Source organism: Drosophila willistoni (genome assembly GCF_018902025.1).
Source record: "Drosophila willistoni isolate 14030-0811.24 chromosome 2L unlocalized genomic scaffold, UCI_dwil_1.1 Seg72.1, whole genome shotgun sequence".
Classification (NCBI taxonomy): Eukaryota; Metazoa; Arthropoda; class Insecta; order Diptera; family Drosophilidae; genus Drosophila; species Drosophila willistoni.
Genome location: NW_025814049.1, coordinates 2409780 through 2472560, shown reverse-complemented (window position 1 = coordinate 2472560; position 62781 = coordinate 2409780). Strand labels below are relative to the sequence as shown.

Here is a 62781-nt window from a genome sequence, read left to right as displayed (position 1 = left end):
TTTGTGGCCTGGTCAAAACATTTAGCCAAAGTTCAAATACCTTTTCAAAGGTTAACACACACGAACGAAAGATGTTATGACTCCAGCAGCCTTAAAAAAAACGAAAACGAAAACTAAAAATCAATAAATAGCAAAAACAAAGAAGGTCCATAGTACTACATACTCCATTCTCACTCTCATATTCCAATTTACATTTGATAATCAATAGAAAACCAAACAGACAGACAGACGGACAGATAGACAGGCAACATTTTCTTGTTTAGACAAGCTTTAATCAATAATTGGGCCTGGCCCTGGTTGTATCTACATACATACACATATGACTACAATGACGACTAGAAACAAGTTTCAAGGCTTTGGGGGCGGGCGGGTAGGGGGTTGGGTGGCACAAAGTCGAAAGGTTTCGAGAGTTTGTACAGTCTGAACTTTGCTTCCCTTCATCTAGCTCCATGATAGATGTTTGCGTGTCACTCTGGCAGTATAAAATTGCATATGGACAACCGTGCGTATGCGTAATATCATTAGAGATATAATCTGAGTAATAAGCATACGTGCTGTAAAACACATGAGCCCAAGACTCTTTCCACACACTCGTCATCATTCATCGCTCATCAAAAATAAATGTTGCTTGAACTTTTTTCGCATTGGCATTTTAATCAATATTGTACTTTCAACTGATTAAATTTAATTTTAATTCTATTTCGGTTTTATGGCTCCTCGCAAAAGTCTTAACAAAGTTAGGGACTTATATCATGTGTCATCTAGTTAGTCAAAGAGTTGTTAACGACCACTAGTTACCCTTTAAAACGCTAAGAGATAATTATATTTATTTAGATTTAATTTGACAAATTCTATTGCAGACCATCTTAGTTACTTATTTCTTTATTTAAGTGCTTTTCGAAATGAACTGCATATTTAAAGGGCAAAATTTCCTTCTTTTTACAGCTCTAGTTCCGCCACTGATTAAATTCCACTATGAACCCAACAGGTTGTTTAATGACCACAGATAATCAAAAATAAAATGGCGAAAGTCATTCTGTTGGATTTATTAAAGCTAGTATCTCAGCGTTCGAGCTGTTCAAACAAATTTTTTGTGTTTGAACTTCTTTTCAATGAATCTAGCACATTTTTGGGATTTAGATTCAGCAATTTTCATGAAAGAGAGGTAAATAGCGATGCAATAGATGCATATCTTCAGGGTAGACTGAGTACTTAGGGATCTATTTTGTTTTTATTTTCTATTTTTTTCTATACAAGATATGGGAAAAGACATTCGCGCGATTGCTGTGCTATATACTTGACCTTTCCGCATCCTTGTAGTGTAGCAACGTAGTCAATTTAATAATTGTCCCAGTAAGGACACCCTTTAATATAGAATTCAAGACGAAAATTGATAGATCCCTTACAAATTGCTGGACAGACAAACACGCAAGGAAATTTTGGAGAGATCCTTGGCTGACCTCTGTATTAGTCATGGGAAATGGGAAAGCGATTTACTTGCCTTTTTTGTACTCCAAATCGAAATCTTTTTGTAGTTCTCTTATCTTAATTAAATGTTGTTCCTGTATTGGTCCTCTATGCATAACTTAGTTACTTGTCAGACTTTAAATTTAACAAATTTTATGACCTATGAACTTCTCAACTCATGCATCATAGGTTTTTTTGTGCCTTGTTTAACCTTGCATTTTGATTGGAATTTTTTGCGTAATGCATTTATAACCCTTTCTCGTGAGCGTTTCCTTGATGTTTCAGCATCGCTAACATCATTTTCTGCATCCTGGCGTTTAAACGTCCTTCCGCTAGCTTTTCCGCTTTACTAACAAACATAAATATATTGAAATCTGATTTGGCTTTGCCATTTCGACTTTATTCCCAGGCAAGAAATGTGTTTTTTTGGCCTTACCCACCTTTGCTTACCCTCAAAATAAACCGCGCCTCTATAGTCTAGCTCATAAGCCTATCTGCTACAAGGTAAGCCCAAGCCAAGCCCCAAAAAGTAAATAAAATAAATCAAAATATAGACAAAACCCTAGTTGACTTTTTCGATGACGATGTCTTATCAAAATACTATAAAATATTATATACACAACAAGACAGAAAAGTATGCAGATGACATCAGCAGGTGACTTCAAAAGTCATAATTTGACATATTTTATTGACCAGCAGAAAGAGAGAGAGAGAGAAAGAGACCGTCATTTATTCTCTCTATCTAACTATCTATCGCCGTCGATTTCTTTTGTTCCGCTAATCGAAATCGTTGGCAATTTGTATTCATTAACAGCAATTAACAATTAAAAGCGATAAAATAAAATATTCTACTCCCCCATCGATAAGATAATAGACAGAAGGTGGCCGAAACACTATAGAATATATTCTTGAATGAAAAATAAAAAACAAAAAAATTGACACAATGATTAAATCATGTCAATTGTGATTAAATATGGATTATGTCTAATGTCTGATGTTTGATGTTTGTCTGTGATTGTGTGATTAACCTTCATGGAAAGTGGCTTGCGGTTCCCTTCGCTTCTACACGGTTTCGCATTACTCAATTTCTATTTATAAATTATAAATCATTTTATTCATTCTCATTTTTTTTGCGATTAGCATTTTGCTTTAGAGTTTAATGTGGTGGAGTGGATCAGAGGGAAAGGCAATTGTTTTGGCTTATATTTTACATGTTTGGCATGTTTCGTTTCGGTTATTTGGAGATATGCCCAAGGTGAGGAAGCAGATTGTGGCTAGGTGGGGGGTAGTGGGGGGCTTGTGGGGATGCCTCCATGTCATGCTTCATTGCAGTTCGCACTCGGTAGTTCTCATCGAGCGTGTCTCATTATTGAATTGCGATCGCTCAAATGACGCAATGTCGCTAAATAATTATTATTATTAAATTTAACTTGGCTTTGTCTTTAATCACTGGGTTTATTATGAGGATTTGGTCATAACATCAATTGGTTTTCTAACAAATAGGTAAGCTAAATTATGTGAATGAATTAAAAAACTCATTCATTAATTACAACTTGTTTATAACTGGTTGCTTATGCTAAATGGTCGTTAGTTAAGTTTAGTAGATATTTGTTTTCTAAATCCAAACTAGTAGAATAGCAAAAATCTGAATTAATATGGAAAATATCTTGTTTAACACTTATGTAAAATACTTTTTAGACTTAAGATTTGAATTTTATTTATTTAAATTTACTTTAGTAGGTTATATTACACTCGTTTTTAGGCATAAATGTTAATAATAATAGACTAAAGACTAAACAATGTGATTGGTAGCTAAGGTCCACAAAGCTCTTTATAGCTAATAATTATAATTTATTGACATAATTATAATTTATTTGCAAAAATGCATTCCCTAAAAATATTTTCCACTAAGAATCATATCAAATAATCAAACCATTACCAATTTTTTCTATAATGCAATTAAAAAAGGTCGACAAAAACTTAACATTTTAAATGCATTTTCATTTAGTTGTAATTCCCAACTAGTTTAGGCATGAAAATATGGCAAGGCCAATTTTTGTTTTCTTTAGCAAAATCTGCTTAAGATAAAACTTGGAGGTCCTTGAAATTGCTTTACAGACAACCTGTTCACCTTTTTATGTTGCCTTTGAAATAATCTTCTACATAAGATTGACCTCGAACTGGCTTAGTGTAAAATTTGATAAAAACTTTTACTTTTATTGATCTTATTTATTTTAGCAAATAATAACAATAAGTAGATAGTCATTGCATTTTGTTTAATTTATTTTTAAAACAATTTTGTATTATTTTGAAGAAAGTTTTCTGAACAATTACACAATTTTAAAAAACTTAAAACTACAATGTATTTTCTGGCATTTTCAATGCTTGTTAATTGAAGCGTTTAACACTTAAACGGTTAGAGGTTGTTTGCAAATTACACATAGAAAAAATATTTACTTAAGCCATAAAACAAAATATTCATTTTTATACCCATAAACTGAACTGTAAAGAGGAAATGTTGGCGCAGAAGAAATATTTTTGAAATTAGGAATATTTTGTAATGTTTTATAATTCGTACTCTATCTCCTCCTCTAAGCCACTGGGTTTAATAGTCAAATCCTAAAACTTATGAAATATTCTATTTTGACATTTATGAAAGTAAATTTACACTCTAAAAAGTTAATCACGTTTAGGTACATATTTACTATTAGTTTTTAAACTTAAAACTATTTCTTAGGTGTTTGACAAACGTTTTGCAGACCAAATAAAAAACATTCCATACAGTTTTTCCTTTTCCTCAAAATCAGTTAATAGAATTTTTGGAAGGTTAAAAATCACAATAGAAACCCACAAACAAAACAAAAATTATGTGACCTCGAGTTTGTCACTGGCTTGAAAGACAGAGATTAATTTGCATTGTTTGTATTAATTTTATATTTTTGGATTGTATTTAATATATGTATAAATCGGATGCCATCAAAATTTATTATGTGAATTATACATCCATTAATTGTACACACAAAAAGATATACCTATGAATGTTTTAGTCATCACAAAAGTGATCTATTAAGTCATTCAATTTCTATTGAATTCAGGGCTTTTGTGTTGTTTTTGTGACTAACTGCAATGGTTTATATGTACCTTATCTTCAAATATAAAAGTTGTTTAGTCTGGAAGATATAGATATCGAAGATATGTAATATAGATTGTGTCATCAATAGTGTAAGAAGGCTAGATCGAAGTACATGTAGTACATATGTATGTACATACATATCGTCAGATCCTGCAAGTAGGTCTTAGTCATCATAGAAATAACTTCGTTTTCTCTTCTCTTTTTTATTGTGTTTATTTACAGATATATATACATATGAGTATTTTTTTAAACAAACAAAAGTGCTTATTTTACTATATAATATGCACGCTGTCTCTAATCGAGCTCTCTAGTCCTGGTTTAAATTATAATTTAATTTTGTGATATCGTTAAATAATTTATTGGACCAAATAGATTTCATGTTCTTCACAGATTTCTTTATTCATTGCAGGATAAATAATTTTAAGTTCCTTGTTTCTTTTGTATAAGTTCTCACTTTAATGTTCTCCTTTGGGACCTTAGATTGGAATCACTTACAACAAGCTGTTCCAACTTTCTTTCAAACAAGTATAGATCTAGGTATAGATTTTGGGAGGTGAGACTCCCCCATTTCACATTTTTAGAGACAAAATGATAGACCGCTGCCCACCATTGGGTTAATTTCAAAACCTCCTTTTGCGCTTCACGTAGTTTATAAAGTGTTTCTAGTTAAATTGTTTCTTTCCCTCCGTTTACACACCTAGTCCGCTCCTGAATTCAGCTAGTCTGTTACTAAATTTGCTTAATTTGCGTAAATAATGTTTAAGCCAAATTTTCGCTCCTGAACTTAGCAAGTCTTCTACTAAGTTTGCCTGACTTGCATGGGTTATTTAAACTATAGAGAAGTAAAATAATTTTTAATATTTAACTATAATAGGATAGAATAGTTTGATTAAAATCAAAAAGGTCGCAATAACAACAACAGAAAAGTTCAATCTATAATGTACAGATTTGTTTTTCTTGTAATATGTTAACAGTTAAAAGTTAAATAAGAAAGAAACATTCTATCATTTTAGTAAGAGTTCAAGTACAGGGTATCCATCAAGTTTATGCCATGAATTGTGGTCTTGATTGCATTTTGGGGTCATTCAACTTGAAACTGGCCTATTGTGACCTTAGAAAGAGTTAGTAATTAAAACGGAAGTACCCCATGTACTTAACAAGATACCAAACTGAAACCTGTTGCTCAGTTCTCAAGAGGGCCAATTATAAAATATATATACACACATATGTACATATATGAAATAGATGCCGTTAGTTTTACTCTTACCCTTTGACATTGAGCCAACAATTACCTCAGCGTTAGCTAACTAACTTTGCATGTCAGTTAAGGAAATTGTGGAAAAAATATGTGAAAAACTGTGAATTTAATTAACATGTTGCAACTGGGGACAGCTCGGGCAACAGCTGAGAGAAGAATGAACTAACCTTTTGTTCTATATTAAAACACATGTAGCCACAGCAGGGCGTGGCATATTCATCCCAAATTGGCAACGGCCCCACAAAAAAAGAAAAACAAAACAACGACATTTTTGTTGTTCTATTGTTGCCACTTTTCTGTTTCTCTTGATGTTTTTTCTTTATTACGTTTTGTTCCTTGCAAATGGTTTTTAAAAATAAAATATCCACAAGTACTTGTTGCTGCTCGGCCATTAGAAATGTGTATATGTATTGTAGAAGGGGTCAATAGACGTGAGGTGCGGATTCAATTTAAGTTTCTTGGTAATTTAGCTAGGAACAAGTTGAAAGTCAACAGAGCAGAAATTGCAAAAGACTTTTTGTATGGCGGTGTGGTGGCGTTTTGGGATCGTAAAAACAAAAGAAATGAGGGAAATGAAAGCCAAAGAGGAAAATGTGAAAAGTATGCGAGAAAACAAAAAAGAAAAAGAAACAACAACAGAAAAACAAAAACAGCAACAAATTCTTTTTGATATAAAACAGAAAAATTCTATGTAAATGTCTGTACGATCTTGGCCTGTCAGCTTTTGCTTTTTTGGCCTGAACAAATGGCCTGAACATCAAAAAAACATTTTCTCTATTTCTCTCTTTTGTTATTTATTTAAATATTAACTGCAACAAGTGCCAAGAAAAGAGAAATACAGATAAAGCAAAGGAGGGAAACCCAAATGAAAATGACAAATAAGAAAAGGGGGGGGAAGAAAATGTGAGAAAATGCGAACAAATTGGAAGGGGGGACAAGAAGCATAATGCTTGGAGTATAACAATATATCTATAAATAAAGAAGACAACCCCCTCCGATCTCCGAACACCCTCCACACACAAACTTCCTCCTCTTATTTGGCCTGCCTTACGTCATTTTCTGTGTGCAACTTGCCCCAAAAATCGATGACGTCAAAATTATGTGGCCCCAGACAAACTCTGTGAGTCGACGCAGAGAGTCCCTCCCGAGTTGCACATACAGATTCTATTTGGAATACCCTGCATTTAATGGTTAGGGTGATAAGGGTATATGAAATAAAAGCAAAACACCTATTTCTAACATCTAAAAGTCTGTAAGAGCTTGGGATGTATATCAATCTAGTTTGTAGGTAAACTTTTCTCACGCGCTTTATGGTATATACTCCTGATTAGCATCAGCTATCGTTAGGATCTCAGAAACTATAAGAGCTACAGCTATAAAATTTGGGATGGGGATCAATCTAGTATGTAGGAAGACTTAGAGCGTTCTAAATTAGCAACACGCCCTCTGTCGTTTATATATTCTCCAGATCCACATCATCTATTACCAAGATAGAGACTATAAAAACTAAAACTATTGAAATTGAGATTTGAAACCGTTTTCCATCTTTCTTCCTTGTTAGAAAGGCTTAATGTTAAGTTATAAACAAGCTACATACTGCCTTTAAAATAGACGGGAGTTTACAGCAGTCCAAGTGGGAATTTTCTTTCACTTGGGCTTAAAATATTTAATAGACCAAATTCTATAAATAATATCTAACAGTCTATCGAATTTCATAAAAATCCTCCTTTAATTAAGTGAGTTATGAGGAAGAGAAAGTAAATATTAGAATCTTTTACACTTACTGCTGGGTATATAGAAGTCGAGGCGTTAAACTCACTTACTTCAGTTCATTATCTGAGCACAATTCTCACCCATTAACAAAAGAGAGCAAGATCTTTTTGGATACATTTTGTGTTCAGTTTCATTTCGGTTCTGTTTTCGAAACGTTTCGATTTAGTTTCTTTCCCCCAAAACGATTTCTTTTTCTTCGTTTCTTTCTTTATTTTTATTTCGCACTAAAATTATTAAATGAATTTTAAACGAATTTACTAAAAAACAAATAAATAAATATAAATGTTTAACTAAATTACAATTATTTTGCCATTAATCTGTGAGTGAAGTGAATGAAGGTTTTAAGAAAACTTTTTTTTTTTTAAAAATGTTCATAATTTTTGCCAGAGAAAATTTGCTATAAATAGACTTGGGGGGCTACACATACACATAGAAGGAAATATATATACAAAGAGATATATGTATATATATCGGAAGATCTCTCTCTTTTTCCTTGTTTCTCTCTCAGTTTGTCTAATAATTGTCTCTCTTTTTGACTGTTTTGCAGCATTCAACAAAAAAAAATATATCAAAATAATGATGATTCCTTGCTGGAATTTGATTTCTATCTGTTAATGCATGGATAATGGATTTAGCAGATCAAATCGATGACTATATCTGTTCATTTGAGGGACTTGGTGACTTAACAATGGACTCTTTAGCCATGTTTATATTTTTATGGGCCGTTCTGGCCCTATTCTCAGTATGGCTATGCAAATTGCTATACTCAAAGTATCTTAACAAGAAGCCAGCCAGTGCGGCAAACAGTCGTCAGAGTAGTGTGGCTCCTGGTGGTCTGAGCACAGGATCGGGCTCAGCCACGGGCAAGCCAGAGAAACGTTTATCCGAGCCACGTGATTTGATGGCCACCAAGACTAAAGTGGATGATCTAGCTAAACCCCTAGTGGGTGGCATTTCAGCTGGCAGAGGTCGCTCCTCCGCCTCACCAGGAGCAATTGGAGGTGGTGGTGGCGGCGGAGGCGCCGCAGGGCCACGTCGTCGTGTGGTACGTCAAAGCTCAACAGGACCAGAGAATCGCAAGACACGCTATGTGCCACCACCTTCAAATGTTGTGGGACCCGAAACGGTAAGTAGGAATTTTTAGATTCGCATACTGAAAACTAATGTCTTTCTCTATCTTGCTTTCTTTTCTAGAGCTCTGTTACCTGGACAAGTCAGGTATTTCGCTGGCTTTACAGCGATCTAGTCATTGTGAACGAATTACTTATGTCCTGGGTGATAGCCATCAACGATTCGCTACGCAAATCTGTGGAGGAGGTAAGACAACAAACTTCTTAAGCCCCTGATGATGATGATGATGACATCATCTCTGCCAATTAGCTCAGTGTTTCACCTATCTTATGTGATGTCATTTCGTACATTGAACTTTGTTCTTCAACTTGAAATCGATTTAGGCTTCTCCATGTTCTCTCTCTCATGTTTTTCCCATATGGCAGGCAGGCATTCGCTCAAGCGAAACGCGTTTTGAGCTTCTTTTTTTTGTTTTTGTACTTTTATCGCCTTTTTCGCACAAAGTAAGTTGCGCGAGTCGTAGGCCAAGGTCAGCACTCGTCATGTTAGTCACTTATACGAATATTTCTTGCCTTCTATTTATAAATGACAAAGTCGCGTTTTATATTCCCCCCCAAAAAAAGTAACAAAAACAAATATAAATCAAAAGCAAGAATTGAGCTCACACATGAAACACTTTAGGCTTACGTAATGTGTTCCAGCAAAAAAAAGAATGAAACATGTTCATGATGTAAGTAAAAACGAAGAAGTCTTTTAGTAGACAGAGGTTTTATTGTTTTAAATTTGATTTCCTTTTCCGAAAGAACTAACTCATTTAGCATTATCAATAGTAAAAGCAAAGAAGACTTCATTCATTCACGGATTGACTCGAATTACACTTTTGCTACAATAATTTTTTTGTAATTTCCAACTATTTCAAGAGCGAAAGAGATTTGATTTTGATGGGGAAATTGCTGTTTAAGAAGACTCATTAACTTATTCTCCATATAACTTTGTTGAAAGTTTTTAGCATATTTTTCAAAAACTCTTTTTCAAGAATTAATTGACAATTCGACTACTTTAAGTAGAAAAAAAGTTTTATTTCAAGAAGAAAAGCCTAGAAATCTTAAATGGCGGCTTTTGGGGTTGAAAATATAATTGGAAATGTCTTACAAATAGTTCTTATTTCTTACATTTAGTTTAATATACATAGTTCACTAGAGGGAAAAACTAGTCGAAAGAACTCAATTTGAAGTACGGTAGAATCCGGTTATAACGAGTCCCCTTATAACGTCCGTCCGGTAATAGCGACTAAAGTTGGATAAGTGATTGGTTGGTCCCAAACTTATTTAAAAGGGGCTTCGGTTAGTATGTCCTTCGAATATAACGACGAAAATGGTCGGTCCCTTGAGCGTCGTTATAACCGGATTCTTCTGTATTTGGATCAGTTGTTTTAATTTTGTACACGTTTTTAACCCAATTCACTTAGAATTCCCAACTAGTTTAAACGGCAAAGATGTTTAACTTCATTAAGAGCTTAGAGAATGTAAAATGATGACGTGATTATGATGTTAGACCTGCAAAGCTCTATACAATTAAACCAGATCACTTTTATGTATAAACATTATATTGAAATCTAAAAGCCGACTAACCTTTGCTATTCTTAAAGTGGGTCACATGAGGTGAAAGAAGTTATAGCTTACGACCTGTCAAAAAATTAATTCAAAAATGTAAACAAGAAAAAAGTGACCTAAAGACCCATAAGACCATGATATAAACCATTAAAAATAAGAAGTAATAACTTCAAACTATATAAAAATACTATGGAAAACAATGTTTTTGAATGGTTTCTCAACTTAAAAACTTTATAAATTACTTTCTAACTTTATAATATAAAGTAGAAATTTGATTTAAGGTAGACGTCACCTTTTAATAGGTTTATACATAAAATTGGCGCATTCTCAAAACCTCTTTACTCTTTGATTAGGTATATCCTCGATTTATGGTTAATACCCTTTCTTTTCTTAATTTTCTCCCCATCAGCACGGTGTGGCCGTTGAAGTTGTACGTGTCCTGCCCGATAGTCCAGCACCAGGATTAAATAATATTTTCTGTAACTGCGATGAGAATAATCCCTCCGAAATGGTAAGTAAATTACTCAACCGATCTGACTCATCATACTTGACTACAATGTTTGCTTTGCTTGGCAGTTGATTACTTTCGATTGCGATGCCATGCCAGTGCTGCAGGTGAAGACCTTTCGCCAGAAATCGGGCAAGGTGGAGACATCGCATTATAAGGTCACTGTGTCGCGTTTTCGTGCACGCATGGCCATACCAATCAGCTATAATACCCTCAAGGGTGAGATGCGTGTGGAGGGTTATCCAGATGTGAGTGCAAAAATAAACCAAAATAAGCTATAGACGATTTACAAATTGATTGATTGTGTTTTTTGTGTTCTAGGTGCGCATTGCCATGAATAGTGTGGGAGCCATTAAGGCCATGGATCAGGATGAACAACAATTGCAGACAGTGATTAGTGAGATTTTGACTACGGCTCTGCGTGACACTGTCTATCCGGTGGACTTTTCCATATATTCCACATGCCCGCGGGCTGAAGTTGAACCATTGGATTTGCCTGTAATCTATCCCGTCCATTATGATTCGCTGGCGGTGAGAGCATTGAGAAGACTAAAAGAATCGATTGCTCGTTTCGTTTGTGTTTCCCCTAAGTTTGGACTGTCTTTTTTGAGTTCACTTCTCTCAGTCATCTTACAAATACAACAACAACAACAAACACTTCTCATTGTTCTCACGCGTGGCCATTTCTCTCTTACTCTACTTACTCCTATGTAATCTTTTATCTCTCTGTGTCTATGAAATTCGCCTTCACTTCGTTTCCTCAGACAGTTTCCGTTTCCGTTTTGCGTTTCACTCATTTTCAATTACAAACAAAAGTAACAAAAAGTTCACTCTTTTTATTTTCAGGGCAATCAATATTTTCAATACTATTATAATTTCTAAAATACACGTTCTTTGTTACGATAGAAAAGTTCCTAAAAATATGCTATAATAAAAGGCGAATTTCATGACTTAGTCTCTTTTGAACCCCCCACTTCATTTCTAATATTGTTTAGTACTCACATTGACCCCCAATTCCATTACACAGCACAACATGGAACAACATCATCTCTCTGGATTCCGCGACTCGCAGCACATGTCCGCCTCAAGTCGTCGTCTGTTGGTGAAGATTGTCAAGGGTGAAGGCCTCAAGGATGCCCATGAACCGTATGTGGTTATAGAAATGGATGAACCAGCCCAGAAGAATCAAACAGGCACTCAGCGTGGCACTCGGCCTTATTGGGATGAGCATTTCCTATTGTGAGTTCTGAGGGAGAAATCCAAGATATTCCCTCCTTACTAACATTTCTTCCTTTTTTACAGTGAACTCTCCCCCCAAAGTGCTGAAATACTTTTCGAAGTCTACGACCATCCAGTGATTGCATCTGATCCGCCCAAGTTCCTAGGTCTTGGCCTGGTTGGCATTGATGAGCTGGCCGTGGGACCGGCTTCCACACAACTGCTTCAACTTCAACCGAGACCATACGAGACCCAACCCGTGTCTGGAGCAATAACAGTTGATTTCGTCTTCATCGAGGGAGCCGAGATTCCTGTAAGTCAACGTCCTCAGCGCCTCAAGGAGGCTTTGCGTCTCAGCACGCCAGCTATCAATGAGCATATTCGAAATGGAGCCGATTTGGCTGATGCAGCGGTTCGTGCCTTGCAAGATGGTGCCCTGTCCTCCTCGGTGAATGGTGGCCAGCCCAGTAAGAGTACACTGATCATTCACAGTGTCCAGCGGGTGAGTTTAACTAACTAGTTTGATCATCTATCTAAACAGTGCGACTAGTAAAATAAAGAGAAATTGTATCAAAATTAGCAGAACATTCCCTCAAACATGCAAAGTGTCTAACAAAACTCCTAATTTTTGGAGTTTTATGTTCTTTTGTGATTATTGTGTTTTTTTCCAAGAGAAACAATTAGAAAATTTACTAATGAAAAACATTTAAGACTAAAATTGTTAATCAGTTTTTAATAGTTCTTCATAATTCTTCACACATAAAGTTTTTTACTGAGAGCCCAAAGGCAAAAACAACATTTTGATTTCGTCTAGGTCTAATCTACGTCTAGGTTATATCTAAGGTTATCTATAATTTTTTGTATACTACAAATTATATACATATGTAGTTCTAACAAAATTTGTTCTACTTTTCACCTGGTTAAAATAGGATTATGTATAGATTTTTTTCTTTCGGTTAAGCATTCCCATCTAAATAAAACAAAATATAGGTTTTAGGTTTTTGTATGAGTTTTTGGGGGTGTTCTGAAAAATTTCTCACATACAATTTCTTTTATTTTTGCAATTTTCTCGTACTGTGTTTTATCATTAAAACATTTCCTTTGTTTTTGATTCCCCCAAAACAATTTTTATTTTCTTCTTTTCCCTCCCACCATCTTCTACTTTCGTTATTTTCGTTACTGTTCCTGATCCCGCACAGAATTCGAGCAATCCAAATGCATTTAAGGTAAATCATTCTATAAATTTAATGCTTCTGTCTAAACGAGTTTATTCTGAGTTCCTCTTTTGAGTTATGCCGTCATCTAATCCTTGTCGACTTTATACACACAATGAGTCTAAACTAACTAATCTAGAAAATAAAATACAAATTGTTTTTTTATTGAATTCTTTTGCCTAACCATTGTGCGCTTCTCTAACCTGATCTGCCCTGCCCTGCCTCCGTTCGCCTGCGAAAAAAAATGTCAGGTTGAGGTTAACAAAGATGGCCAAATTGAGGTGCTGGAGTCACCCACAGCTCTGGACCAGGCTGTGGCTCAGGCCTTTGAGCGGGCTGCCCAAGAGGCAGCTTCGTCCAAGGCGTCCGAGCAGATCGAAAACGATATCCAAGAGGAACAGGTGCCCACTCCAGCAACGGCAACGACCAATGAAACAGGTAACCACGAGGACAGTACAACAGACGAGGTGAGTTTGAGTTCTGAGCATGGCATGTGAAGTTCAAGTTTCTCATTAGTTAGGTCTATTAAATGTTAGAACTGAATACTAATGCTTCTTCTGTCAATCACTCTTCTAGTTTGGCCAACCGAATGCCGCCTCCTCGCCCAATGGCAGTGGCTATCACAATAATTACAGTCTCAATGGTAGCAGTCAGTTGACTGGAACTGGAACTGGACCTGGCCTGGGTTATGGCAATGGTGCATACTCCTCCAATACGAATAGCCTGCCAAGGAATGGTGGAGGTGGAGCCTATCAACCAGATCCAGCAACTCTCGAGGATGATCGTGGGCGTAGCAAAAAACGTAATTTCTTTGGCACCCTCAAGAAGCGACTTAGTCGCTCCAAGACACGTACCCTATCGGCCGATCAGCCCAATAACAATCATCAAAAACTTTCACAAACAACAACAACAATCGGACTCACCAATTCCAGAACAGCCACCGGAACCCTCAATGGTGAATCTTCCCGTTCATTATCTGTCGATCGTGCCACATTGTCTAAAAGCAATTCACTTGGTAATTACCCGTCTAAACACACATGTCACAAAAGCGATCACAATGCGATCACCAAAAGGAACTGCCAACCAATCAACCAACCAACAATTGCTGCTGCTATTGCATATCTAATCTCCCGGCTTATGATCAACATAAACACACTCACACTTTATACACCCGCACACACACCTCCACGCATTTTGAACCAGGGTTTGCTTTTATATTCTTCTCCTGCATGATCAAGGTTTTCCCCCAAAAATAGATCAACTCAGGTTATCCCTTACATTTTCATATGTGATTGTCTAAATCTACTTATTAAATTGGCATAATTTGTTAGTTATATTAATTTAAGAAGGCATAATTGGGGAGAAGTTTGAGTTATTAGCAACTACTTTTCAGGTTTGCCACGGCTGTAAATATGTATTTTATCTTAGGATATAGTAAACCATTAATTTAAGACTCTATTTAAAAAGTTTTGCGCTTTTTAAGCAAGGTATTTGAGATAACCCATATGGATTTCTTTCAAATTTGTTTCATTAAGACTCTGAAGTCTTAAGCGATCCATCCGGCTCGAAGGACCAAAACGATCCATCCGGCTCGAAGGAACAAAATGAATAGGAATTCCTGAGAGAATGAAAATAACCCAATCTTCATTCGTTGAATTCAAAATATGAACATAGATGAACTTTTGGACTCTAGGAGGCGACAATCGTTCTTAAAAATGCTTATTTTAATAACCCACTTTTTTCGGGTATTGAAAATTGTTTATATTTCATGCTCAGCGTTGGCTACTTTATATTTCGCCGTCGTTGTTAAGTGTTTTTCACAAAGTGTGGATGAATGGTTTGTTGGTTCTAAGCAATACTTGTCATATAAATCTTTATGACTTATGTATTTTCGTTTTGTATATTTCTTTGTTCAATCTCATTTGGTGGAGCCATGTCTGATGAACGCGATGTTTAATCTTAAACGTTAAGTTAAATTGCCATTAAACTTAAACTTAAGAAAAATGTTGCTTAAATTACCAATCGGTTAGTTTATGTTTTAATAAAAGGTTGTTGAACAAGTCCTTTCTTAAAATACTGTTAAAGGCTTAAAGACCAACTTCATTAGTTTCATAATTCATAAACATAAAACCGATTGTGAACGAAATGAAGTTAAAACAATCCCAACAATCTTTTAACAATATTAGTTTTTTAAAGAAAGATAGAAATAAAGTTTAAATGGCAAAATAGGCTCTCTTTTAGCTTCATGAACTATAATCAGGTAATATTGTAGGTCTTTATTTTAGTAGAGAAAATCGTTTATTTGGAAATAAAGAAATCAAACTTAAAGATCGAACAGTTACAACTAAGGTAGATGATCGTTTTGAAAGAAGAAATTTGACTCATTTTCAAACATATAGTCAAACTTATAGTTCTTTGTTCTCAAAAACGAATTGCTATCAACTTATTCCCATTTTTGGATCCAAAAAATTAGTTGCAAAACAAAAGTAAACTAATTTTTTAAAAAATCATCACTTTTATGCACTTTTTTCACTTGATATTATTAACCACTACATTGCATGCTATCTATCTATATATAATCATACATATATATTCATATTCATTAAACAATTTTATGTCCCATATCTCTATCCTGTGTTCTATGTTCTGTCTTCTATCTTTCTTCTTCACATCTTTTTCTCTTTCTCTTTTCTCTCCATATGCGAACTGAAACCTTATATCAAATAAAATCTGTATGTATACCATGGTTCCGTCCCACACACACACACACACACACACACACACACACACACACCTACTCTTACACACGCACAACAAATGATAACTGATAATAATAATAATTTTTGTGTAAATCATTTATTAATTGATTTAATATTTTTTTTCTTTCACACTTTTCTTTCTTTCTTTTAATGATCTCTTTTTTTTCGTTTTTTTTTTTTTTGGATTTATGCTTTTCTTAATGGTTTTCATTTTTGGGGTATATGAAAATACTCAATGTATATCTTCTAAATATATATAAACACTGTAACCAAATAAAACCACAATCAATACCGATACCAAAACGAACCCGACAGGACCCCGCATGGGCATAGGCACCACCATCGATCATCACTCAAGACGCTCTTCAATTTCAGAATCATCGGCCATCTCAGGTTTCTCTTCGGCCAGTAATAAGACCTATGTGCATGAAGCATCCACTTTGGTCCTGGAAACCATTGAGAATGGTGTGAAACGGTTAGTCTTGGCTCAAAGGACTCAATTCCTTTTACTTAAATCATAATCCTTTTCTTACAGACACTTTATTGTGCCTTTGGCCATTGCCCAGAGACCGCGTTGGCGTCGCAAAGGCACCAAATTGCATATCTACAACGATCATACCTTCATTGCCAAGCATTTGAGCGGGTAAGTAACATTAAAATTTAGTTTATAATTTAATTTAAAACATTTTCCGTAACACCTTTGTAGAAGCGGCTTGCAATGTTCGATCTGCATGAAGTCCATACCACGCCGTCCAGGCAAACAGGGTTACGAGTGTCGTGATTGTCAATTGATTTGTCACAAGCAATGTCATATACGGGCACCACAATCCTGTCCCAATCCCACAGTGCTCTCCATGGAACTGTAAGTACTCGTCGAACATTGTGTAATCCTAATTGATTGCCCAAAACAAGCTTTATTTTAGTTATATCCCTTCATTTTAATTTCTTATGGTAGATGGGCCTCCTAACTAATTTATGGTTTTTATTTTATTCTCTTTTCACACACACACACACACACACACAATAAACCCACCAATAAACCAAATTGTAACTTCCTGCCACAAAAAGAACCTCATTTCCGGTACTCACAGAGAGAGATATGAATTTAGTTAACTAAAAAGCCAAGCAGAAAACCAAAAAGAGAAAAAAAATTAATAAATTATATATATCTATGCAGTTTTTTTTTATATAGTTGCTTTTAATCTATGTATATATACAGATATATATATATATTTGAATTGGCATCAGAATTACATGAAATAATTAATATATTTCGCTTCGCCTGCAGCAAATATTGCACCCAATTTTGCCTTTGCTTTCTCGCCTTAACTTTAGATATACATATATATGTTTAATTCTAACATTTATACATTTTCTTCTATATCATCATCTATTTTCTAACCATCAAAACCAAAAACATCGGAACAATTCTGCAATATATATCTATATAAACATACTATATAGGATGCCTAATGAAATATAAGAGAAGTAAGAGAACTAAAAAGTGTAATTTTGATGCCAATAAACAGAAAGAAACTAAGCCTAGAGTTCAACATAAAGCAGAGGGAAAGATCTCCCAGGGAATATATTTTTTTTTTTTGGTTTATTTTTTTTCGGTTTTGGTTGATTTTGGAACAATTTTCTAAAAATAATAGAAAAGTTTTTGGTAAGCTTTCCCCTTTTCTGCATGGAGTTCGACTGTGTTGTGTACCCCCAAAAAAAAATAGAACCATAGAATAAAACTCTATTTAAAATTCAGCATGACATACTAAAGAAAAGTTTCTAGATAATTTAACACACGCAAAGAAAAACAAATTATGGCTTTGAGTTTGAAATTTCTTTTATATATTGTTTTGAAACGTTTATCAACTATTTATTATTAAATATATCTAATACTCATTTCTTTTTCCATCTTTATCCTAGAACAAAACTTAACTCAGCTGCAGCGGATCGAAGCATACGAAAATTGTGAAGGAAACAGCAATGAAATCTCCTCATCTAATCCCAAAATCGAAATATTACATTTACAAGAAGTTTTAATGTTAAGAAAAACTACACACAAAAAACCAACAAACAACAACAAACACAAACATAACAATTTGAAAACATACTCGTTTATTTATTTAAACACAAGTGCAATAATTTAATTTTAATGTCCATTTATTTACCTCTCTTTAATTTAATTTTTTTTTATTTTTGTTTCTCTGTGTCTTGTATACCTTTTTGATATTTTGATAATGATAATTGTAAAAACCAAAAAACAAAGCGAATGTAGAATTTGTTTTGAATAAAAAATTAATTTGGTACAAGTGAATGGGAAAATTAAATCAAATTTAAATTTTTTATGAGGTGTGTACGGAAAAGAAAGGGGGGAAATTCCCCCTTATGTATGATTCTTTATCAAACCTTGCTTAGTAAGATAAACTGTTTGAAAAAGCCCGCACATTTGTTAGCTTAATTTATCGCTCACAATCGATAATCTTGCTGCTCAATAACAAGTTGAAATTAATCGATAACTTAACAGTGCTGTAAATTGCGTGGTTTGGTCTATCGATAAAGTCGATTTTGTTTGAGTTGGCATCCATTGCGCCATGTTCGCCTCTTTTGCTCAGGTTCAACTCATTGCTTATTTTGACGGCATTTATAGTGAATGTTTAATTTTTCTATGTTGAATATTCACTTTAACGGCGAATATTTTCTCGTTACGGCGAATATCCAAACAAAACGTACGAACATGTTCGAGTTGGCATCATTGGTTGGAGTTGGCATCGGGTGGTTCGATGTCGTTTCGATATCAAGTTCGATACAGCGAAAAAAGGATATCGATCTATCGCACTTTATAAATTCCGATACCATCGATGAAGCTATCGATTGATTTCCCATCTCGAGCGCGTAAACGCAAGTGAGGGAGGCCAAACGAAAATCAAGTGCGAAACGAAAACAAAAAAGCAAAAAAGTTAAAAATGTGTTCTAAAATTCAGAAAGATATTTAAATAATAATATCAAATAGATTAAAAACAAACTTGTGAAATTGACAACGCTGCAGCAATCGCAGCGCAGTTGAGTGACGTGAGAGTGAGGGAGATAACAAAATACAGATAAATGTGTGGAAGAAGAAGCAGCAGCAACAGTGAAAGAAGATCTTAAATATAAAGATAAATTCTTGCGTGCCCCTCTCTCTATATATGTGTGTGTATGATGGTATGTGAAAGTGTGAGTGTGTGTGAATAGCTTTTTTGTTTAAACAATCTTGGCCATGTTTCAAGGTGCATGCGGATGTCGACGCCATTTACCATGCAACCGGTATAGACTCTCTCACACTCTGCCTCTCTTTCTCACTCCCTTGAAATACCCTCACACACAATAATCACACACACACACACACGCATACCAACGCAGTTATTTAGCTGCGCAAGCTACTACTTTTTTTTGCGCCACTGATTATATGGGCTCCTCCCCGCCCCTTTCCCTTGTTGTAGTTGCTGCTGTCTGACTATTTATAAATACGAATTGCGATAAAGGCGTAATTGCAACAACAACAACAGCAATTGCAGCTTTAATCAAGCAGCAACTAAAAACACAGAAAGGCAACTGTTTTCATCCCATTGTCTGCATAAGTGTCTATGTGTGTGTGTGAGTGTAAGAGGGAGAGGCAAAAGATGTTCCCATATGCATAATATTTGTCCACACAGTGGGCCTTTATCTATTTGTCAATTGAAATTGCTTGCATAAAAAGCATGAGCTTTAATTAATTGATCATTACAGTTGAAAGGGCACCACACTTTCTCTTTTTGTAAAGGCCAAAGAAATTTAATGAAAATTCTAGCACTAAGAAATTAGTTTGAGTCACTGTAAAGATAGCAATCCTGCCCACACCTTTCTTAATCTCTGTCTCTCTCTCACTCTTGTCCATCTGTTGCGCTCCCTCACCTTCTCACTCTCACGCTTACTCTCTCTCGTTCTTTCAACTTTCTATTGTTGCTCCACCTGTTGACAACAATTAATTCTGTTGTTAAATAATTTTTGTGTTTTTTTAGATCAAAGAAAACAAAACAAAAATAACAAAAATTCGAAAAGTAAAAATCAAAACTCGCGCCTGCCTGTGCCTGCCTGTGTGTGTGTATGTGCGTGCGTGTGTGTCCAAGTATTTGTGTATGTGTGTGTGTATGTACGTAAGCGTGCGGCGCCAATTAAAAAACAAACAAACTGAAAAGAAAATATTAAAAACCCAACAAAAAGCTAAAGACGTGTGATTCAACCAGAGGAGGGGCCAAGCCAGCCAAGTTAACCATTAAAATGTCGGATTCGCATTATCAGGTGAGCAAAATAACAAAAAACTAAAATGTAAACAGTTATTTCTAACACACACGACCACCTGTTGCCCATTTGATCCTTGTAAAGGGCCACTTAATGCGCTTGGCCAATAACAATAATAATAGTTGGTAATAATGCTAAGTAGAACTACAACTGACTGCAAATGACATCACTTTAATTTGTTTGTTACACATTTTGTTGCGTGTTTTTGCCGACCTCCCACTAGTGCGTGCCTAGTCTGACGTCTGTCAATTGCTTTAAGTGACTCTCTCGCCCCTCCACCCTCTCCCACACTCACTCTCAGTATTTATGTTGGCATAATAAACAAGAATTTTGTTTTATTAGCTAGTAAAGACAATTTGCATACCCCTTAAAGGGCAGATCAGGGCTGGATTTAAAAAAAAAAAAATTGGAAATTATATATCCAACAGTTATTAATATATATACTTAGCTCTGATGGGAAAACGTTGCTAATTTTGCTGAAAAAGTTTAAATTTTTCTTTGAGTGAGTATTTTGTTCACTTGCTCAATTCATTTATCCGTTGTTCAATTGCTTACTACATTATTCACTTGTTCAGTTGCTCAGCAAAAGCATTTTCTAGTGTATTTTAGATAATTTATGATTTTTAGTTAATGAACAAGTAACTACAATTGGAAGAGAGCATGATTAGTTGTTTAGTTTAGTGAACAACTCATTTTTGTTGATTTACCCAATGAAGAACCCAATACTAATATATGCCTTTCAAAGGGAAAATGTGCTTAATTTCACCCCCATTGATCCGGCACTGTCTAGTCATTTGGCCAACTATCAAGTTCAAGGCTAATACTAGTACTAAATCAACCAATTAAAATGCAGAGGGCATTTTACAGCAAATGTTGCCAAATTTGTGTCCACGCAAAAGGCCCAATAAACATGTCATTTGAACAAATGGAGATGCCCTCTAAAAGAAGTCAGATCAACTCCTCTCTCTCTTTCTTTCGATTTGCAGGGTATTTGTGTGCACAGAGGGCGAAGAATAAACTGTGCATAAAGTTTTATAAATAGCCAACATTTTGCAAAAAGATGGGACAAAAATGGACTACTTATACTTGCAATTACCCCTTTTGAATGACGCAAAGTGTTTGTGAAGGGAAAGAGGGGCAGATAGTTCAACTCAGACGCCTTAGTCTTATCGCCTAGAGAGTTGCTTATCAACTACATGGCAAATGGGCTACCGTCTGAAGTTGAATCTTTAAATGCATCACGTAGTCAGTCAGTCAGTCGGACGTTTGGTTGGGTGGTGTTGGTTCATCTCTCTCTCTCATTCTGTTATTCTCTCATTCATGACTCAAAAAAATAAAGTGAATTACACAGAATAATTGTAGAAAATGGCAACCAAAAGATGCCGCCGACGCTTTAAATGACTTGGGATGGTATAAAGATGAAGATACTTTTATTTTTTTTTTTTCCCCCACCCTCTCTGCATGCACCTGAGTTGGTCTCGGCTTAACCGGTTTAGCACAGAATGAAACAGAACAGGGTCAGCCAGTTTTGCATTACAATTTTAACCCTTTACTGGCCCTAATCAAATATATGTATTGTTTAAGAACATCAACAATGCTTGAGATACTCGAATCATGGATTCAAGTACTATATTTCTCTTATAATTACAATAATTGAATCTATTTGCCGCCATAAATGTCAGAGCACTGAGATAGATCTCAGTTGTTATTTATCCTAACTTTAGATTACCTAATATACATACTTACCCTAAGATACCTGTAAAGACTTTTAAAATAAGGTCAGAGTACAACAATTTGGATTTAATTTTTAAGGGAATTTAATCGCATCCATTTTTAAATTTCTTTAAATTTCTTTTGTTGTTAATTTGTATGTTCTGTGTTTTGTTGTTATATAAACATTAAAGAAATAAATTGATATATTTTTGTTTTTCTGTAATTTTTTGAACAAATTTTGCATTTAGCGTAACTAACTAAAGATCGAAATGGACAAAAAGTTAAATATTTAAGCCCCTTCATTTGCTGTATACCAACATCTTGGCCACTGACAACCTGTCAGAGAGTTGGGCAAACAAATGGGTGGCGGCGGCATCAGTAGGAGAAGAAGATTGAAGAGGGGACCCATCTACATTTCACATTTGTTTATCTTTTGTGGGGATCCTTAGAGGTTGACCATTGGCAAACAATTTAGTTCTATGTACTTGTCTATTCGCATAGGTTGTATACCCAACAAGTCAAGTGTGTATCAATTAAAAGGGTATTTAGCTGTTTGTTGCGGTTTTGTCTTTGGTTTATGATTTCCGTGCAACCCTGAGCCAATGTTGCATTTAATTAAATTCAATTGTATCTTATTAAATTGTTGTGTTGTTGTTGTTGTTTACTTTGTTGATCAAGATCGTGATGATCAAAATGATGATGATGATTATGAGACTGATAAAAAAGCCAGCCAGTTCTCTGTTATCACACACAGACACGTGATTTGTTTATGAAAATGTCGCATGTTTAGCTTAGATTATTATTATTTTGTTTATGTATTTGGATAGAGTTTTATGCGCTTTAGAAAATGCTTAGAGAGATGAGATTTTGACATTTAAAAAGAAAATCCATAGTATAGTCTTGAAGAATCTTAAGACGTTTAGGAATAAGAACCAAAGGGGCTTTTTTAGCCATTTCAAGAGGTCTTTTTAACCTTTATAAGAACGCCCTACCAAACGCTTAATCATTCAAGTGACTTCTTCATAGTGCATCATTGTTGATTCGCATTATCTTGTGGCAAAATGCTCTCCATCTACCTGTTACCTCTGCTTGTTAGACTCTTATCTAACCACGACCATAATATAGATGGGAACGGTGGGTGGATGGTAGGCTGGGGTAGGGTTGGGGAAGGTGAATGATTGTGATGGAGCTAGTGGCGCAAAAGTCAAAGCAATAATTTGCGCAATTGAACCCATCAATTGCCATGCAATTAAATGTGACCAAGAGGCAAACTGAGCTATGAATTAACCTAGTCAAACACAGGAGAGACAGTTCCAAAGAGCAAAAGAGGGAGAGAGAGAGGGAGAGGGAGAGCGAGAAAGCAATATGCGATGGCCAACTGGTGGCAGGCTGTTATTTCAATGAGAGACAGAGATGAATGATGTGATATAACCTGACACGACAATGGCAGCAGCAGCAACAACAGCAGCAAGTTAATTAAATGATTTTCAATGCCTTACGACGACGACTACGACTTTCTTTCTTACTTTCTGTTTGTTTTTTTTTTTTTTGTTTTTCCAATGAAATTGCAATAGTCACAAAATTCATTGGGAAATTCAATTTCCTTTACCCTCAACAACCTAATGAGATTGTTATTGCGAATGATTCCTAATTCTTTCCATATCGATTTCAGATTAAAGTTCTTTGCAATTTTTAGTCCAAACCCCTCGCACCACCTCTTTGTGTGTTCCACTTCTAATCCTTCTTCTACACTAAGCCAAAGCTTGGGATCGGAACTAGTTTTATGCCACGAAACTGGAAATCTGCTTGAATTTGGCACATGCAGGTGTCCCCAATTACTTCAATGGATGATTCTTCAACAACAAAAACATGGGGCAAAAAGTAGTAGAGAGGAAGAGGGAACTCTAGAAATTGGGACAACGTTAGCTAGTTTTAGGAGTTTTTGGTTTGCAAATTGCAAATGGGGATAGATGGAAATGGGGACTGGAACAAGTTGTTGTAGAAAGTAGAACTTGTCACAGGATGGAATGTTGGTAAAAAGAGAGAGAGAGAGAGAGATAGCTAGAAAAAAAATTGGGACTTGGTGGTGTGTGAGAGAGAGAACGACAGTGGCCATAACAGCTGGTAAACTATTTCGTCCAGCTATTATAAATACCGTTATATCAATTGTAGCTAGACTGCTGTAATATTGATATCTCTCTCTCTCTCTCGCTCAGTTGCTCTCAGTATATAATTTTTCGCAATTTTCACTTTCACTTGAAACGACAAAAAGTCAAGTGCACATGAGAGGCTATTGCCATAAACTATTTTTCAATCAAATTAACAGCATGTTAATAATCTTAAAAAAAAGACATGCCAACCAGCCAGTCAGTCAGTTAGCCAGGCGCAGAGTGCATGCTTGAAAGAGAGAGGAGAGCATCGATGAAGAGAGCGCGAGAGCGGGGCGGCATCATCATCATCTAGCCATGCAATTGTTTTTGTGTTTACTTAAAACACCTGTTAAAAAAACAGACACACACATGCACACGCTCTCAAACCTCGACCAATGTCTCTTCTCTCTTTCTCTTGCACCCGCTTTGGTCTAAGCTTGGTAAGCTTCCTCATCTACTACTCCTTGTATGTATGTATGTATGTGTGTGTGTGTAGCTGTACAGCTGCAAGTGTTGTTGACCGCTGTCGCTGCTGCTGCCGTTTGCTGCTCTCAAAATGCCGTTGTTTGTTGATTGAATGCAACTACAACAACAACAACAATACTAGCTTAGATTTAAGCTTAGTAATGAGAACGTGAGTCAGCGCGTGAGTGTAATCAAGACTTTTACAACACTTTTTTTATACTTTGTAAACTTACTGCTTACGGCTTTTACTGAAGTTAGTCGTTTGATTAAACTATACGTATTTGTCGTATCCTAGTATTAGTTTTCAAAACAGAAAAGAAAGAAAAAATCGTATACAATTGTCGTAGTTTTAAATAGTTTTCCCATTGCCGACCTGATGATTCGAGCACTTTTTGACCTCACGATGACATCTCCAATAGTTCACTCTGCAAACAGATGCCGCTTAATCACATTACGTGTGCAGCACGGCTAATGCCTCAATGATTCTGTGGGAATTGCTCTGATTTTTTTTTCGAGCTCTTAATGCAATTAGGCTATGCTTTAGTTGGTTTTTTTTGCATTTTCACCTTTGGGTTGTCGACAGAATTTTCACACTCCCAGGCCCCCAAGCCTCCAGGCCAGGTCGTCGCCTATGACTAGTCTCTCTCTCTCTCTGTCTCTCATCTTTTTAACTGTTTCTTTGTATATTTCCATCATTTATTGTCTAATATTAAACCGTTGGAATAATGTGCATAGGCAAAACTTTTCTAAATTAATTGGTGGAGTTTTTCTTCTATCTTTTGAGATGCAAATGAGAGTCGACACCCTTCGAAATCGAGTAAAAGATATGTCTTAAAGCCAGCCAGTCGGAACTGTCGGCGGCGGCGGCTCCCCTTTGACTTGGCCCTAAACGCCGGAGTTACAGTCTTTTAGCTTTTAGCTCGTTGCTGTTGTCATTTCTGACAGAAATCTTCCGAGAAAACAAAAATTTCCCTTTCGTTCAACACAAATCGTACAGACACATATCTGTCTACAGATCTTGAGTTGAATTTTTTTTCTTCTGCATTTTCTTCATTGTTCTTTCTATATAAAGTATAAAATTGACAAGACAGACTTTAGCTTGGGCTCATTTTCCGCCTGAATGCCAAAGCAACTTTCAGTTTTCTTTCTCATGTTTTGCCTATTTTCTGCTTTTATGCAATTTTTTTTATGGTGGTTAAGTTTTTCAATGAATACGAAATTTGCCTAACCAAAAAAAAAAAATATAAAATCGTTTAGTAAAAGTGTTTACCCCCCTTTTCCTGAGCTTACGGTATTATTTTTTGTATACACCTTTCCCATTAAGCAATGGAAAAAATGTACATTGCCCCAAAAAAAAAAAATATTGAATAAAAAATTGTAATTAGCTAAAAATTTTATTATTATCGTTTTTTTTCTTTGCAATCTCAATTGTACGATTCAACCAAAAAGTGAAGTAATAAATTTACAAAAGTTTGTTTTTTTAGTTTAAGTCTTACATTTAAATACTTTTAGCTTATCTTTTGGTAATCATTTGAAAAAAAATCTTTCAAAAGCTTAGGAAACTCGTCGTATTGTAAAAGTGTATTAAAAATTTTCTTCATTTCCATCATCATCATCATTGATGACAGTTTTTCCTTTTGCGCACTTTTCTTTCCTCCTTTTTGTGTGTGTGTAATTATGTTGAAACTGGCTGGCAGAGATTTTGTACATATGTATATCTGTATATATCTGTTTTTTGGCATGACTTTTTGGGTTTGTCAACCTCTTAGACGGGCGGTCGGGCGGCTAGCGTGGGTTTTGCCATGACGCATTTTGCCATAAAGTATTACCAAAAACAAACGAAAAAAAAAGAAGCGAACGAAAGGAAAAAAAAACCATAATTTTATTGACTTTTTCCAACTGAACGAGCTTATCAGACAGAGCCGGAGGCGATTTGCCATGTGTTTTGCTCATATATCCGACATCCGGTTAGTCTCTAATAAAAGGTGCTGGCAACCCTTTCATATACCCTTACGGCAAACGAGAATAGTGGCAAGTTCTAGTAAGCCTTTAAGTTTTAAAAAAAGCTTTACTTATTATATAAAAAAACCCATAGAATAAAATATAATTTTAATTTCGTATAGTTCTTGTTTTAAAAGCATGGTATTCCAAAGTCCTCATCACGACTTACTTTTTTTTTAAGTTTAGTTAATGCTATTTCAACAGTTTTAAAGTTAAATAACACAACTAAATTAATATTACACAGCTCTCATTGTGATGGGACGTAAAGGGTATAGAAAATGTCATATGCCAAAATTGGCTCTGGTTTCCATTTAGTAAACCATTTAAATTGGGGGCGAGGACTGTCAATATCTAATTAGCCAAAAGTCAGACGAAGGTGAAGCACATTACTAAGGTTTCCAACCCTTGAGTGGTACAGGTAGATGGAGCGAGAGAGAGAGAGAGACAGAGAGGGAGAGAGAGTGCGTTAAAAAAATGCACCGTTACAATTATTCTTCTCTTTTAAAAAAACAAGTGATGCCCTGCTGTGTTCTTTTCCCGGCCATTTGCATATGTAGTATATCCATAGAATTTTCCATTTATCCAGCTTATCTCTATTATGGGTCTAGAAATATTATAGAGTGAGAAATGTAAAACTCAAAAACTAAAACCAAAAACAAAAACCTTTCTTCTTACTCTTCTTTACATCTTCTTCGTATTCTTGTTGTTATTGTTGTTGTTTCTTACTTCCAAATGTTAATCAAACATAGCTGTATAATTCTCAGAACTAGCACAATAAAAAGCTGCTGGCTAAAGAACAAGAACAACAACAATAAGAAGTAGTAACAGAAGCAAAGCTGCTGCTCCCCTTTCTTCTCCTCTCACATCACTTCACTTCACATCACACTCTCCGCGGCCAATTAAGAAAAGAAATGCTTAAGGCCTGCAGTCAGTCTCCATGGTTAAGAATACAGCACATTGCGCAGGTCCGTTATGCTGCAGTGTGTGACGTCATAAGAATCTAATGAGCAAGTTATGATCGTTTTGCGTTTTTACGAATATATTTTTTGTAGGCAGATTACTTAGATCTTAGAGATCTCTATACATAAATAGACCTAGAGAAGTTATGCTATTGATGACGTTGATATTATGATATGCTAGTTTATCTTTTGCCGTTATTCCATATTTGCTTGCAGTCAGTCGAACGCACTCTGCACCACCCCACCACCACCCCATTTCTAACTTCCATCATTCATTGAACCATGCAAGACGCTCTGCTGCCGCTGCCGCTACTAACTTGACTCTCACTTTGAGCTACTCTCTTGTCTTACACTCTCTTGGCAACAATCTCCTACTCAATCGCTCTCTCTCGCGCTCACATGCTCTGCTTGCTTGGGGCTTTGGGTTTGTGTGCTCTGCCTTCTGTTTGGGGACTACAGTTAACTTTCAGTCGTCAACTAAGAAGCCGGCTTCAGCTGCGTTATCTGCGTCGTCGTTGTCGTCGTCGCCGTCGTCGCTGCGTTTATTTCGGTTGCATTTGTTATTGTTTTTGTGTTGCGGTGTGTGAAAGTCGACAGCAACGAAAAAATTGCATAAATAATAAAAAAGAAGAGAGCGCGACTTCCTCTCCTTTTTATACCCCTGCCCCGCCGTGAACCATTGTTGTGCATTCTTATGGTGGGTGACGCATAAAAAAAGAGCAATAAAAGAGCCACCAAAAATGCATTTTTCAAGTCAAAGTCAATGTCCTTTTTTTTGCCCATTAAAACATAAATCATTTCAACTTTACATATTGGATTAGCTGTTCTTTCTTTGAAATGTGTAAGTTTGATTTTCTCTCTCTTCCCCTCTCTTTCTTTTTAAATGATTTTAGCGTTTTGGTTTTTTTTTGCATTTAATTTGCCGTAAATTTTAGTTAATTAAGACATAGGCAACAACAAAAACAACAACATCAAACAAAACAACGAAACATAAAATAGCTTTTGTTTTTTGGGTGAAATTCCATTTCTCTTTTCTTGTTGTTTTTGGTGTTTTTTTTTTGTTTTTCTGTTTTGGTATAAAAGTGAAAATCCAAGTGACAATCAATTAAAATTCGAAACACAACAACAAAAAGACACAAAAAAGCAAAATCGATTTTGTTCTAATTTTTCTTTACTCTTTATGCTCTCCCTCTCATTCTTTCTCTCTTGCGCTGCCTCTGTCACCTTGCTGTGTGTTCTCTGCTCTGCTCTGCTGTGTTGGCTTTTTTTATGCTTTTTACGGTACTTAGCTTTCGGGCTGGGAGGCTTAACCCAAATTCACTTGTTGCATGTGCTGAATAAGCAAAAAAAAAGACAACAAAAAATATTAAAACTCAAGGGTAAAGGCTGGTTAGATACCCTTCTAAGCACATGCAAATTGGTCAATTATAATCATAATGAGTAATCAGGAGTCTAAAGGGGTCGTGGTTCAAATATTATTGGCCTAAAATACAAACTGAAATATACTTAATATGTTACTTTAGTTAATTCTTTCTTCTGTGTTTGTAATTTCTTGCAACAATTCAATTGATTTCAATATACCCCGACACCCTACTCCCACAGGGTATATGTATAGAAAAAGCGCGTTAAAGAAAAATGAAAATTTTTACATTGTTGTTATTATTGTTGTTGTTGTTGTTGTTGCATTGTCTGGCAGTTTGCCTTTCTATGGCTTTGGCACACTGTAAATGCAATTGCCACTGGGTCATAGCACCTCCACCTGACCTCCCTCTCTCCCTGCCCACACTACACCAATGCTCTATTGCCCTCCTGATGCCTTATTAGGTTCATTGGAGAGTGGGGAGGGAGGAGTAGGAGGCCATCAGCTGCCAATTTGGAAATTTCATTTATCTATCAAACACTTTACTTGTTGCTTGTTTTGTAATGCAAAAATTCATTTAATATATTTATTTTTGTTTTTGTTTCGATTTAATCTCTTCTCCTCTATCTGTTGGAATCTCCAAAAATTGAAACATAAAAAAAACTGAAAACTGTTTAGGCGTTTTGTCTTAACACTTGTTTGATACAAAAACAACAAGATAATAAAACTAAACAGATTGTTTTTATTTTGTTGCCTTTTTGTTTCTATCTATAAATGGTCAGCATTTTTGTAGTAATTTATTTTCGGTCATATGTATTTGTTTTTTCTTATTTTTTACGAGTAAGAGTATATTAGCTACGACAACTGCAGTATATTAAAGAAAATATTTATTTTATTTATATTTTCGTTAGATTATGTGGATTAATTGTCAATAAATTCTGAGAATTCAATAGAAACAAATAGAAGCCAAATTTATAAATTTCTATTATATTTTTTGAGTGTTTTGATGAAATCAATTATAATAATCGTCGAAGGTGTTTAAAGGATGAAACTGTAATCCCTTTCTAACGAGTTATCTATAAACAAATACAAATTAATGTTTTAAAATAATTAGTTTTGGTTAGTTTTTGAGCAAACCTAGTACAGCATTATTATTATTATTATTTTATTTAAGACTTTTCTTTTTATAAAATCACTTTACTTTTCTATTTAAACTTTTTACCTGCTTAGAATACAAAGTTTGACTTAAACTTTTTACTTTTTGACGATTTTGTTATGGGAAAAATCTTTTTTTCAATAAAAAAATATTATTTCAGTTCGGTAATACGGTTAGCTTAATTTATAATTACATGGCTTTTAATCCCAAAAACCATTTGATAAACTAAGGTCACTCAATTTAACGACATTTCATCCGGCAAAGACGTAGTTTTCCTTGTTTTTCTTCTTAGATTAGGGTATTTGATGTTTGGTTAGCCGGAAATGGTAGTTGTTTCTTCATTTCGTTTTTTTTCCTCTTTTCCTAATGTGTAGAGTGCGAAAATCAAATAAATTGTTACACTTAAAAAAACAACAACAATAACAAAAAAAATTCCCCGCACTTGTTGATATTGATGAGGCAGGGACGCGGGGGCCCCGAAGGGGCGGGCAACAGGCGTGCGTGCTTAGTGTGTTTTGGTTCGCGTGGGTTCAAACTGGGGGCTATATAGAGCCAAGGGTATGGGCATGATATGACGACGCCGACGACGACGACGTCGACGATGATGTTGCTTGATGATATATTTATATAGCCAATAACCTTGTTACAATGTTTATTTGATTCAATTTGATGTGTGCGTGTGTGTGTCACGAATATCCCTAATGCCTATTAAATGAATGCCAGAAATTTATCAGCCAATTGAAACTAAATTAAAGAAATCTTTACAACTTACTAATTGATTTTTCTTTCTCTCTTATCTATTTGCAGGTAATTGAAATAAGCCAAGAAAAAAGATATTATACCGATAAATGGGTATATCTACAGAAAATCAAATGTATATTATATTTATGGATATATATAGATGCATATGCGTCTCAGTGAGAAATTGAAAAACCATAGGAAAAACAAACAGCAGCAACAACAATTTCCCGTTTTTGCGTATTCTCCGCGGAAAAACAAAATATTGAAAAAGCTTTCGTTCGGAACGCTTTGATGCTTTTCCCAATATTCCTCTAGTTGCATTTTGTGTGCGCGCCTTGACAATATTCTGCCACAGATCGGGGAGCTACAAAAAAGTATAGAAGAATCTACATATATACTCTTATATATAGATATATATAAGCTACCAACGATGTCGTCTATATACATATATCTATATATATAACGAACATGTGAGCCTTAAGCTTTTTTTTTTATATTTTATTAATTTAAAATATTTGTCGCACGATTTTAAAAGCGATTTTTGCGCGTTTTTTTCAAAACAACACAGACCAAAAAAAATTAAAATAAAAATATTTATATATGTACTATTTCGCGAATAAACTCAAGTCTATCTAATGGATAGTTTTCCAAAAAAACATTGACCAAGTGAAACGGAAAGAATAACAAAAAGAAAAAAACCAAACGTTAAACAATTTACTTAACATGGCTTCTCTCACTATGAATATGGTTTTTCTTAAGGATCTGCGATCGCGTCTCAAAGGATATCTACATGTAGGTATAATATTGGTAAAATTATATATATTTTTGATAAATGTGTACAATATCATCTTTATATATGGCGTATTCACAAGTATATATGGCTGTGTATATATGGAGCAAAGAGATTACTTTTAATTTGATCTTTCTGACAGTTTTTAATTAAACTGTGTGGGTTGGCTGTGCGCTTGATCATCGTCATCATCATCATTATTATTATTATTTCACTCTCTCTGCCCTACCTTACCTCCCAGTCTCTCTTTCTTTTGCTGTTTTTACCCTTGCTAAAAGGGGAAAATATACTTTGTTATAATGTTTGTAAGAATATTATGGAGATTAATGGGTGTAAATGAACGAAGTAGATAGGGAGAAGACTGCCTGAGAGTTTTCTACTACTTTTTAGAAGTTTTCATCTCTTTAAAATGATTTTTAATAGGTTTTTCTCCTTAATATATAATATTTGTTTAATATTGTTATTTAAATACATATGTTTGGTTTAACAAATATGATTTAAGCCATTAAAACATGTATTTATCTGTATTTAGGCGATATCTTTCTAAGATATGTTTTATAAAAATTTTTAAAAAATGCTTAGAAAACTTTTTGATGGACTTTTGTTGCTCCTTGCAGAAAGTTCTAATGTTAAGTCTCCGAAGTGTCTTCCTATATAAATTTGTGTATGTAAACCTCATATTTTGAATATCGTTGTTTGATTTTTACTATCCTTGAAGATTAATGGAAGATCTTGACCTATCTACCCAACTAATTAGAATAGAGAAGTTTTGACATTTTATATTGAACAACTTATGAAACATTTTTTAACACAAATTGGTATTTATTGCAAGTCTTTCAGAGTCGATAATTGTCTTTATTTTTTTCCTTCTAAATCTCTTGCATTTTGTAATCGATTACAAAAGATTATTTGTCTCAAGGTCAAGATTAGTATGAGATTTTTGTTAAAATATGTTATTTTAAGCTACATATGAAAATAAACTATTTGAAAAATTTAACCATAGAATTCAATAAAATTTACATTTTTGACTATTTGTTTATAAAGCAATGTATAGGCGATATACATATATAAAAGTATCTGTGTTGGCTACATACATATAGCAAATTAAAATGGTATGTAATCCTTTTGAAATCTTTTCCGACATAAACAAATTTAACTAGAGAAGCTCTGAGTTAGAGTATAAAAATTTCTATATAATCGTAAGTGCTAACTTTCGATATCTTTTATTTTTCACTCTCTGCCCACACTCGGTGGCAGCTACAGATACATTTACAGATACAGATACAAAAGAAAGGCAGCAAAAAACATTTTTTTTTCTTCCAACAATTTATTGACGTTTCGCCGCCTTTTTTGCCTACTCTTTTGTCTTGTTAATTTTTTTTTTTTTGGCTTCCAGTGCCAATTCTCGTTGCATTTTGCAACTTCGACGCCGTCTTCTTTTCCAGCTGGTTGTCATTATATACTATATATGCCTACATATATATGTATATATAAAGTAGATATTATTATATTGGGCGGTTTTGCCTCCTTTATTTTGGTTGTCTTTGTTGTTGTCTGACATGTTGATTATTCAAGTTGCAATTGCAAATTTTTAACAACTTTTCAAAGAGCGCGTGTGTGTGTGTATGTGTTGGTGTTATGCAATTATGAAGATGTCTGACAAATAAAAAGAAAAAAAATGCCACTTCAATTTCACACCGAACACAAAAAAAAGACATTTCCCAGGCGAATATCTTTTTGTCGTGATGATGATGATATTAGCTGACTATGTCAAAAATGTTCAAACAAGCCCAGCTACTACCAGTAGTTAACAAAAAACCAATAAAAACCAGGCCATAAACCCATCTGAACATCAATCTACTAGAAAATTGTACAACATTGTGTTTTTTAGCCAAAAGTTTTGGAGAAATCTCTTTGAGGAAAAACTTTGAGAAATCATCAAATTCAAATAGTTATGTGAATTGTTGAAATATTTCCCAATTATTAATGAACACAAAAAAAAACTATTTCAGACAATTATTTACTATCAAAAAGTCTGTTTAATTTAAAGCACATTAACCTAATGTGTATCTGAATTTTCAAAAAATTATAAATTCTATAAAATTAAAAGTAATTTTTGTAAATAAAGTATAAGTATAGAAGTGGGAGAAAGAATGGCGTAAAATAAAGAGGCAAACACAAATTAAGTAAAGTTATTTACTATACTTAACTCACTAAAAGTAAATTAATAAATGTCATACAAAGTAGGAGAAAAGGCGTAATGAAACGGTGCAAACACAAATTCAAAATTTTAATTGCTTAAAAAAAAAAATAATTAAATTTAAAAAAACGAATATTTGTATACCAAAACCTTCTACAAATAATTTAAAACAATGTTCTTAATCTCTTACCATATTTTGGCATGTAAAGAATTCTAAAAAAAACTAGTTTTATCATAAATTCTTTTATTATTTTCTAATATTTTTGATATTCATTTTAAATTAAACTCTAGAGAAACAATTAAATAATAATCAAAGTATATACTTTACATTATTATTAAGGTATTTTAGAGACACAAACTCTCTAGAAATTTGCAAATACGCTGTAGATTAAATTCAAAATCGTCGACTACCCAAATTTTCGAACATTTTTATGAATTATTCGCAGAATCCCATAAAAATACGACACTCTGCTTAAAAATAAGCAACATTTATTGTTTCAGGGGAAAAAATTAATAAAGAAAATACTTAAAAACTTGTTCATTGTATTTTCAAAAGAAATAGATTATCAGTTCTGTTTTTGATTTCGTATGATATTGGCGTAATCTGATTTGAGATTTGTGAATGTGAAATCTTTAAGTGACATTATGAATATATTTTTTTACTATTCTTAAATCAGTTGAGAGCAGTTTTAAATATTTCTGAATAAATTCAGTGTCGTCTTTTCAAAGAATTTGATTTAGCAACCAACAAGAAAATTGTTCGTAGAAAACAGCAATAAGTTAATCTGTTCTGAAATAAAGTTAATCTGTTCTTATGCTTTCAAATAATCTATTACTTTAGGGTTGAAATTTCAGACAATTATTTACTACTTACTGTTTGGAAATTAATTTAAAAACTATTTAAATGATTGTCTTGTATTATTTGTTAAGATTTTGAAGGGAAAAAAAACAACAACTAATAATTATAAAACTTAACAAGCTTTATAAGGAGTTTCTACAACTTCTTAGGAATCCCAATAAACTTTTGTAGTAGGCGAAACGTCTATTTAGATTACTTACATTTGATTAATTAAATTATTTGTCACATTATTTGGAAAAAAAACGATACGAAATTGTTATCGATTTGTGTTTAAAAATTAACGAAAGCAGAAAACTGATTGCCATAATTTAGTTTATAAAAAAACTTTTGCCACAGTTTTAAAATTTTTCAAAAATCTGTATAAAAACTGAAATTGTTTATGTTTTCGCCATCTAGAAAGTTTGAATTTTTCTTAAGACAACTTACAAATGTTACTTAGACAGTTAACAATTACTCTTAAACTTATGTGTAATAATTCCCTAAAAATTATTACACGAAAATTTGATAATCTTTGGCTAGAAAAAACAATTTGGTTTTCTTTTGTTCTAAAGTGTTTGCTAATGTTTACAACCAATTCAAGTTCAAGTGTAATGTGAAATGTGATTATTTAGAAAACACAAAGCACATCCGTTTCGATAGCTTTTCTTCACATTCTCGAGTGAAAGGAATTTTGTGTTAATAAAATGGCTTATCTATTATCTCTGTCAGTAATAAGGGTGAGGGCCAAGTAGTAGGGGGATTTCCCTTCAGTTGTGGATGGGTTGCGCGCGTGTGTGTGTGTGTGCTTTCATATTAAACTAATATTCCAGACGCAACCCACACAGGTTGCTTTACGTCCAGGCGCCTTGTCGGTAATCAGGCTTACAACCAAAAACGAACCTGTTGCGTCGTCGCTCTGAGTAAAATTTCACACTTCGTAGGTTGATGACGAATCATCATCAGCATTCTTACTCTCTCTCTTTCACCTACTACACCTACACCACCTTCGCCTTCTCATTCATTCACATAGAACCGCCGCCTTGTTTGCACTCAAACGGCTCTCCCTTCATTCAATCGTTAACTCAGCTCAGCTGTGGACAGGCGTTAACCGTAAAAAAAGAGGAAGAAGACAAAAAAGAAAAATACAGTTCGATTTATTGTAAACGCACGGGATAGACGGACGGACCAACGGTCGGATGGGTCGATTCGTCGTGTGACTAACCAGAAATCATGTTTAATTAAAAGAAAATTAAAGTAAAGTGAAGTGAAGTGGAAAAAGAAAAACCCCAGAAATCAACAACAAAAAATGTGGAATTTTTTAACAATGAATATAGTATATATATAGTTTAGATTAGTTTTGTCATAGTTTTATTCGCCCTTTTATAGTTTTTTTTTATTTTGCAGCTTATCAATTACTTATGCGGCAACGGCATTTATTGATAAGAAAACCAAAAACATTGCGCATAGCTTTAGTTTTGCTTCTCTTGTCTCCTCTATAATATCGTAAAACCTTCTATATAAAGGGCTTCGCTTTGTGCCGGAACTAAAACTATTCCAAGGTCAATACAACGATAGATTCCCCTATTTAAAGCTTGACAATTTTCCTACTCTGACGAAATTCGAAAAAAACAACCAAACAGAAAGAGAAATTCTCTTTCAATTAATGTTAATTTGTTACCTCAAAGTTTATCAGTAGTAGCTACGAATAGTTTAATATTACAACACACAACAAAAAATTCGTTTGAATTAATTATTCGTTACTGGCACGAGCAAAAGTAAATATTATTATCCAGCGGCAGACGAGGAAATTGAACTGGCCAAAACTCCAACTGAACCCAACCCAACCCAACCCTCTCTTACCCCACTCTATAAAAAGGTGTCAACTTTCTGTATTATGTACAAACTATGAGAAATTGAAATAATAGATTGGCGGGGCGAACCCAAACAAAAAGAAAACAATTGAAACATAGATTAGGCACACACACATTCATATATACCACTTGATACACCTGCATACATAGGAAGTTTAGGGAATTTGCAACTATAACTGATTAGGTCTATTATCAGAGAGAGAGAGAGAGAGAGAGAGCGATAGAGACAAAGAGAGAATTTTGTTAAAGGTCTGTCTCGACAAAATATAATAACAATGTGTTACGTCTGACAATGAGTAACAAAACAACTTGTAATTTATTTACAATTCATTAATTATTTCGTGACTTGAGAGTCAGCTAAAAATGCAAGTGAGAAGCATTTAATAAAGTTACAAAGACTTTCGGAGATATGTGACGTTTTTGGCTTACAATAAGTCTTGATTATAAGTAGATATATTGAAGGCTTTTAATTTAGTTAATATTAAGCATTAAATTTAACATTTTGAAAATTAAAAAAAGATTCTTTGGATAAACAATTTTATTTAGAGAGTTCGCCTATTGCGCTATAGAAAGATTTCTGGAATATTCTAGATAAATTAGACGAGACGTCTCCGATTAATACATTCATATTAGATATCAGATAAAAAGAAGTCTTAAAAAAACTTTACAATGTTATTTCTTTGTCTATGAACTGTTTACATAGAAATTGATGTTCTAATATTCTTGTTTGTTTAATTTTTAACAAATAAACACAATTTTTTCCTTAATGCAGCATAGCATTGTTGCAAAGATTTATTGTCAACAAACGATATCAAAAATTAATTAAACCCAGCCTTGAATTTATAAGCAGACAAATTCCTGGGGCGACAAATTTGATCAAATATACATACATATAGACATATTGTATTTTATTCATTAAAATGTAGACTTTTTTTTTGGTAAATCCGTTTCTGATTTTATCATTTTAGTCTATAGAAAACCATTAAAAAATAGTTCATGATGACAAATTCAATAGGGAAAAGTATAAAACCTTTTAATATATCAAGTTCTAAACTTTTTTAACTTTACAGACTTTTTTTTATTGTCCTCAAATCACGTTTAATATTAAATTCGCTAACTGAATTGTGATCTTTCAGTTATATTTATGTATAAAAATTAATCATGATATTATAAATTATATAATCTAACTAAATATTTCTACAATTGATAGATCTAAGGAATGAATTCCTATGAATTATCTCCATGTTCAATAGTTTAATGGCGATATTCGGATGTTCAACTAGCCAATTGAATAAAATTTGAATATATTCTCATTGATATCAATGTCAGTTTATAAATATATAAATATCAGTGCTGCTATACAAAGGTTATATCCAATCTCTTATTGTTAGAGATATATATCTAGCACTTTAATCAAAACTATCTAGACTTCTTTGTATATGGAGAATTTTGGATTCATTCTTAAATGCAGAGCAACCTTCGTTAAAACTAACCTTGTACAAGGAAAACTATGCCACAAAAACTCAAATTAAGTCAAATATATAAATGACTAAAAATATCTAATTCCAAATGATTACTTAACAGTAACCAGCAAATGGTTATTAAACAATGATATGTCAACTCATTAGCATTCCTATTGTGCTTGTTATTTAAACCTTTCACACCTTGAATCGTTTAAGGTTAACCGAAAACATTGAACCGTTATATAAAGTACATACCTATATTTTTAGGCTCTATAACTTCTATTTAATGGTCTAACTAGAATATCTAATTGTAAGTGAGATTTGTCGCACTTTTTCCTTACTTTCTTAGACTTGCCTTTTCTATTTTTAGGCTCTATAACTTCTATTTAATGGTCTAACTAGAATATCTAATTGTAAGTGAGATTTGTCGCACTTTTTCCTTACTTTCTTAGACTTGCCTTTTCAATTCAATTTATTTGTATGCTTTCTCTTGTATTTTCAATTGTTTCTGTTCTGTTGTTGACATTCTTGGCTCATTGGGTAGAAGATTTTCTAGATAGAAAGTGTGACACCGAACAACAGATAAAAAGAGAGACAAAGAATTGGTTCAATTGAAATTGATTACTTAGAATTTTAATTTGCATGTAGCTTGCCACTTTGATGATGTTCAAGCTGGCGATGATGATGATGAAGTTTACACCTTTTTCATGCGTCTCTTTTAACTTTCCTTTCTTCTCTTTATGTATGTATGTATGTATATGTAGTGAGACAAAAAGCCACAAACTCTGAAAAGAGGGAGACATTTAATGTGAAAAAAGATAGACGACAACTTGTTATTCTTGGTCTTCTTCTGCTATGTATGTTGTTGTTGTTGTTTTCATTGTAGATGTTTAAAGATATTTCTTTTCAACATTGTTAGATACATTTTCCAACTAAAACAATGAAGTGAAGTGTGATAATAAAACAAATTACGAGAACAGCAAGTTCCAGTACCAGTTTGTGAACCAAAAGTCTTTAGAATTATGTCAAGATTTTTAAAAAGAATACGCAGTATGCTAAATCCCCAACGTAAAAGGGATGAACAGGAAACTACGGATACAGCCGAGACAAAATCCTTAAGCTTATCCCATCAAAGACAGAAAAGTTTCATTTTGCCGCGTAGATATAGTACCGCCTCTCCTCGATCTACCAAGAGACTTTGGCAACGTATTTTTAAAACTGAACAAGAAGACGATTTCCTTATGGATGGACTATTTTACACAGATACGGTAAATGGTCCACACTTAAGACTTAACTGACTAGGCATACTCTATTTTCTTATTCCGTTTACTAATAAATATATATATTTCTACTCAATTTGCAGGGCGAATACATCAAGCATCCCGTTCTGTATGAACTAAGTCATAAATATGGTTTCACCGAGAATTTACCCGAGAGTAGCATGTCATCTCGGCTCGAGGAGATCAAGGAGGCAATTCGTCGCGAGATTCGCAAAGAGCTAAAAATCAAGGAAGGTGCCGAAAAGTTACGTGAAGTGGCCAAAGATCGACGTTCGCTCAGTGATGTGGCGGTGCTTGTCAAGAAATCCAAATCCAAACTGGCCGAACTTAAATCGGAACTACAGGAGTTGGAAAGTCAAATATTACTAACATCGGCAAATACAGCGGTCAATAGCAATGGTCAAGGTAAGTCAAACAGAAAATTACTTAATGGTCAGAGATGGAGAGAGATAAATATAGAGGAAGAGAGAGAGAAAGAAAGAAAGAAATCCAGTGAAAGCAATTGCTAAGTGGGTGTGGAAGAGACGTGTCTGTAAAAAAAGGGTTAATTGGGACCGGAAAATGTCATTGGTTACCCTTTTCTTAAAGTAGAGGGGTATATGCATTTTTATAGAGTTTCACTAAATGCAAAAATTAAACATATGTTTAATGATTTCGACAAGTAGGTAAAACTAGACACCAAATTGGTACGAAAAATGTTCCTTTTAAAATGCTTATTTGACATTGTTTTGATTAAAAATCTGCGTTTTTAAGGCAAAAGTACTATTTTTTAAATTGCAATATTTTGGAGTACTTAAACAAATCCCTTAAACGAGCAGTGTATTAGTCTTTTAAGGGAATTAGCCTTCAATACCATTGTTTTATAATAAAAATCAATAGTTTTTATAGAAAGGGATACGCCTGAACTATGTTTTGAGTAACTAGACGACTTGAATCACTGAATCCAGTAGTGTATTAAGAATGTTTCTTAAAGGAACGGGTTACAAATATCTTAGCCTCCAAGGAGGCAAAACCATTTATCAAGAAAATTGGAAAAAAGTCATAATCCCGTAATTTGGTTAGTCTGAGGAAGGTATAAGCAGAAGAATATTGAATTGGTCAATTTTATTCACACAATTTGTAATTAAAGCACCTTTTTCCGATTATAATCGTACAATTTCTATATAGGAGCTTTAACAGAATTATGAACATTATTTTCATTTCTTGTGGAAAAAGTCAAATCTAAGATAATTTACTCGAAAAAGTTATTTATTTAGAGGCTTTATAAAATCAATTTATCTATACACAATACTGACCTTAGCAATATCTACTCTATATAGATAGACATGAGTTGATCTCTCAATCATAGATTATTTCATTGGTTGCATGTTGCTATCAAATCGAATGATAAATTCGATCAAAAACGTATTGACTTTTATTCAAGGGTCGCCCCAACTGACGTTTCCTCTTTGTTGGCTCGTTTAGTCATTCGCTTTTATTCGCTTTAGTCACGCACTTGTCGTCTTTGCTTTCCTCTTTCTTCCTCTTCATTTAAGGTGTCGTTTGAGGCGTGAAATATGCGATTAGAGGAAGTAACAACGACAATAGTTTAGTTTAGTTTAGTGATAGTTTGTGTTGTTTGTTGTTATTATTATTGACACAACTGTCATGAAATGTTTTCAATTTTCATTTGTATTATTTCACTCTTCTCTCTGTCTATGTTTTGTTGTTGGTGCTATGCTGCTTTTGTTAATGTTTATTTGTGAAACTGAACCAAAACTGTTTGGCATATACATTCTCGTTTTCTCTCTCGATTCTATCTGCTTCCGTGTTTGCTTTTTGCTTTTTTTGGCCAACAAAAGAAGCATCGAAATTGAAAGCTGAAGTATTTGTAGTACCACCAACGCTTTGTACAATTCATAAAAATGGGTGCTTTGTATAGAAGAAACTAATGAATTTGATATTGGTAGAATTATAAATGTTTAAAATATCACAACATTCTTTATTGCTTTAATTTTCCGAATATTTAAAGTTGTTTATCTTATTTTTCATATAAAGCGGTTATAATATACATATACACATGTTATAATTTTTGTTAAAGACCTTCAAACATTGTTTATTAGCATAAAGTCACAACTCATCTACCTATAAAAGAGGCCGGGCAACACCCTTTATGTGTTGTCGTGTCTTTTTGATGGGTGGGAGAAAGGGAGGAAGTCAACAGTTGATTGACATGCTTGTTGGCAGTTGGCAGCCACACAAAATGCAAACATTTCCATGGTCCGCTTATAGATACTATTATTATCATATCATCATCTTCATCATCATCTTCTTCGCCATCATACATACATAAATACATACATAGTTGTTGTGTGCCACACGATATCAAAATGTAAACAATGCAACGAAAAAATGTAAAAAAAAAACAAAAAATAAATGAGGAAAAGCAATTGAAATTACTTTTAATAGAAATCTGAAGCGTAAATATTTAAGAGAGTGAAAGAGGAAGAGATAAATTCAAAGGAAAAAGAATCTAACTTTTTTGTATAACAACGTGAAATTTCTATAAGCAAAATATGCAATTGGCTTTTTAAATGATATTAAACTTAGATTTTAGAACCATTTTGTTGTGATTCATTTGTAGATACATAAAAAAAAGGGAAAATTTTCTCTTTTCCAATGGATAATGAGTTATTTGTCTTTAAAAAATGCAGCCACACTTTTTTTGTAACTAATATTTATAGAAAAGTAATTTATAAATAAATAAATAATTAAATGATATTTGAAAGAAGAGAAGATAATTGTAAACATTCAGGAAAATGAACAGTAATAAAAATAATGTTTTACTTTTAACAGGCATTTTGCCTATAAAAATATGCAGCCACACTTATTTTTTGCATCTTTGAAATAGTTATGTACAGAAGTTTTTATTTAACTTTACGTTTTTAATAACTTTTTGAAGGATAAATTTTTTTTTGATTACAAGAATTTTCTCTTCATCTTTAACGAATACATGTTTTGTCTTTAAAAATTTGTATTCCCAAGTTTTTTTTCCTTTCCCAACTGATGTTTATCAAAGATTACATTAAATTTATGGTCTTTTGCTAATTATTTTTGTTGTTGTTCTTTTCTTCTCTTTTAGAAGCCATTACCTTTGGCTCTGGCCCTGATACATACGGCGCTGGTTTCCAGCATGGTGGTGCCTTGGGTGGCGGTGGCTCTCTATCGGGGAATTCATCATTGGATGCCGCTACCTCGGCCGCTCCCCATACTGCCAACGACAAAGTTCTGGCCTCACTCGAAAAACAATTGCAAATTGAAATGAAGGTGAAAACTGGCGCCGAGAATATGATACATTCTCTGGGCATTGGTTGCGACAAGAAACTTCTGGCCGAGGCCCATCAAATGTTGGCCGATTCAAAGACGAAAATTGAATTTCTCCGCTTGCGCATCATTAAAGTCAAACAGAATCGAGAGCAGGCGGATCGTCTGAAGGCCTCCAGGCAATTGCATATGGATGATCAGCAACCCCAAAGCCTAGAAACGAGCCTGGAGGAACGCATCGAGGAGCTGCGTCACAGATTACGTATCGAGGCTGCCGTTGTGGATGGAGCAAAAAATGTCATAAGAACATTGCAGACGGCGAATCGTGCCCCAGACAAAAAGGCTCTACAAGAGGTGAGTACTCACCCATTTTACCTATATAAAGGGGATTATTTCTGTATCTATATGTTTATATTTCAAGTATTTTATACAATATAATGTTGTGTGTATACATTTCGGTGCAAAAGTGAATGAGTGCCTCGGTTCAGGTGTTGCTGCCATCTGCTGCTGGCCCACTTGGCGTATGATTCACAATTCGCTTTTTTCACGGTTTACTCGCGTTTACGTATACGTGATTTTTTCGTTTTAAGGCACGCGCAAATACGGCTAATTATGCGGCTGCTTGGCATATTTTTTCATTTTCATCTTTCACATTTTCTTTTTTAGCTTTTCGGTTAATTTTTAAGTCTCTCTAAACTGCCGTCTCATTAATTAAACGTACATGTACCGAATCGGCGGACTTTTTACGATTTACTTGACGAAACTAAAAATATATTTTTGCATTTTCAACAAAATTTCACAATTTATTTTCTATTTTGGTTTAGGGTCTGCCCTACTAATTATGATTTGACAAAATGAATGGAATTTTGTCATATTCAAGAAGTGAAATACATAAACATGGAGCTAGCTATAAGCATTTTGTTTAGCCACTTTAACATGTTTGATGAATGAGATTTTCGGAAATTTCAATATGTAAAATTGTCAGGGTCTTTAATGGACCAAAGGAAAAGAACATATTTTACTCCCACGATTAAAAGCAATAGAGTAATTCGTTAAATGGCCATAAGGCCAAAAGATTATACAATTTTTCAAACAAATTGTCCGGCGGTTTATAGCGACCAAAGTTCGAGTAGTGATTGGTTTGTTCCAATTACATATATGAAAGGGCCTCCGGTTAGTACGCCTTCCGTATATAACGACTTAATCGTTGGTCTCTTGAGTGTCGTATGTGTAACCGGGTTCTACTGTATATGTTAGTTCTAATTATAACAGCCATGTAAGTCATGGTTGAGTGTAGAAAAAGATGAATCAGGTTGATATTTTAACCCATCTGATTAAATACTAAACAATGTTTACATTATTGATTTCAATTTGTCATACTCTACCATCGTCGTTCTTTCAATCTATTTTTCATCTACTTAAATTATTAAATATTCTAGTTATTTCTTCTTTGAATCTTAGGTATCATAATTTACTTGATTTTGATAAGAAATCTCAAATATGCTTCCAAAATCTGCCTAATTTTTCGCATTAGTATAAACCTATAGAACATCTTTTACTTCTAACCCTAAATGAACAAAGTATATAATCATAGAAGATAGACAAAGATTCTTGGACTTTGAATTGTTTCAGGTTTCAGGTTAATACGCACAGACAGGCATGGCTGTATCGATTCGAATTTTCATGCTGATCAATAATATATATTATACAAACATCTGAGCCTTTTTATGATATCATCTACAGGGTTATAAAACCTATAAATTATATAATAGATAATTTCATCATTTATCTATGAGAAAGTTAAATATTTTATTTCTATTTGAAACTAACTTTTATTTTCCCAAAAATTTAAGAGTTGACAATACTACTATCCATTATATATTAAATTTAAAACCTACTATAAAATATATTTTAAAGGGTTCTCAATTCATTGCATTTCATAGAAAAAAGAATCTATATTATTGGCAGCTTAAACCAATTGCAGAATCAATCTTTGAGAAAATGTTCTTCAAAGTTTAGTCACATAAATATTGTAATATATATACATATTAAAGATTTTAGTAGTCAATAGCCAATAGGTTTTTCTTAATAGCTAGTATTTTTGTTTTATATTTCGCCATAGTTTTGGCATTTCCTGTCGCGTGGCGTCCCAAAGAACTTGGTCTCATTATTCATGTGATTTATGTGCATTGGCAGCTGAGGATGACTTCCGCAACAATAAAGTAGTATTTAAATGGGTCTGCTCTCGGTGATCTCTCGAGCATCTCTCAATGGCCTAGATATTATTTATTTATTGTAGAAACTGGAGTTGCAGCAGATGTTTTAAGCCACATTCTGATGGCCGAAATACAGACGGGCAAATAAGTAATAAATTGTGGAAGGGGCACAAAGAAAAAGAAGCATTTTCCCTTCCAATGAACATTTTTAGAATACCCACAAGACCAAAATGAAAACGATGTGTGTAGAGAGCGGCGGGACAACCAAACCCAACATATGGCTGGGAAATTTTTGTGTTGTGCGTGCCTTAGTAGTTTTTCCTCTACTTCTGTTGTCTCTGCGAAAAAGAAAATCAAATTTTCCCAGCAACGAAGCAACAGTTTTTGTACACTTGCTGCAGCGAGTTCATTCAGTTGCCGTTGGCGCGTCGTTTCGTTGCTATTGTGTGAGATCTGCTCATCTGATTATATAGCTTTACTTCTATATGTTTCTTTTTTTTGACTTTGCCTTTGCCGCTTGCCGTTTTCCGCGTTCGTGTGTGTTGTAGACAAAACTCGCCATGAATATGTAAGAGATAATAATAATAATGCTGCAAAAAGGAAAATGTGTGAGGAAAAAAACTGAAAGAAAAACCTAACTGGATAGTAGTTGCTGCGTCCGTTGCTGCTGCGGCTTCTTCTTTTCTTTGTGACTCTAATTTGTGATTTTGTTCCAGTGAAAAGTGAAGTGAAACATTACGCATACGCAACGTTGCTCGAACAAAACGTACAACAAACAAAAAAAATTGCGTAATTTCGTCATAATTATATTTCAGTGTGTGTGAGTGTGCTTGAGTGTTTAAATGTGTGCATTCTGACAAATAATTTGGCTTTTGGGGTCATCTTGCAATTTAAGCATAACAATAATAAAGAACCAGAACACACACGGCATACACAAGGAAAAACAAGAAAAAAAGTGTTTTTTTAAAAATAAACTCGCATTAAAATTAGATGAAATAACAACAAAAACGCACCACAACCAAATGAACGAAAAACCGAAAGTGTTTATGGCCTGGCCATTGCGTGCTGATGTAGAAGCTAAAAATACAGGGTGTGGGTGGAATCTAGAATCAAATTATTAGAACCAGAGAAAACAGTCAAATTTGAACAATGACGAATGAAAATGAGGCTAAAGGTTAGAAAAACTCTAGAAGGGACATTACAATCGACATTGATCTTTTTAAAAAGTTAAGTGAAATAGGAAGACAAACATTTTTGGAATGAAAAATATTTATGAAAGACTTTTATAGATCTTTTATTTCCTCTCGATTGAAGCTTACTTAATCTTTGGACAAATTTATGAAAAGACAGTTTGAATCGTATTTTCACTGTTCAAGCAATAAGTGTTAAGGTGATTAAATCTTAAATATTTTTACAATTTTCAATTTAAAGCATGAAAGCAGTTTAAAGTTCAGACTGACATTAGTCAGATAAAAAATCCACGTCGTAAATAAGATGGTTATTAATTTTGTCATCACCAAACTCATAATTTTAAATTTGAAAGTAACATTCAACTTAGATTCTAAAAATTGATTAAAAATAATTCTAATAATGTAAAAACCAGAATCTTTCCTAAATTGCCTAATAATATTATTAACATTGTGTTTTAATTCAAAATTATTTGGTATTCTGAATCTTACATCATTATTTAACTGTTTGGATTCATTGTTTAACTATATTATCAAATATATATTTCCAATTAAGGTATAGAACTTTTTTACTCAGCATATTTGATAGATTTTATACTCAGTATATTTGATAGATTTAATAAACAATTTAAAACTAAATTGTTAGTTGGAAGTTTTTGAATTTTTTTTATCGTTCTATTGATTGATTAACCAAAGTACCTTAAATAGAGTAGTAAAAGGAATTTAAGGCTTTCTATTCAAACAAATATCGATAAAAAATTAATAAAAAGAATTTTGAATAGGGTAAATATTAATTGAAGCGGATTGCCCCAAAAGCTTTTAATATTTTGCTCTTCAAAAGACGTTCGTTGTAGCCAGGACTGTCTGTATAATCCAAATATAATATATACATAAATGATAAATCTTTTTCAATTTAGTTGTTTGAGCATTTCGCATGGCCAGCCACCGCAGAGCAATAGCAACAGCATTAGTGAAGACGATTCTAAACTCTGTGCGTTTATTCTTTGATATTTTTAGCCAAAGTTATTATAAGAATATAGAGAAAATAAAATCATGTGTAGCCGCTGTTACCTACTAGCAGCAGCAGCAGCACCTTGAGCAAACGATGTGAAAACGAAACGAAAGTGAAAAAGAAGAAATTAATATAACACAAAAACCATATCAAGAGGGACAACGATGAGTTGTGGAGGAGGAGGAGGAGGGGGGGATGGAGGTATGGGACGAGGAATTACTCCAATCTCATCGCCCATTCCCTTGCCTCATGAATTGACTGCCGAATGGACAGTGCGTGCTCAGTTGACATTCGCCCGGAATGGTGAGCCAGTACAAAAGGAATATGGTGAACAGGATGCCTTGCATCCAGTGCGAGTGGTCTACAAATTGTCAGCACCGAGCACTGAACAGGATGCCGATAAGGTAAGTCCTTGTGGTGGTGTGAACAATGGACTGAGTCATTCATTAATTAAACTATTGATTTTTTTTTTAGTCAGCAGCTGCTGGTCAAAGTTTTCGTTCAACTACCACCGATTCAGCCTTTGGCAGTCCTCATGTTTCCCACGCTGCTGCCGCCACCGCCGCCGCCCCTTCTCCTCAACTAGGTGCCAGTACAACGGCACAGATTTGTGGCACTCAATGCCGCAGCACTTGCAACATTATGGTCTCGGCCATTGCCGACTTTCTGCCCCAACAGGAAGTGGGTGAAAATGAACCATTCATCTATCACAGCAAAGTCAAGGCACAACAATTGCGTGATGCCTTCTCTCAGACAAGCGACACAGAGGAGCGACAGCAGCAGCAGCAGCAGCAATTGACGTCATCGAAACGTCGTCCTACCGCCTATGATCAGAGAAGAGCGACCACAGATGCATTAATGAGGAGTTTCAATACCAAAAGGCATGCAGAGGAGGCAAACACTTTTAGGGTAAGTCATGAATGGAATGAATTGTCCAAAGATATAATCAACTAATGTCACTTTCTGACACTTTCAGCCAACCTATTCACCAACGCCTACACCGTCATCAACCTTCAAGTCAGCTTCGATGCCTCGAATACCACAATTGAATGAAAAGAAACCGAGAACTGTTCATATCGATGTCTATTGTACGGGCTCTGAGGAGGAACAAGATGAGGAGGAAGTGGATCAGGCAGATGCTGAGGTATCCAGCACATCATCCTCTGGAGCAGGCAATGACAATTTTAAGCCTTACGATTTGGATTCAAATTCAACACCTCAAACGGTATTGGATAATGAACAAATGTTGCTAAGACATCAAAGGATCTCCTCGACACAAGCTATGCCCCGAAGATGGGCTACTAACAATAACAATCAGCAACAACAACATAATCAAACCAAACAACAACCAAAGCAACAAGCAAAGCAGACGACTGAGAATGATCATCAGGAGCATCTCTTGAATCTTGGTCATGCCATAACCAAATCGAGCACGGCCGAAGAAGTCAGTGAGTCGAAGCAATTGCTTTTCCGCAAACACATTGGTGATCAACGTGCTGCCAAATTGGCCAATTTGAGACAGAAATATATGCGACAACCCAGTGCAGAGGATACGCTGAGCAGTAGCTCCGCTTATCCGAATTCATCACGTTCCAGCATTCCGGCCAGAGATGCCACTTGTAGTAGCATTTCCTCAGCTGCCGCTTTGGCTGGAAGTGATTGTGTGGATTCGTCGTGGAAGGAAACCGATGAAGTGGATACACCCATTTTCAATTTAACCAAATCGGATAGTTTTGATTATGATAATTCTCTCGATCGTTTGCGTATACGTCAAATGGAACGTCTATGGTCCAGACCAAATGTGGAGCAACCAGTAGCTCCAGTTGGTTTGCAAACCATTCGAGAGAATCAATTCCAACGTAGCGATACCATACCTTCGGAATCGGATGGATTTTCCGATACAAATAATATCTATAATACTTATCCCAAGAGGCAGCAGCAGCAGCCACAGCGTCCTGGTTTCCTGCAATTCTTTGGACCCAGTCAAAATCAACAGCAACAGCAACCGTATCAACGGCAGCAAGTGCCCCAGCAACATTTGCTACATCAACGAGAAATACCTCAGACAGCGCCAGTTCAACCGATTGTTGATCCATTTCGTCTACTTCATCCCAGTTATCGCTGGAAAAGTGAGGCACGCGATAATCTCTCCGTGCAAGTTGCCCCCGATCAAACAAATTCTCCCTCATCGGAGCGTAGTTCACCGCAATTGCTTAGCGCCGCCACCACGGTGGTGCGATGTGGCAGTGAAGCACCGCCAAGCACCACATCGGCCAGTACATTGGGAATGCCACCGCCCCCATCACCTATACCGATACGTCGTTTTGATATAACACGCGCCGATAGTCCCAGTGTAGTAAGTGAGGCCACTACATTAACGGCCACCGTGCTCTCGGGCTATACCCATGAGCATTTGGAGAAGGCACGTCGTTTCGGTAATGTGGTGACTATGCGCAAGCCAGGACATCATGTGGGACCCACTAAGAATCCCAATTGTCACTGCGAGAGCTGCCAACGGTGGTTGGCCGAACGTTTTCAGCTACGGGGTCGTGCCTTCTCCCTGGGTGAGAGACCTCTATTGAGAAGGCCTCAGATATGAGCGGGAATTCTTTCTGTCAACTCATAAGTATGCCACCGGCTGGAGTTTGAAGCACAAGCTAGAGGAAAACGAGGCCGAAAAAGGTCGTTAAAAAGTCTATAGGGCTACCAAGATATTGCCTGAAGCCAACTGTGCAAATTATGGTCAAGTTTTTCTCAAGAAACTATTATAGTTTTGGCGTCACTTAGTTCCTTGAGGTAGAAGATCTGGGGCTGTGAAATGCGGGGGAACTTTACTCTATAGCATATAGCATACTTTTTGGGGTAAATTTCTCCTATTTCACAGCCCTAAATCCGTCTATGGTTCCTTGTGCGATAAAGTCAAGATCTCTGACATCTTTGTGCTTGTGCGTCTCTCTACAAACTCTTTCACAACACTTACTTAACTTAATTATTATTATTAAACTATTATTATTTGGAAAACTTTTCTTTCGTTAATGCATTTAACATATATGGCTATAAGTTGAGTCTCCCGATTAACTAAAACCCCCGAATCAACCAGAAAACTTTTAGAATTATAAGAACACAAAAAAAAAACACCATGAATGTTCCTCAATGTTGTATAAATAAAGCTAAAACCAAAATAAATTATGAAAAAATACAAAAAAAAAGAAATATAATGTAAATGTAAAGAGGTTTTTTATTCGGGTGGAAATCATTCTCTATATAGATTATTACTCATGCGAATAATAATTTTTTCCTGCTTTTAGGCCCATGGACGGTTATCGGAATCATCCCGTAAACTTGATCTCTTGCGCTATTCATTGGATTTGCGACGTCAGGAGCTGCCAACGGATTCGCCGGCTGCCCAGTTGCTCAAGACGGAATTGCAAATTGTTCAGCAGTCCACATCACCCGCTCCAGTGACTTACACATCGTTGCAATCGGGACCGGGAGGATTGTTGGGTAATAAGGCCTATCAATCGGTGTCGTCGTTGGGACGATGTGCCAGTGTCACCGGGAAATTGGAAGTACGTCTGATGGGCTGTCAGGATCTGCTGGAAGATGTACCAGGACGTTCACGCCGCGATAAGGACACTAGCTCCAGTCCCGGGGATCTGCGTAGCTTTGTCAAGGGCGTTACATCACGCAGCAGTTCGAAGAGCTATTCGGTGAAGGATGAAACATCGATTGAGATAATGGCGGTGATTAAGCTAGACAATATCAGTGTGGGACAGACATCATGGAAGCCATGCTCACAGCAGGCCTGGGATCAGCGCTTCTCCATTGAACTAGATCGTTCCCGGGAACTGGAAATTGGCGTCTATTGGCGCGATTGGCGTTCGTTGTGTGCGGTGAAAGTGTTGCGTCTCGAGGAGTTCATTGACGATGTGCGTCATGGCATGGCCCTGCAATTGGAACCGCAGGGATTGCTCTTTGCTGAGATTAAATTCCTTAACCCGATGATATCACAGAAACCAAAGTTACGACGTCAACGAATGATCTTCAATAGGCAGCAGGCCAAGAATATCTCCAGAGCCAAGCAAATGAACATAAATGTGGCCACCTGGGGACGTCTCCTGAAGCGCAATGCTCCCAATCATGTGCATTTGGGTACCACATCGATGTCTGGCAGCGCCACCGGGGCCAGTAATGCCTCCGCTGCTGCAGTTCAGGCCTCTTCGCGAGATTCGGAATCCCCTATTTCGCGTACACCATCGTCGGATGCTCTGGCCATTGAACCCGAACCTTATACACCCGGTGAACAGGCTCAGAATATGGAATACGATCCCGAAGCCGGTCTAAATGAACATGTGGAGACTCCTGGAGAATATCCAGATCCCTCGTCAAGTGGTCTAAGTGGTTTACGTCCACTCTCAATGCATATGCAGGGCATCAGTGTACTGCCGCCAGAGTCACCCGCATCGGGAGCAGGTGGTGCCGCACGACCCAATTCCCTTAGTCTGCAAATGTCGAACAAGACAACGCCCACGACACCTTCGCCTGTCATGCCACTGGGTGGACGTACGGCTGCTCCCACAACTGCTCCCCCACCGCCACCCACAATGCTCAAGTCATCGTCAACTACGCCAGTGTTGGATCAGGAGGTGAGTCTGCAATTAATCCCTGTCCCTAATGTACATTTGATCCTGTATAGAACTCCTCTTCATATCTATGATATATCTCGTTGATCGTTGTGCCTTGCGTTCCATTATTGCCTAGCTATTCATCTATTCACATCATTGTACAGTCATCCATTTTCACACTCATCTATTTTTCTATCTAACTATCCTCCTTCTCATGGTGTTGGGTTTTGGTTTTGATTCCAAAGAAAAGAAAGAAAGGTTACTCCATACAGAACAATCACCAACATCATTATCATCATCAACGACATTAAAGAAAAAGGATTCATTCAAAGTGGATTACTGAAAGAGCTTCTCCCGCTTAAGATTTCCAACTCTCTTTCTTTCTATCTATCTAACATTATTCACGTTTTAAAATTTTCAATGAATTTTCCATGAGATTTTTGGCGAGTTAAAAGATTATCAATCAATATTAAACATCTTGGCTTACTTCTAATTAAATTTTTTATCTTGAAATCCTTCAGGGTTTATCATTGTATTATCAAATATCGATTATTAGTTTTTAAGATCATTTTTTATTAAGTTTTATGGTTTATAGAATATGTATAGAAGTATAATTATAGATATATAATTATTATTTTATAAAATCTACCTTTAATAGATGCTAAAAGATATTGATTGTTATAACGATTATTTTTACTCTGAGGTTCACATGCTTTGTATTTAATTTGTATTTGCTATTGTATTTATGATGCTTAGAAGGATTATTTCATTACTTTATAGATTGCATATTGTAAATTATTCTATTTGATATAGCCTAATAAGGATAGGGTAAATCTTAATAGGATAGAGATGATTGGAAATGCTATGTAAAATTCTTAGCTTCAACTTTTTATTTTAGGTCTGGGACTTTGGTTGACTTTAATTATAATAAAAGAATCAAAAATAGAATTAGAATAAATAAGAAATATTTAATGAATAATATTTAGTTTAGTTGTATTTCTAAATCTCATGGAAATTCATTAGCTTCTGCTTAGACTAGGTAATGCCCACTGCCTTCTTTATTTTTCCTCCTTCTCTTTCTCTGCTTTTTATCTTTGTCTCTCTCTTTCTCTACCGCCATCTCATCATCATCAAGCTATTTCTGCATTCAACTGATTTCTCTTCATATTTTTTATGCAACTTCACTTTGGTGTTTCCTTTTCTTTTCTTTACTTCTTTGGGAACATCATCGATTGTCTCTTTTCTCAATTCTCTTGCTTTGTATGTCGCTCTTTCTCTCACCTCCTCCTCCAACTTCTTTCTCTCTCTCTCTCTGTGTCTTTTGTGTGTGTGTCATCTATTTTCGTGTCATGGATGATTCGATTCGAATTGATTTCTCAATTCGTTTCGATGTCGTGTTTCTCTCTCACTCTCTAATTGGCGCCACAGTTGCAGGATGCATTGAACGAATTTGATTTTCTCACCGAACTGGACTCGCGTCCAAGTACCTTGAAGAGATTGGAGCAAATGCAATTGCCACTGCTCGATCAGGAGGTGCTCGAAAGTCTTTTGCTACGTGAACAGATGAACGAGAAGCAGGCATTGCAGCAAAGACAACTGGAGGAGCAACAAAGGCTCCAGCAGCTTCAAGAGGCCAAAAGGAAAGCCATTCTGGAGTTATGTGAAAAGCAAAAGAAGGAGCAGCAAAAACAAAAACATCATTCACGTCAGAGAATCATGCAAGAACCGCCGCCACCTCCGCCGCCTGAATTACTACTACTAACCAGCAGCAGCAACAGTCATGCTTCACCTGCTACTCCTAGCTCTTACTCTACCTGCGCCACTACTAGTACTACTACTACTACCTCTTCATCTAGTTCAGCTCTTGTCTTGCCCAACCAACACCAACCAAGCCCATTTCAGTTGCAGCCCAACGAGAAACCGCCGCCAACATCATCAGCATCATTATCATCATCAACATCAACATCATTACCGTCTGCTGTGGATCAGCAATTGCATCGTCCTGTCCTGACCATGCCTCCAGTCGTTTTACTGGGCGGTCGAGGGGGACAAGATGATGATTTAGTCATATGCCAAATGCCCCCCTCACCGCTGGTCGAGTATCCAGAGGATGATGACGACTACGAGAATCGGAATAATCGGATGGCTGATGATGATTCATATTTGTATAGGTCAAAGGACATTCATCAATCCAACAGCAGCGGCGGCGATCGTTTCTGTGTGGAGGTTAGGTGTTTTTTTTTCTTTCGTTTTCTCACCCATTGTGTGTTTACTTTATTTTTTTGGCTTTCTGGTTCACACAATTTTGTTAACAAAAAAAAACCTATTTAACCGTGTTCTTGGTTTGATGATCCTTTTTTTCCCCCCACTTACCACTCACCACTCACCCTGCATATGCACTTAAAGTTCGTTCGTTCGTTTGTTCGTTTGACCGTTCACTTGTTGTAGTTCTTTGAACTAACACGTTAAATATAACTATTAAAATCTAAATCTAGACAGCTCTAACCCCATTACTAAATTGTATATATACGAAATCAAAATACTAAAAACAAAGTACAAACCAAAAAAAACAAAAAAGTTCTGCTTAATTTTCAAAAGATGAAATTACCCAAAAATAAGTGACAATCTAAATTGATTTATAAATAGAATTATGTCTCTAAATTCAAAATCTAAACAGAAAAAAACATATAGCATACAATAAACATTAAATATATTTTTATGTTGTCAGTATATGCGACTTTTGGGATACCCTGTAATGCACTAAATGAAATTAAATTCGATATTGAGGTATTGGAAAGTGAAAAAGAGAACTGCATCTAGTTTTCAATAAGTTGTTACTTGAGGGATTGAACATATTTTAAGTAAATGGCGATACTGACAATGAGATCAAAAAAATAAGGAAATAAGGAACTATAAGTAGGGACAAATTAATATAGAAAATTCATGACCAAGTCGCTGGTAATTATTCCAGTTTATTCAAGAAAACGGAATAAATGACTCTAAAATAAATCGTTATAATCGTTTATAACACACGAATACAAAAAATTGTTTCACTAGATTTTTCCTTTTGAACGATTAATCATAACCTAACGTTCTAAGCCATAGACATTTACGAGAACTTTCATGTAACTCAACATAAAATTAGGACTCACCATTTTTTCAATATTGGAGTTTAAGAAAACGTAACCAAAACATGTGAAATATGTCAGTTTTAGTCGTAAATGCTATGAGGAAATAGTAAGCTTTAAAGAGTAAACTAAATCAAAGATAAAGAATAACGTAATAAGTTCACAGTCCTACAATTTATAGTTAAAAATTAACATATATTCTAGATAGTAAAATATTACATTAATAGAAATGAAGATTATTTTATAGATAGATAATATACGTAGTTAGTTAACGATAGAAGAAAAAGAATGTACATAATAGAGATGACCTTGTTTCTAAAGGGTATCTTACCTTTATTATAACTTCTTTGATCCTACTCAAATTTATAAAAATAGTTGAATGTTTAAACCTTTGATATCTTCAAAACTTCTTTGAGCACGAACTCCACTCAGTTGATATTAAAACCGAAGTAGAGTGCTTATCATGGACCGTCGATAGTGGTTATTAAACAATGCAATCTTTTTTAGTTACACTGTGAATGTTATATAAGAGTTGTAGCAATAATTTAATACAAGAAAAATTAGTGTCATTTAAATTTTAGCTCTCTCCTTGGGTCTTTCCCATCTAGAAAATTTTCACTGTGTAAAAAAACATTTCTGCAAATGATCAAATTTCATTTTAGAGATTCAAAGTCTAATATACCCTTTTCGGGTTTATTTTGATAATTGGTTAGCCCAAAGATCAAAAAACAAGAGCAAAAAGTGTGTCCATTTCACGTGCCAATTGTCAGTGCTTGGTTAGATGATTGTGTCGGGGCGTTAAGTGGGGCGAATAATAAGTAAATGTGTTCATGTATCTCACACAAAAAACACCCTGTGTTTGTTTATACCCTACCGAACCACCAACCATACCAAAAGCACCCTACCCACCCACAGCCTAGGAGCCTACACGTTGCACGTAACATGGTCAAGGTGGCGCGCATATTCCATTTACCTAAAAGAAAAAGGAAAAAGAAAACAAAATGCCTATATAGTATATGTACCTTATATGTCTGTTTGTCTGTCTCTCTAAAAATACATATAGTCACTGTCACCCAAACCAACCAACCAACCACCCAAACACCCACCTATCCATCCATCCGTCCATCTATCTGTCTATGTCTTGTTTTTGTCAAAATGCGCCGTCACATTTGTGCGCTCTCTCTTTTGCCTAAAACTTGGCTTTTTGCGACAATTTGTTCCCAAAAAGAAATAATGGCCAAACAGTTTGTTTTGACCACTTGCCGCCTAGGCACCTACGTACCTAACTAACTCATTATCTAGCGCTGGTGCATTATCGATTTGACATATAATAGATGGATTGATAGATGAATGTGGATGGATGGAAAGATAATGATGATTCTGCCAACTTTCTATCTACTCTCGCAAATTGTGAGACAAATATGTAGACAGCGCAGCAGCAGCAGCAGCAGCATTCAACAGCAATTGTGTCCATCATCATTAAATGTATCCATAACAAAATCTGTGTGTGCTTTTCAATCGAAAAGATATTGAAATAAACATATATGTTGTTTATGTGTATATATATGTATGTTCCGCAGGCCCATATCAGTCTAGTGCATATAACACTCGAACCCATTGAGGCAGTCAATAGCTGTACCATTGAAGAGGAGGAGCTCGACCAAGTGGAAACGGCCATTGAGGCCATTAACAGCGTTTCAATAGAGACTATAGAGCAAGTGGTAACACTTCAAACAGATGAAAATGATGATGATGAGCAGAAGCAGGTGAAACTAACACACACACACATACATTATTCGAATCTCTTGAAGATTATGCAGAACTTTTCTTTTTCTTTAAACTAACTAAAAAGAAATATGAAATCTTTCATTGATGATTAAAAGTTAAATACATTTTCAATATTCTATTATTCTCAGGTTATACCACAGCTAAGCAAACTCTATGTGGGCAATAATCAACAGCAGCAGCAGCAGAACTATATACAATCCTCACCCATAATACAGGAGCCACCTACACCAACTATCTATGCGGCGGCAGGATCATCGTCTGCCTCATCGATACACTTCCCACCACCGCAGCCAGCTCAAAGGCAACAGGATAAACAGCCAATTTATGCCAATCAATATGAATTGAATGTGGCCAAGGCAGCGGCCACTAGCGGAGGAGCTGCTGCTGCTGCTGCAGTTGCCTCCACTAATAATAACAATAACAACAACAATCGCCGCCAGCAAGTGGCACGTGGCTTGCAATACCGTGACGATATCAATACAGGAAGGAATAAATCACAACAACAACAACTGTTGCCCAATTCTGGTTTACTTAGCCTTGACAATTTCCGTTTGTTAAGCGTTTTGGGTCGTGGACACTTTGGCAAGGTCATTTTATCGCAATTACGCTCGAATAATCAATATTATGCCATCAAGGCCTTGAAAAAGGGCGACATCATTGCCCGTGATGAGGTCGAATCGCTGTTGAGCGAGAAACGCATCTTTGAGGTGGCCAATGCCATGAGGCATCCTTTCTTAGTCAATTTATATTCATGCTTCCAAACAGAGGTAAGTTTATGATGAAGAATGCAAGCAATATGTTTAAAAGTAGAGACTATACAAGTTGAAGGACCCTGAAAAGGGAATTTACGGTTAGATCCGATATTACAAGATAGAGATGTAAACAGTTCTTCATAAGATCTTTAGTGGCAATTTAATTTTATTAAAGATCGTAGTGTATAGGTAGGAAATTGTAGAAATTAAACGACAAATAAGTCATCGTTGTTTATGTATATCCGAATTAAAGCTTCATTTGGTTACATTTGGTAATCCTTTACAAAATAACCGAAGCCAATTATCTTATAAACAAAGAGAAGACATTCTGGCATAGCCAAACTTGAAATAGATTAAAAAACCGATGGGTAGATAAAAACACAAGGTTATTGATTTGGATTTAGCAAATTCAAATTTCAAATTACACGTTTTTTGTCAGTCTTGGAGTTTTGAAGCTCTGTTGGACGTCTGAGTTTAAAGGAAGAGATCAAAACTTCAAAGCCGACAAAACAAATCTCGTTAAACGATTGCAAAATATCTCAAAAACTATCATCGAAGGGGTTCGAGGGGGACAATAAGCCTTAAAATCAAAATGGAATTATAGAAATTGAGCTAAAATGAAATTAGTGAATACCAGGAAAGGAAATTTTAAGAACGGTTCTAAACAGTAATCAAACTTCATATCTTATTGTTAGATATTGTTAGTCATTCCATATTAAAACCAAGATAAAACGAGCTGGTACCCCAATATACTCAGCATTTGAACTTTCTACTAAGAACGTTTTCTGTTATACTTATACTTTCTTTTAAAGTTTTCTCTTAAATTAATTTTCTCTTCTCTTTCGTTTTGCAGCAACATGTTTGCTTTGTGATGGAATACGCCGCCGGCGGTGATCTGATGATGCATATTCATACGGATGTATTCTTGGAACCGCGTGCCGTATTCTATGCCGCTTGTGTGGTTTTGGGTCTACAATATTTGCATGAGAACAAGATTATCTATCGAGACTTGAAACTGGACAATTTGTTGCTGGACACTGATGGTTATGTGAAGATTGCTGATTTCGGTCTATGCAAAGAGGGCATGGGTTTCGGTGATCGAACGGGAACATTCTGTGGCACACCCGAATTCTTGGCGCCTGAAGTCTTGACTGAAACATCATATACACGAGCTGTCGATTGGTGGGGATTGGGTGTACTGATATTTGAAATGTTGGTGGGAGAGGTAAGCACGAAAAATCTAAGTTAATTGAAATGGCAACTAATTGAAACCTTATCTTTTGTAGTCACCATTCCCAGGCGATGATGAGGAAGAAGTATTCGATTCGATTGTCAACGATGAAGTGCGCTATCCGCGTTTCCTTTCACTCGAGGCCATAGCTGTTATGCGTAGGGTAAGTTGTTCAAGTCTAGATAATTTAGAGACAGATTACTGAAAGTTTTTCTTTACAGTTGCTCCGCAAGAATCCTGAACGTCGTTTGGGCTCATCGGAACGTGATGCGGAGGATGTCAAAAAGCAGGCCTTCTTCCGTTCCATTGTGTGGGATGATCTATTGTTACGCAAAGTCAAGCCACCATTCGTGCCCACCATTGTGAGTAGTTGCCAAAAATCCTACAAGTTTCCCCTATTATATTTTGTTTTATTTTAGAACCATCTCGAGGATGTATCGAATTTCGATGAGGAGTTCACTTCAGAGAAGGCCCAATTGACACCACCAAAGGAGCCGCGTCATCTAACCGATGATGAGCAAGGATTATTCCAAGATTTCTCCTATACGGCCGATTGGTGTTAAATCAAAGTGAGAATGGAGTGGGCCTAGCCCAAACTGAGTGCGAGTTGGAAAGAAGAGATATGCTTTTATTTAATAACTTTTTATGTTTAATTATTGGAATGCAAAATATAAGTATATATATATATACATATTGTCTATTTGTAAATTTAACAAAAAAAAAAAACAAAAACAAAAGCCAACAAAACATCATTACATTATACAGACAGAAAATGTTCTGATATATATACACGATATTTGCTCACTGGCCAACATAAATCTACCTAAAGCATTTGTCAATCATCCATCCAATCAATCATCTAACTCAAAATTTAACTAAAAACTAATTAAAAATCATAAATATTTTGTACAGCATTGAATAGTCTGACAAATCCCAAAAACAAAAAAAAAAAGAAGAAAGTTAAGAAAATGAATATAAAAATTTTTGGAATGCCTTATACACACACACACACACATATACACATAAACACAACCTACCCAAAAGCATGATATAGATTGATTTTTGTAAGCCACAATATAGATTTTATAAAGAAGAGAATGAGAATATATTATATATATATATATACATATACACCAGCAGCTATTTTACAAGCCCTTTCCCCATCCTCCCTTTATACATAAACATACATATATATATATATACATATAGAATATATACCTTTTTATAACATTTAATGAACAAACAAAAAGAAAAGAAAAGAAAGAAAAGTAAAAGAAAAAAGTCAAACCGAAACCGAATAAGAAAAGCATTGAGAAAGCAAATTATCAGGTAGGGATCAGCTCATCTTTAGCATAGAAAAGAAATATACATACAAAACATATATATTTACAACATTTAAATTGTATATTTTTTTTTTTTAAACTTGAGTTGAAATTATAATTAATATTTTTTAAACAACACATATTTATATACATATACATACACATACATACACAAAAACACAATGCTTACATTTATTGTTATTTATTCTTACAAACGAGAAACAAAAGCGAGAACAAGTTTTGATTGCTTTGAGCATTTTATGATTCAATTTTATTTTGTAAATTTTGAATTTTGAAACGTTGCGGCAAGCTTTAAACATAAAAACAAAAAAAAAACATGAAAATGAAAAAGAAAATCTTTAAACTAATCAACAACTGATTGAAAAAAGAAGAAAAAAACATCAATTTACACATTTTTTATATGCATATGAAAATACCTACATATATATAAATTTGATAATGCTTGCAATCAGATTGTTTGTAATTCTTAAGAGATTTAATGCTATATGTTAATTTTAAACAACAATTTTATATAGATTTAAGTTTGTAGTATTTTGATTAAGTTTAATTTTATTATTTTACTATCCTATACATATATCCTAATATTATCTAAATAACGACGCTCCTATCCCCCCCCACTTCACTTTTGCCCCTATGTCTGCGCCCATGCCTCCTTCATAACCGATCATGCGCTGATCTATTATCATTTTATTATGTTTCTTCAGATCAGAGATTATGCAAAAAAATCTCTGAATTTTGTAAACATAATTGTTATTTATGCAAAACTATATGATATGATTTTTGAATAAATGTATATCTATCGCTATTATAAAAACAAAATTCTGGGATATGTAACTTTTTTAACTTCTTGGTACATTAATGTTTCTGTCGGACTTTTAATACAAACTTTGGAGAGATCAAACTGCTACTGGAACTTAATAATTTGAAATCGCTTCAAAATTAAATAAAAGAAAATATGTTTTTCGATGGACAAAAAAAAAAAAAAATAAATTCTGGAAACTATATCTGCACAGGGCCAATGCCGATTTGAACACATTTTTTGAATCATTCATAATCAGAAGAATCAATTCTCATTAATGGATTTTTAATATCTTTTCAAAATTGGTCCAAAAGACACATGAAACCCAAAAATGTCGTTATAGCTTTGCTATTTTAAGGACGATTGGAATGTCTTTTTGATAGTCTTTTATGGCGTTAGATCCTGTTAACCATTTCGAAAGGTTCAAATGAAAGGCCTTTTTTGTTAAAAAAAAACAATTGTCGAAAGAGTTCTTTGAAGGATAAGGACGAACGTGACATTATAAAAAACTTCCAGCATCAACACATACCTTATGTGCAAAGGACATCTTAATAATTCTGCGGGAAGCTGCGATATTATGGATGTTTTGTGTTTGCCATATTTTTGACCAGTTCCTGCAATTTTGGAAATCACAAATTTAGCCATAACGATCAGATTAAATAAAGTTAGACGACATTCAAATTTTTTCATGTTTTAATTCAGTTTTAATGTCAGTTTTTTAACGATTTCAAAATGGACTTTTAACTGTCTTCTATTTCCGAATTGCACAAAGACAGAATTCAAAATCTTGAATATAATATGACCAACCAATGATCCTTAAAAAAGTAACAAATGGACTATAAATATCTGTTAAAGTCAATCATATTAAGGCCTCCCATGATAGTCGGAGAGGTGGAACCTTGAGATTTTTCTTTTTGGCAATAAAAGAAACGAAATGTCAGTCTTAATTATGTATGTATATATTGTAAGTCTTGCGGGCATTGATGTTTTGAAAGTCGTTAAGATATGTGTTAGACTCTCTAGAGTTAAGACCTTGGACTGCAATCCAGATACTGTGTATGTAGCTCTAAAGAAAGAGAGATAAAGATAAATTTACCATTTAAATGAATAAAATATTTGAATTAAATTACTTATTATTCAACAATGAAAAAGGCTCTAAACCTTTTGGGCTAATCGGGTGGAAGTTTTCTTTTGGATGTACTTGCGGATGTAGATGGTTGATCATCAAATTCTTCTTGACGGATTTCATAATACAATATGTTACCTGTATTATCGACAATGGCAAGAAAGATAGAGCTGCAAAAGAAAAGCGAATAAAGCACTAATTTAATATCTATTCTAACTTAAGTAATTTGCTTTACCTTCTGCTTAGTTTTTTCTGCAGTTTTTGTATGAGTTTAAAGTCAATGTCTTTGGTATAAAGTACAGGTAGGTAGATTTTCTTGTCTTCTTCTGCACTTATTAATAAATCCTTTAATTCATCATCATAAAGAGGCTTAAGATTATTTGGTTTATCATCCTTCCACAGATCCTTATAAACTTCATGGGCCAAAGCAGCTGATAGGGCATTAGGACAAGCTGTTCGAAAGTCACTCAATTGCAGCTGAAAACAAGACAATATAGTTAAAACTTATTGCTTATTGTTTTAAAAATTTTACCATGATTTTAATAGTTTAAATTGATATTAGTATATCAACGGGGTTTTGTTTTTGTGTTTTAACAATAATAAAAACAATTGAATTAAAGCTTGCCGAAACATGTGTTGTAAGTGCTGCCAGACACTACAAATATTCAACAGTGCTGCCACATTTTAGAGCCTTAGTGTTAAACAATAAGAAATTTTTGGCGGCAAATTCAAATTTTAAGTGTTGAATAACTAGAAAGCTGTGCAATTTGGTTGCCACATTTAATGTTTGTTAAGAAAAATTTTAATCATTATAAATAAATTGCATATATATTCTCTTTGCTATATTTTTAGTTAACAAGTATCATGGAAACAACAACTAAAAGCCTAAAATTGTTGATTTTCATTCAAACGAAAACATATTTTAAAAGAGTTCTCATTAAATATAGGAAAAA

The 62781-nt window shown here is 34.8% G+C and overlaps 4 protein-coding genes across 32 annotated transcripts; 3 read left to right on the top strand and 1 right to left on the bottom strand.

Moving 5' to 3' along the window:
• The first annotated feature begins 8241 nt into the window (after positions 1 to 8241).
• Positions 8242 to 18100, top strand: LOC6646188. 20 transcript variants are annotated; one of them, XM_023177924.2, is made up of 15 exons: positions 8242 to 8757; positions 8826 to 8948; positions 10725 to 10826; positions 10892 to 11071; positions 11145 to 11354; positions 11851 to 12062; positions 12126 to 12543; positions 13241 to 13267; positions 13507 to 13722; positions 13832 to 14270; positions 16330 to 16489; positions 16550 to 16657; positions 16721 to 16876; positions 17083 to 17095; positions 17479 to 17554. In XM_023177924.2, exons 1-15 carry the CDS (start codon positions 8257 to 8259, stop codon positions 17485 to 17487), a joined length of 2874 nt encoding a protein of 957 aa, XP_023033692.1. In that variant the 5' UTR covers positions 8242 to 8256; the 3' UTR covers positions 17488 to 17554. The 20 variants fall into 20 exon arrangements, with proteins under 20 accessions (XP_023033692.1, XP_015033161.1, XP_015033164.1 ...); XM_015177675.3 differs by lacking the exons at positions 17083 to 17095; positions 17479 to 17554 and adding an exon at positions 17938 to 18100 and having other exon boundaries at positions 11145 to 11321; positions 13832 to 14057; XM_015177678.3 differs by lacking the exons at positions 17083 to 17095; positions 17479 to 17554 and adding an exon at positions 17938 to 18100 and having other exon boundaries at positions 11145 to 11321; positions 13832 to 14210.
• A 2106-nt stretch (positions 18101 to 20206) lies between these two features.
• LOC6646190 (serine/threonine-protein kinase N) lies at positions 20207 to 59249 on the top strand. Of its 10 annotated transcripts, none has more exons than XM_023177913.2 (11): positions 20207 to 20331; positions 39402 to 39723; positions 42440 to 42975; positions 50345 to 51682; positions 53090 to 53887; positions 56370 to 56555; positions 56706 to 57344; positions 58183 to 58554; positions 58616 to 58723; positions 58782 to 58922; positions 58980 to 59249. In XM_023177913.2, exons 1-11 carry the CDS (start codon positions 20311 to 20313, stop codon positions 59121 to 59123), a joined length of 4605 nt encoding a protein of 1534 aa, XP_023033681.2. In that variant the 5' UTR covers positions 20207 to 20310; the 3' UTR covers positions 59124 to 59249. The 10 variants fall into 10 exon arrangements, with proteins under 10 accessions (XP_023033681.2, XP_046866294.1, XP_023033687.2 ...); XM_047010338.1 differs by lacking the exon at positions 20207 to 20331 and adding an exon at positions 31507 to 31668; XM_023177914.2 differs by lacking the exon at positions 20207 to 20331 and adding an exon at positions 39046 to 39306 and having other exon boundaries at positions 53564 to 53887.
• On the top strand, positions 47115 to 49864 carry LOC26529626. The gene is made up of 3 exons (XM_023177891.2): positions 47115 to 47440; positions 47511 to 47945; positions 48013 to 49864. Exons 1-3 carry the CDS (start codon positions 47201 to 47203, stop codon positions 49633 to 49635), a joined length of 2298 nt encoding a protein of 765 aa, XP_023033659.1. The 5' UTR covers positions 47115 to 47200; the 3' UTR covers positions 49636 to 49864.
• Positions 59250 to 61637: 2388 nt separating the features above from the next.
• LOC26529134 lies at positions 61638 to 62484 on the bottom strand. Its single transcript, XM_015177696.3, has 4 exons — positions 62361 to 62484; positions 62064 to 62305; positions 61833 to 61998; positions 61638 to 61768 (listed from the first exon to the last, which is right to left on the bottom strand). The coding sequence occupies exons 1-3, from the start codon at positions 62361 to 62363 to the stop codon at positions 61872 to 61874; spliced, it is 372 nt and encodes a 123-aa protein (XP_015033182.1). The 5' UTR covers positions 62364 to 62484; the 3' UTR covers positions 61638 to 61768; positions 61833 to 61871.
• Between the last annotated feature and the right edge of the window lie 297 nt (positions 62485 to 62781).

Coding starts and splice junctions, on each gene's coding strand:
- LOC26529134 (XM_015177696.3), bottom strand. Junction 61,999..62,063: donor CAGAAAAAACTAAGCAGAAG/GTAAAGCAAATT, acceptor TTTCTTTTGCAG/CTCTATCTTTCTTGCCATTG.
- LOC6646190 (XM_023177911.2), top strand. CDS start 39,061: ATGTCAAGATTTTTAAAAAGAATACGCAGTATGCTAAATCCCCAACGT. Junction 39,307..39,401: donor GACTATTTTACACAGATACG/GTAAATGGTCCA, acceptor CTCAATTTGCAG/GGCGAATACATCAAGCATCC. Junction 57,345..58,182: donor ATTCATGCTTCCAAACAGAG/GTAAGTTTATGA, acceptor TTCGTTTTGCAG/CAACATGTTTGCTTTGTGAT.
- LOC26529626 (XM_023177891.2), top strand. CDS start 47,201: ATGAGTTGTGGAGGAGGAGGAGGAGGGGGGGATGGAGGTATGGGACGA. Junction 47,441..47,510: donor CTGAACAGGATGCCGATAAG/GTAAGTCCTTGT, acceptor TTTTTTTTTTAG/TCAGCAGCTGCTGGTCAAAG. Junction 47,946..48,012: donor AGGAGGCAAACACTTTTAGG/GTAAGTCATGAA, acceptor TGACACTTTCAG/CCAACCTATTCACCAACGCC.
- LOC6646188 (XM_015177676.3), top strand. CDS start 8,257: ATGGATTTAGCAGATCAAATCGATGACTATATCTGTTCATTTGAGGGA. Junction 16,490..16,549: donor ATTGAGAATGGTGTGAAACG/GTTAGTCTTGGC, acceptor CTTTTCTTACAG/ACACTTTATTGTGCCTTTGG. Junction 16,658..16,720: donor ATTGCCAAGCATTTGAGCGG/GTAAGTAACATT, acceptor ACACCTTTGTAG/AAGCGGCTTGCAATGTTCGA.